General features: G+C 36.8%; 8 protein-coding genes across 10 annotated transcripts; 2 read left to right on the top strand and 6 right to left on the bottom strand.

Annotated features, from left to right (window-relative positions):
• Nucleotides 1-4,428: 4,428 nt before the first annotated feature.
• LOC126705429 (pentatricopeptide repeat-containing protein At4g38150) lies at nt 4,429-5,739 on the bottom strand. Its single transcript, XM_050404432.1, has one exon. It carries the CDS (start codon nt 5,597-5,599, stop codon nt 4,568-4,570), a length of 1,032 nt encoding a protein of 343 aa, XP_050260389.1. The 5' UTR covers nt 5,600-5,739; the 3' UTR covers nt 4,429-4,567.
• Nucleotides 5,740-5,814: 75 nt separating this feature from the next.
• On the top strand, nt 5,815-7,900 carry LOC126705430 (transcription termination factor MTERF6, chloroplastic/mitochondrial). 2 transcript variants are annotated; one of them, XM_050404433.1, is made up of 2 exons: nt 5,815-5,968; nt 6,751-7,900. In XM_050404433.1, exon 2 carries the CDS (start codon nt 6,757-6,759, stop codon nt 7,753-7,755), a length of 999 nt encoding a protein of 332 aa, XP_050260390.1. In that variant the 5' UTR covers nt 5,815-5,968; nt 6,751-6,756; the 3' UTR covers nt 7,756-7,900. The 2 variants fall into 2 exon arrangements, with proteins under 2 accessions (XP_050260390.1, XP_050260391.1); XM_050404434.1 differs by having other exon boundaries at nt 5,835-5,973.
• A 1,548-nt stretch (nt 7,901-9,448) lies between these two features.
• LOC126705679 (probable L-type lectin-domain containing receptor kinase S.5) lies at nt 9,449-10,309 on the bottom strand. The gene has a single exon (XM_050404800.1). It carries the CDS (start codon nt 10,289-10,291, stop codon nt 9,476-9,478), a length of 816 nt encoding a protein of 271 aa, XP_050260757.1. The 5' UTR covers nt 10,292-10,309; the 3' UTR covers nt 9,449-9,475.
• A 764-nt stretch (nt 10,310-11,073) lies between these two features.
• On the bottom strand, nt 11,074-12,605 carry LOC126705288 (probable L-type lectin-domain containing receptor kinase S.5). The gene is made up of 3 exons (XM_050404177.1): nt 12,346-12,605; nt 11,346-12,187; nt 11,074-11,291 (listed from the first exon to the last, which is right to left on the bottom strand). The coding sequence occupies exons 1-3, from the start codon at nt 12,603-12,605 to the stop codon at nt 11,074-11,076; spliced, it is 1,320 nt and encodes a 439-aa protein (XP_050260134.1).
• A 2,622-nt stretch (nt 12,606-15,227) lies between these two features.
• LOC126705677 (probable L-type lectin-domain containing receptor kinase S.5) lies at nt 15,228-18,504 on the bottom strand. Its single transcript, XM_050404798.1, has 2 exons — nt 17,146-18,504; nt 15,228-16,276 (listed from the first exon to the last, which is right to left on the bottom strand). Exons 1-2 carry the CDS (start codon nt 18,383-18,385, stop codon nt 15,513-15,515), a joined length of 2,004 nt encoding a protein of 667 aa, XP_050260755.1. The 5' UTR covers nt 18,386-18,504; the 3' UTR covers nt 15,228-15,512.
• A 7,341-nt stretch (nt 18,505-25,845) lies between these two features.
• On the bottom strand, nt 25,846-29,403 carry LOC126705678 (probable L-type lectin-domain containing receptor kinase S.5). Its single transcript, XM_050404799.1, has 2 exons — nt 27,917-29,403; nt 25,846-26,999 (listed from the first exon to the last, which is right to left on the bottom strand). The coding sequence occupies exons 1-2, from the start codon at nt 29,148-29,150 to the stop codon at nt 26,239-26,241; spliced, it is 1,995 nt and encodes a 664-aa protein (XP_050260756.1). The 5' UTR covers nt 29,151-29,403; the 3' UTR covers nt 25,846-26,238.
• A 6,065-nt stretch (nt 29,404-35,468) lies between these two features.
• On the top strand, nt 35,469-36,491 carry LOC126705287 (uncharacterized). Its single transcript, XM_050404176.1, has one exon. The coding sequence runs from the start codon at nt 35,469-35,471 to the stop codon at nt 36,489-36,491; it is 1,023 nt and encodes a 340-aa protein (XP_050260133.1).
• Nucleotides 36,492-49,888: 13,397 nt separating this feature from the next.
• Nucleotides 49,889-55,109, bottom strand: LOC126706880 (transcription factor MYB1-like). Of its 2 annotated transcripts, none has more exons than XM_050406453.1 (3): nt 54,887-55,109; nt 51,524-51,653; nt 49,889-50,698 (listed from the first exon to the last, which is right to left on the bottom strand). In XM_050406453.1, exons 1-3 carry the CDS (start codon nt 54,978-54,980, stop codon nt 50,101-50,103), a joined length of 822 nt encoding a protein of 273 aa, XP_050262410.1. In that variant the 5' UTR covers nt 54,981-55,109; the 3' UTR covers nt 49,889-50,100. The 2 variants fall into 2 exon arrangements, with proteins under 2 accessions (XP_050262410.1, XP_050262409.1); XM_050406452.1 differs by lacking the exon at nt 54,887-55,109 and adding an exon at nt 51,758-52,627.
• Nucleotides 55,110-60,948: the final 5,839 nt, after the last annotated feature.

Genomic DNA, 60,948 nt, shown 5'->3' with positions numbered 1-60,948 from the left:
TACCTTAAGTTCTTTCACTAAATTCAACCATATAGCTTATTGGTCAATACAATCACATAAATGTTTGTGGGGGAAGGTAACTCTTTTTTTTTTTTTTTTTTTTTTTTTTTTTTTTTTTTTTTTTTTTTTTTGAGAAAGAAGGTAACTCTTTTATATTGCATTAATCAATGCAACCATATAATTGAATTTAATTGACAAACCTAAATTATAATACAATCACATAAATGTTTGGAAAAGAAAAAAAAAATTCAATAATTTATTGATTAAACTTTCACTTATTAACAAAAATATTTGTTAATAACCAAGGAGTGGTCCTAGGTTACCACCGCCCATGTTGGGTAAAGTGGTACTTCCCCAAGCCTCAAAGGCTTGTGGGATTTGAGAACCCAAGTTCCAATGGTCCTAGGTGTGAAGGGGTGGGGGTAGTACATTAGGTTCAGTAAATTAGGATTTCCATCTGAGCTAAAAAAGAAGAGTGGTCCTAGGTTTGTAGAGAGCACAAGTGTTGATTCCTAGGTTGTTTTTAATTTTCTTATTAATTCAGTATTGCATTTTTTTTTTTGATAAGTATTAATTCAGTGTTGCATTAATTTTATTTTTTGTCCTGCATCAAATTTTGAGGTTTTATTTAATTTTTTTTATCCTTCCCAATGATCTAATGCTAAATGCTACTTTTCTCAGGAACTTGCAGGGGGTGTTTGGTACATGTGTTTGAAAACATGTGTAGAAATACGTGTGGATGAAAAAGTGTGTGAAAATGTTGTAATGTTGTTTAAAAACTAAAAACATGTATTTAAACATGTCTACCAAACAGCCCTGCTTAGCCAAAAACTCTTTCACGGAAGTTGTTTACCTGCTAGATATTCTGAATGCCTTATAGTAGGATCAAAAACTTACCATTATGATTAACTATCTCTCAACCCCTTCATCTAGTAGAAAACTTGAGTAAAATAGATTATAGAAAGAATCAATAAATTCAATATCCCAATCAGCTTGTACAATACTAATATTATTAATATCCCCCCATCTGGTCACCTTACCATCTGTAGCACCCAACAAATTATAAATAGAATTATTATCCTTATCCTCAGCTATCAAAAACAAACCAGAAACTAACTCTGTTAAGGCACTCCCTCCAAACCACTCATCATGTCAACCTTCTATGTTAGTGTCTTAAATCACAATTCTAAGTTTCTAACCAAACATATTACAGGATTGTTTATGAGGAAACAGAACTATATAGTAGCATCTTTATAACAGCCCCTGAAACTTAAACTATTTGCAGGGATTTCGCAGAGCTTGAATATTTGACATGTATCTACAACTCAAAAATTCAATTAATACAGCAATACAAGAAGGCAGTTGGGTTCAGTGCAGGCTTCAACCTAACCAGCTCCAAAAAGTACCTTATTTTACAATACTTCAAAAGGAAAATTCCATGCATTAAAAACAAGGGCCAAAGTTTAAGTAGCCATGATATAGAACCAGTTATTCTGTAATGATGCATATCTTACAACAAAATGCCGATATCATGCATTCAAGATTTAGGATAAAAACAAGGTTGCGTAAATTCAAGGCAGGATCACCCCCATGGTGATGAAGTCCTAGGCTTTCTACAAAGAGGTTATGTCTTCATCAGTGTTCTTATATATCCATTCCTCCAGATCTCTCCCTAGGGTAACTTAACATTTTAACTAGTTCAACAGTCACCTATTTCACATTATAACGAAAAACAATTTCTAAGATTTCTAGAGAATGTGTTGAGTCTGTTGACTATCTATTCACCTGCTGTTAAGGTAATTTTATTAATTCAACAATTAAAATACTTCACAGAACTCCGATCATCAGTTTCATTGTATTACCAAAATAACTGCTTATAGTCTTGTGGCCAATGAGCTTTGGCTCAAATGGCATTTCCTCCTCTTGCAATAATGGGTGAAGGGTGAGGTAGTAGTTTCAAAACCCATGAGGTGCATGGGTAACTTATCAACTGGGGGGAACAAAAAAAAAAAAACCAACTTGTAGTCTTTTTATGTGTGTGTGAAAAGAAATAATAACCCACAGGCTACAAAGAATGCTTAAAGAGGAATGGTTTCAGAAACAAGCTCACTTGGACAGATATATTGGCAAAATAACATGATTTGTATCGTGCTTCAGTACTACTGGTACTACATAATTTCCCCCCTCCTTCAGCATCCTACTCCGCCTTCAAATTGACATTAGTACCACTTGACGTAGCCAACAAAGAATTCCAAGAAAAAACATTACAAAATCCTAATAGATTCAAGAATTGTGTTCTAGTTTCAATATTGGACTTTCTTGGCACCATATAATGATATAAATAGGGGTAATTTGGTAATTTCAGATTTTCTGCAAAGTGCTATAGTAGGCTGTATAAACCCACAAGTTTTATTTTACATTTTGAGTCCTTTTTCTATTTTGTTGAGAAGTTCTTAATTACTTTTTTAATAATTATTATGAGTCCTAGTCTTTCTAGGAAATGGTAATTTAGGAGGTTTAGTCCTTCTATGAATAGTATTGCAATAGCCTAAGTATTCAATAAATGATAGAAATATAAACATTGAATTCAATAAAAATTCAGCCCTTCATTTTAATCTTAAAGGGTGTGTTTGCATTCTTTTTCCTAAGCGTGATTGGTTTGCCTAGTATTTATCTTACCTTGTGTCTCTTTCTATTCACTATTTTGACACCAAGTAGCCATCAAATGGGGGTATCGCTACAAACCCCCTGTTTGGCTAGTCTATCCCTGGCTAGTCCATCAAAGCACCAGTGATTATTTGGCAGAAATTGGTCTGATTCCCTCAAAGAATCCCTCTTCAGGCTTACATTTGTTGGTTAGCTATGTAGGACAGATTAATTACCAGGGCTAGACTAGCAAAATGAGGTGGTTATGTATTGGAAAGGCAAGAGCTTGCTTGTTATGTCGTGTAGGTTGGGGCTTAGTGCTGTGATTTTTCATGTATAGAGGCAAAGAAATGCGATCCTGCTTGGGAATAAAGTCAGCTCAGAGGAGCAGCTCATTACTGACATTAGAAAGAATGTGAAAGCCACTCTTTATTTGCTTGGTGTTCTGTTTTCACTTCTTTTTCTTGCTCTAAATTTTTTGTTATGCTTGATCAGTGTAATTTCCGATCTTGATGTAATCCTTTCCATGTACACTCCCAGTGTACTTGGAGCTTTTGATTTAAGAAATATCGTTATTTATCCAAAAAAAAAGGAAGAACGTGAAAGCCAGGATTGAATTCAAGGGCCCTTCCCTAATTCTAGAAATCTGCAGATTTGCAATGGATGGGGAGTCTCTGTGACTTGCCTCAAATCTTGTAGACCAATTGCATAGTAGTGTAGTGTAAGGTGTTTGTTGCCTGCTTTGTACTAGGCTGTGTGGCTTGATGCTGGTTTCCTAGCTACTTGCTTCATATTTGCTGGTCTGTGTTGCTGGTTTATCACAGTTTTGGCTTCTAGTTCTGTGGTTTGTATTCCAACTTGGTTGTATTTTGTTTGCTGGTTCCTTCCAGCTTGTTTCAATAAAAAATTCTTGATTATTGAGGGGGGAAAAAAAAAATTCAATCTTTTGGTACTTAACCCTACCTAAACACTTAACATTAAACCCTATTCAAGAACCCTTCAAGATCTCATCAATGATCCTAATTTAGTGCTAAATTTCTGAAGAACCTACATCTAACCCTTCTGCCCTGCATCACTACTAGTACTAGTACTACTAGGATCACCACCGCCTCTTTCCTCTCATGTCATTCACATGTACCAATACTTCCACCACCAAACAATCACACTCAAACCACCACCGCTCTTGCCACCCATCCATTACAATATTCACTTGAAATGAATGCTGACTTCGTTGTAACATTAATTAATAAATAAAATACTTCACTTTTGTTCCATATTTTGAATGGCTTGAACTTAGAACGTATCAACTAGCCTGAGGATGATCATAGGAAGCTTGACTAAGTATATGAACTGCGATTTATATAAAACTAGAAATAGGGATCAGAGGAAAGTGAAAATTGATGGTATAATATGTATTAAAGAGTCATCTCTTTTGGGTATCTGAACTAGATCATTCGTAAGGATGGAGACATTGAGGAGTATGGAATGCATATTACTGGAGCAGGCTAGACTTAAGTGGAGAAGCACATGTATTAGGTGACCATGGGCTTCGGCATCTATATTGTTCAGATGTTTTTAAAGAAGGAAGGTTAAGCATGAAGAAATTCAGAGGATTGTTATAGGATGCTACTGTCTACTGCTACTAATTTGGTTGCTGGAAGAAAACCAGCTCTAGTACAAAGAAACCATGCCATTAAACCATAAAGAAATGAAAAGCACAAATTAAAACACCCATTATCAACATAATTCCATTCCATCAACCACATAAAAGTATAAGAAAAATAAACCACAAGTAACACAGAGAACTTGCATTGATGACACTGAATGTTCTTCACAAGTAGTCTCTCACATTTGGGTTGTCTAAAACAAAGCCAAGGAAGCATATATTAAAAAGAAAAACTTACAAAATGAACAACAAAAGTCAATGCTGAAATGGTATCTCAGGAGTTTGGTTGCCAAAGATTGCTTCCCAAACAAGAGGATGTGCAGATTTTTTGTCCATATACTCCTTAATAGCTTTCTTATTAACAAAAAAACCCTTGTTCGTTAAAGTTGTAATGGCTTTCCTGGCTTCTTCAACTCCCATTTTCAAACACAATCTAGTTACCAAACCAACAAAAGTTTGCACATTTGGTGAATGGCCAGCTTCCAACATTTCAACACAAAAGTCAATAGCAATGTCCAACTGGTCACACTGAAAAAGACCTTGAATCAAGACAGAGTAAGAGAAGGCATTGGGAGAAATACCATTGTTTTGCATTTTCCTGAAAACTCTTTGGGCATCATCGAATTTGTGTGCCTTACAGAAGCCATCAACAACAGCAGTGTATATAACGACTTCAGGAATAGTACCCTTTTCGCGCATCAAACCAAAGAGCTTCATGGCGTCTTGAACAAGGCCGTCTTTGCAAAGACCATCGAGCATAGCCACAGCATTTGGGATCAGACCCGTTTCTTTTAGCTTCTTGAAGATCTCCTCAGCGTCTTGTGGAGGAGGCGTTTCTGCGTTGTTCGCTTCTTCTACTTGGCCATGTTGTTGTTGGGGTTTGGGAGAAGAAGACGAAGGGGCTTCAGGACCAAGTTTGAATTTTTCAAGAAAATCGAAGTTGCTGTTGTTTTCAGATGGATTTGGATTAACATCATTACCCCATGTTCTTGTTTTGTTGTTTTGAAATGGGGATTGGGATTGGGATTGGAATTTGGGGTTGCGTTGGGGTCTCAAAGGCCTGTTTGGAATGGGCTCTGGAGGACGCTGTTGTTGTTGTTGGCTAGAATAGTCATCATCTTCCTCCTCCTCCGATCTCAAGGGTCGTCGTCGTCGTCGTTGTTGTCCTCTGATAGCTGATTCATCTTCTAGAGAGCTAGAACTGAAACGGCGTAGTTTCAGCCAAAGTGCCTCCGTTTGGGACTCTGAAATCAGCTTCAAAATCCGACCTTGCTGCACTGATGCCATTTTTATTTTGTTGTTTATGAAATGAATGAGGTATCGAGGAGGTTAGGGTTTAAAGCTTAGTTTTTTTTATCATTTTGGTTTGGGGTTTTAGAGTGTTTCCACTGAGACTGAGAGAGAGAGGCCAAAGTAGTAGTAGTAGTGGAATAAAAGGAAGGAGGATACACCAGTCATTTTATTCGAAGAAGGAGGGCAATTACGGTAAAATAAAAAAAATTTGAAAGATAGTACAGATAGAGAACAACAGATAAGGCAAGGCAAGTAGGGGAAGTGGGAAGTGGGAATTGGGAGGAAAGGCAGCAAAGCAATTCATTCTCACTGCCTCCGCCGGTTATGGACTTATGATACAAAAAGCTCTCATTTATTATTAAGGTAAGGTAAGCGCCTCTCTTCTTCATAATCATATATGCTCTACTCTTCTACTACTACTACTACTTTGTCTGTGTCTGTGTCTGTATCTGTATCTCGTAGCCTAGGAATATGTATCCTCTTCCTCTTCCAATGCTATATGCTAGTTTCAGTTATTTGTTTTCTTAAGGAATCAAAAGCTTAACATTCTATGTTTCTCGTCTCCATTGATAACATGCTAGAAACTGACTGCCATGATCTCGCTTCTACTATTACTACTACAACATCAACCAATCCTTGGTCATAAAATTTTGGGGTCAGCCATAGACTAGTTAGAGATTCTTTTCTACTACTGAAAAACAAAATTGCATTCTTTGCTTCTCCTTTCATACTCTTCATATCCATTCACTTGCTCTCAACCCTTCTTACAATTCGCCATTTGTTTGGTTCTATTCAATTATACATAGAAATGTTTACTTTGACAATGCTTCTGCTTCCGATCAACTCTAGGCCTTTCTTTCCTTCTTTCTTTTTATTGTTTTTATTTTTGGGATTTTAAAGGAGTGTGAGTGTGACTTTAACTACCCATTTTGGCATTTGGTAAAAGAATTGCTTCTAATCATCTCTTTTAGGCCTTTTGGCTCCTCTCAAAAAAATAATAATAATATGTCAATCTCCTTTGGCATGTTTTTCTCTTTACAACTAAAACTTGTAATGTAGTGTACACCACGTTGATTAGTTATTTTGACTTGTAGAGGTTGTTTGTTTAGCATCTATTGATCTACATATATGTCACATCTTGTTAGGGGGTTATGGAAATCTGCAGCAGTCAACATGGTAGCAGCATTATGTGGTTCTTTAGGGATAGAGGTTTTGATGATAAAAGCATCGATGAAATGTTTAAAAAGTGCAAGCGCCTTGAGGGTGCTCAAAGAGAGAGAGCTTCCGAAAACTGGGCTTACCTCAAAAGCATCGGCATTCAAGAGAGAAAGCTCCCTTCCATTGTTTCAAAGTGCCCCAAGATACTTACACTAGGTCTCCATGAGAAGCTTGTTCCCATGGTTGAGTGCCTCTCCACGCTGGGTACAAAACCCCATGAAGTTGCTTCTGCCATAGTCAAATTCCCTCACATACTCTCCCACAGTGTGGAAGAGAAGCTCTGTCCGCTTCTGGCCTTCTTTCAGGCACTGGGCGTCCCTGAAAAGCAACTTGGAAAGATGATATTGCTCAACCCCAGGCTCATCAGCTACAGCATTGAATCCAAGCTAACAGAGATAGCAGACTTTCTTGCTAGTCTTGGCCTTGCCAGAGATGGGATGGTTGGCAAAGTTATGGCCAAAAACCCATTTATAATGGGTTATAGTGTTGAAAAAAGGCTACGCCCTACTTCAGAGTTTCTGAGATCAGTAGGTCTGACAGAGCATGATCTTCAAACAGTGGCAATGAACTTCCCTGAAGTTCTCTGTAGAGATGTGAACAAGGTCCTGAAACCCAATTTGGATTTTCTTAAGAGGTGTGGGTTTGGAGATGGACAGATAGCAGCCTTGGTAACTGGTTTCCCCCCTATTTTGATCAAGAGCGTCCGGAATTCTTTAGAACCTCGGATCAAGTTTCTGGTGGAGGTAATGGGGAGACAAATTGATGAAGTCATTGATTATCCTGACTTCTTTCGGCATGGTTTGAAGAAGAGATTGGAGTCAAGGCACAAACTTTTGAAACAGAAGAATATAGCTTGTAGCTTGAGTGAAATGCTGGAGTGTAATCAAAAGAAGTTCTTAATGAAGTTTGGTTTGTTTGAAGGATATGCCTGAGGTACTGTGGTCATATCTTCTTTTTCTTCAACTTTCTAGAATTTAGCTTATTTTAATTTTGTATATTAGATTTATGTTCATGAATGTGGAATGCAACTAACTTGTCTCTGGTCCTGGGTGCATCAATGAATAGTTTTTTACTTCAGCACCTGATTAAACAATTACTGGATTTTAAATACAGCTCAATGCATAACTCCTAACAATTCTGAAAGTCACCTGGTGATTTATAGTTTCACAGGATCCATAAGTAAACTGATTTTACTGTTACAACACTGGTTCTAAGGTTGTATGAATATGTAAGAATCTCTTGCTACACTTTATGGAATAGACTTGTTGTTAGCTTATAACAGGTATCCCATGGTGGTTCAAGCCTTGAGTATGAATATCAATAAAATCTTTCAACTTTGTGTAGTGCTTGGTTTTGAAGAGAACAAACTAATTGTGCTATATATGCTCCTAGACAGAGTACAAGATGTACTTCTCAAAAAAAAAAAAAAAAGACAAGTACAAGATGAACAATCTAGATTCAAGAAATCAAGGGCATATGTATGTCTGCAGTTACATGTCTGGATGACAGAGGACAAACTAGGGGATGTGTCTACATGGTTATGGTGGGTTCAGGGATTAGAGAATTTGTGGATTTTAGGTTTAGATTTGTTGAAAAAAGGGTTGAGGTTGTGACTTGTGATAGAAAATTAAAGGTAATTTGATGAGTTATTTGATGGCTATTTGGTAGAAGAAAGTATGTCAAGTTTTAGGATTTTGATAGGTGAAATAAATGGCTTGATTTGTGGTTGTTAGGAATAAGAGAAAGGAAGGTTTTTATGGTGTTCAGGGGTTTTACAAACAGTACCACCCCTTGATCACATGAAGCTCATGGAGCTCTTCAGGAAGATAATACGAGTGAATGCATTACTATGAATTAGCTAATGAACTAGTTCCTGATCACATGGAGATCAGACCATGATATCATAGATTCATTGAGGATGCATGTCAAGAGACTTCTTCATGGTCAATCGTGTCCTGCATAATCTCTATTATTAGTACTTCCATTCGATATATCAAAATGCAAATGTTGTACATATGAATATGATGTAATCTATCTGCCAAATAAATTTCTTTTGTATTCCTACTTCATATTAAGGGCTAACAATTAAACTTATGTATAAAACTGAAAGAATGATAGAACAAGAATAAGGGTCTGATTGGTTGGTTAGTTTGAGTTATGTTATTTGAGTGTTTTTGATATACGGTGGGTAAAAAAGTATATTGAAATATGTGAAAAGTTGTTTAAAATATGAAAATGTTGGTTAGAACTAACCAACCAAACATGCCCAAATCTCTTGCACTTGATTGCGGGGAAATTATGACCCCCAAAACAAAAACCAAAAAAAGAAAAGAAGAAGATTACATGGGAAATGAATCATATTTACTTATCACCAAAAAAAAAAAAAAAAAAAAAAAAAAAAAAAAAAAAAAAAAAGAAGAAGGAAATGAAGACCCAAGCCCATATTGGAAGCTTGAATCTAACAATAACATGCAGGTAACAAGATCGCATGATAATGCAAAATGGGCTAAGTTTTTTGCAATAATGTCATAGTCCATGTTACATGAAAAAGGGGCTAAGCGTTTTCTTCCCTGAGCTCCACTCTAATGTCACCAATGCAAGGATGGATGAAGCTCTCTGCATTGACGTCATAGTCCATGTTACATACGTACCTTAGGAAGAAAATGTTGCACTAGCAAGTGTACTGTCACTGCTAGTGAAGGCAGTAACCATCGAAGGCCATGTGAAAGCGGGTTTGAATGGAGGCACATTAGGGACCGGCATAGTTCCAGATATAATCTGGAAAATATCTTGCGTTTGAGGCCTATCACTGGCAATGGGATGTGAACATGCAAGCCCCAAAAGTAAAAGTTTCTTTGCTTCATCATCCACATAATCATTGCCAAGCCTCTCATCGACAGCTTCTTCGATGTTGCCTTCGCGATGTAACATCCAAACCCAATCAACCAATGAATAGAGACGCTGATGGTGATTGATACTAATCCCAAGACTTCTGCTGCATATAACCTCAAGGACCACTGCTCCAAAACCATACACATCAGATTCAGGGGTAGCCCTCCCCGTGTGGAAGCACTCAGGAGCAACATAGCCCATGGTGCTTGGAACTCCAGCTAATCCTAGTTCAGCATAGGAATTCCTTTCATTATCCAAGGCTCGGGCAAGGCCAAAGTCACCTAGGCGAGCATTATAGTCGGAGTCCAGTAGGATGTTGTTGGCTTTGAGGTCACGATGCACTACCTTTTGATCATACTCATTGTGAAGATAGGGCAATGCAGATGCTACATCGGCTAGTATCCTATACCGACGCCTCCAATTCAAAGTGTTCTGGTTGGAAGCCTCGTATAGGTGCTTATCAAGACTACCATTTGGCATAAAGTTGTACAATAGTAGTAGCTTCCCTTTCTCGTAGCCCCAACCTGAACATAGACCGTATATATTAGAGAGGAGATCAGGGATTAAAATTGACATTTAATCTAATACAAAGTAGAGCACATCAATTGAGAATTTGAGATACTTAGGACCTGTTTGGTAGAAAAGTTTAAGTAATGTTATTTGTAGTTTTTTGAAATACGTGTGGGTGGAAAGGTATGTGAAAATATATGTAATGTTGTTTAAAAACTGAAAAAGAGTCGTTTAACAACTCTACCAAATGGAGCCTTAATATATTTGAAAAAGAAATAATGATAACAATATGGCAGCTTAGTGAACCAGATGCTGATATAATGTTATTTGTCTTCAATCACTTTAGTATCATAACAGTTGTCCTATATGGACTATTGATGCAATTGATTTGAGTAGTATATGTCATATGATTTGACTTCTACATCTTGGTACAACTAATAATTTGGTACATAAATTTTTTTGCCCTTGTCAGAATATGTAAACATACAACACTAGTTAAACATTCTTCTCATTAATCAATTTTATGCATTGAAAAATTAGTTGGGTTACTATCACAAAAAAGTTCGGCTTCCGGGACTATAATTTGAATTTGATAGCATCCTCTTGTTAAGGACTTAAGACCATGCATTTTGGTTTTACATTCTCATCTAATAGCTAGGAGAGGTTCTGTAAATAGGAAAAAAAAATTATGCAAACAAATTAGATAAAAAAACAAATAATTTAAAGAATATTAGCACTTCCTTCTACCGAGAGAAACAAATAATTTAAAGAATAGTAGCACTTTCTTCTACCAAGAGAGAGAGAGAGAGAGAGAGAGAGAGTTCTGCCTTTTCTCTATTTTCTAAATATTAAGAAGAAGCTAAAAGTTCAAGGGGTTGATCCACAAGAGGTTGTAATGCCAAAGCACACCTTCCAAGTCTTCTGCGAAAGTGCCTTAATTTGACAAATGAATAATGCAGTTTCGAACAACTTTGAATGTTTCCTTTAAATAAGATTGTTTGGTGCTTTGCAGGAAAAGCTTGTGATGATCTTTGAATAATTTCATGAAATTGGAATTGCAAGTTGCCTAGAATATTAGAATGACAAATAAATAAATAAAGAGGAATAAAGAGGGGATTACCAACTAAGCGGACGAGATGTTTATGACGAAGACGGTGAATAATGATGAGCTCTGCCAAGAAGTCATCTTTGCTTCGAGTGCTGTCTCTGGAGAATTTCTTGACAGCTATTTCAGTACCGGTTTTATGATCCTTGTCCTGCAGAATTCCTTTGTAAACAACACCAAAACCACCTTGACCCAGCCTCATACTCTCATGGAAGTTGTTGGTGGCCTTCTTTAAATCCTTGTACTTGAATTCCCTTGGCATCCCAGGCAACCATCTCAACTGTGTGCCAAGCGCCTTACACTCCTCATCACCCCCTCCTCCTCTTCTTTTTCTCTTGTTCAAATACAAAACCCCACATAGGATTAACAATGTCACCAGTGGAACTCCAACCCCAGCACCTATCTTTAACCAAAGCAAATCACTTTTCTTTTGTAGATCATCAATCTCTAAGCTCCATTTCAATACACAATTCAACTCAATCTGTGGATTACCTGTAGAAGCAGCAAAACCAAAGTAGGATTTTTGATTCACATATTCTTTCAGGTTTATGGTCTTGCTAAGAAGAGGCTTTTCCGGCTTGGGTTGGCCGTCTTTCACCATGTAAACCTCCATCACCTTCGACGTGCCATTATAGTGCACCCAGACTCTATAGTTGGTGGGTACTTCCGGAGATAATTCAATTTTATAATCATCAAGAGAGACAGTGGTAGTTGAATTAACAGAGTTGATGTTGAGGCCAATGTGGTTGTCATTAGGATCATAGTCTTGCTTTTCGGTATCAAACTCTATGGCCACGATCCGGTTGGTTTGTTTACCATCATTGATAGCATTGGTGAGGCCAAGCCATTGCCCATAACTAGCATCAGGATTGAGAGATCGGGAGCAATGAGAAAAGCAAGTCCCTCACCAGCATTCCATGCTGGCGCCGTGTTTCTAAATATGTTAATGACAAAATTGGAATGGAACGCGGCCTGAATTTCATCAGACAACCACATGTTGAAAGGATGTTTATACATAATGCGACCAAACTGGTTGTGGAGGCTGGGGTCGTTGTTGGTTGTGTCTGGGGTTATCTGAAGGGCTCCATTATCAATACTCGTACCACTGCCTATAAACTCAAGACTATCCCCATCCTGTGTCAGATTAAAACCATCAAACGAGAAGTTGGGTGGTGTTGCAGCTTGGATATCAGGCAGATGCAAAAGGATGCAACAAAAGATAATGAAAACGGTGGTTGAACTTTTACCATTTGATATTGATATGATAGTAACCATTTTTGTTGTAGCTACTAGTAGCTAGTGATCTTTTGGACTAAAGACTAAAGAGGAGAAGCAGAAAAGGTGTTAAAAAAACTGCAGAAAGGGATTATATGAACACCTTCCAACCTTCTCTCATATTCATATTCATAGAATTAATAGTAAGATCTATTTTTTCTGTCTTTTGTACCAAAAATTAAATACTAAGATTCATGCCCAGCCCAGCCCATACACCGTGTTAATCAATTTGACATTGTCTTTCATCTTTATTCCAGAAAGTGAAAGTGGCGGGCTGGCTGATTGTTGAAAAGTTGGGGTTCTGAAGTCAGATTAAATAGATACTTCTAGGCGTGGCAAACGGGTCGGGTCCGGTCGGGTAAAGTTTAGGTAAACGTGACATCTTAAATGAGCCAGGCTAGGTCAATCAACAATTTTTTTTTTTTTTTTTTTTTTTTTTGGAAAACCTTAGTTGCCACTTGTTAAGTCATGAAGCAAATAATAAATTATTTAGCGTGAAATACATTAATTTAGATTCACCCATGTTAAGAAATTGCCCATATCGTTTCTCATAAAAAAAAATGATTATATCAACAAATTGATATTTGTTCATTAATAATAAAATTATACAAATCTTAGCATTGCTAAACAAAACTAAACAACACAATCATAAAGGAGTTTAATCTATCCTTTGAAATCTAATTAAAACAAATACACAAGTTTCATTTCCATACAATATTGACGTTTCAAAAAGGAAAACAAAATCACAAATTTCCTATTGGATAGCTAATTAGACAAAGAATTATAATGGATAAAAAATTACAATCTTGAAAGTTTATTTCATAATCTAATATCTTCAAAATAATCTAATATTTGTGTTTAATTTTAAATACACAGTAGTTGACACTCTATTTCAATTTGGGAATATAATGCAAAATTTGATTAACTTATTTATGCATGTTCTCTGATATGATCAATATCATATCATTTTTAAACAATATACACTCCAAGGAACATCATCTTCTATTTTGCAAAACTCATTTATTTTGGCTCTATGCCATTGAAAAATAGGGCTAAATATCCATAATGTCAATTTCATATATTTTGGCTTCACTCTTTTCAAACTTGTGAATGTTTCTCATATAAATTTTATTCTAAAAACTCATTTATTTTGGCTATGGACAATTAAAAAATAGGCCTAAGCATCTGTAGTTTATGTCAATTTTATTGATATACTTCGGGATCACACTTGTAAATGCTTTTCATACAAGTCTACAATTTCAAATTTATTATCTTGGATGCATTTTGTCATTCAATACCTAAAAATCTTTGCTTCTTACTTTATTCAAGTGAGAAAAACATGGAATTAAATAAAGGCTTTAATTGCTTTCATGAAGTCATTGTGTGTGTATATATATATATATATATATATATATGGCGGTTATCCAAAAGCATTAAAAAAGTATATTACTGTTTTTTTTAATTAATAAAATAAAAAATAAATGGCACTGACAATATAATTGTCAATTGAGTTTGAATTGTACAGTATAAAAACCGAAACAAACAAGTTAACAACTTGAGATTTATTTTAATAAAACAATTTTAAAAAACAGGTTATGTCACAGGTTGCCCAGTAAAATCCGAAACAAACAAGTTAACAATTTTGAATTTTGTTTTAAAAAATAAGTTGTCATAGGTTGAGCCATTTTTACTCCGATTAAAAGAATGGATTCAGCAGTAATACCCAAAATTGGAGAAATATTATTTTGGTATTATATTATTATAATAAAAATAAATATTACTATAAAAGAATTTCTTTATATGTATACAAAACAACTAGAGACCTTTTCAACAAAAAAACAAGACCACGACGCAACTTGGAAGGCCTCAACCCTCAAGTAATTACTTTATGTGACCAAGTAAGGCAATGACCAAATGATGAATGAGGCAAAGAAAAACTAATGCGGATGGCTCCTTACCTACCATACTCAGCCAGTGTTTGGGTACAGGTGAAGAAAATTAATAAATGGCATTCATGAAGCAAAGTCTTATTAATGATTTATAGTTGCTCTCTAGCTTTATCCTGACTTCTTTCTGCATGGTTTGAAGAAGATATTGGACTCTTTCGAAACTGAAGAATATTAGCTTGTAGCTTGTAGCTTGCAGTGGAATGCTGGATTGTAATCAAAACAAGTTCTTGATGAAGTCTGCTTTTTGTCAAGTATATGCCTGAGGTACTGTAGTCACTTCTTTTTCTTCATTTTTCTAGAATTTAGCTTATGTTAGATTTTTATGTTCTTGAATGTGGAATGCAATTAACTTGTCTATGGTTCTGGCTGCATTAATGAATAGTTTTTTTTTACTTTAGCATCTGATTAAACAATTACTAAATATTAAATATAGCTCAATGCAATAAGTCCTAAAAATTCTGAAAGTCACCTGGTGAGATATAGTTTCACTGGAGCCATAGGTAAGCTGATTCTATTGTTACAACACTGGTTCTGAGGTTGTATGAATTTGTAAGAATCACTTGTGTTCAATAAACCAAAATGCGAATTCTGGTACATATGAATATGATGTATTCTATGTGCCAAATAAATTTCTTTTGCATTCCAACTTCATAATAAAAGTCCAACAATTAAAATTATGTTTAAAACTGAAAGAAATATAATGGATTTCATGGACTTGAACACGGGGGAAATTCTGACCCCAAAATAATTACAAAAGGAAAGAAGAAAGAAGAAGATTACATGGAAAATGAATCATATTTACTTATCACCCCAAAAAAAAAAGGCGGAAATGAAGACCCACTTGGCCCATATTGGAAGCTTGAATCTAACAAGGACATGCTGGTAATAAGGCTAACACACTCCAGGGATGAGAGGAAGCCTTCAGCTATAATGTCAAAATCCATGTTACAAACCAACCTTAGGAAGAAAATGTTGTATTAGTAAGTGTACTGTCAGTGCTACTGCACGCAGTAACCATCGAAGGCCATGTGAATGCGGGTTTGAATGGGGGCACATTAGGGGCCAGCATAATTCCAGATATAATCTGGCAAATATCCTGCGTTTGTGGCCTCTCACTGGCAATGGGATGTGAACATGCGAGCCCCAAAAGTAAAAGCGTCTTTGCTTCATCAACCACGTAATCAGTGCCAAGCCTCTCATCTACAGCTTCTTCAATGCTGCCTTCACGATGTAATATCCAAACCCAATCAACCAGTGAATAGAGACGTTGATGGTGATTGATACTAATCCCGGGACTTCTGCTGCATACGACCTCAAGCACCACTGCTCCAAAACCATACACATCAGATTCTGGGGTGGCCCTCCCTGTGTGAAAGCACTCAGGAGCAACATAACCCATGGTGCCTGGAACTCCAGCTAATCCTAATTCAGCATAGGAGTTCCTTTCATTGTCCAAGGCTCGGGCAAGGCCAAAGTCACCCAGGCGAGCATTATAATCGGAGTCCAGCAAGATGTTGCTGGCTTTGAGGTCGCGGTGCACTACCTTCTGATCATACTCATTGTGCAGATAATGCAATGCTGATGCTACACCAGCTAGTATCCTATACCGACGCCTCCAATTCAAAGTGTTCTCGTTGGAAGCCTCATACAGGTGCTTATCAAGACTTCCATTTGGCATAAAGTCATACAAAAGTAGTAGCTTCCCTTTCTCGTAGCACCACCCTGAACCAAGACCGAATATATTAGAGAGGAGATCAGAGGATAAATGAGGCATTTAATCAAGCCAATACAAAAGCAGGGCACATCAATTGAGCAACTCATATATTTTAAAAAAGAAATAATTGTAGCAATATGGCAGCTTAGTGAACCAGGTGCTGATATAATGTTATATGTCTTCAATCACATAAGTATCTTAACGGTTGTCATATATTCACTATTGATGCAATTGATTTGAGTAGTATATGTCATATTGTTTGACTTCAACTGTTCGCTACAACTGATAATTTGGTACATAAAGATACAGCACTAGTGAAACATTCTTCTCTGTAATCAATATTATGCCTTGAATACAATTAGTTGGGTTACTATCAGAAAAAAGTTCGGTTGCCATGATTATAGTTTAAATTTGAATTTGCTAGCATCCATTTGTTAAGCACGTAAGAGCATTCATTTTGGTTTTACAGTCTCATCTTATAGCTAGGACAGGTTCTGCAAATGAGAAGAAATGAATTATGCAAACAAGTAGGGCAAGAAACAAATAATTTAAAGAATAGTAGCACTTTCTTCTACCGAGAGAGAGAGAGAGATCTGCATTCTTTCTAACAAGAAAACCCTAAAAGTACATTCGCAGGAGGTTGTAAAGTCAAAGCACACCTTCTAATTCTTCTGCGAAAGTTCCTTAATTTGACAAATGAGAAATGCAGTTTTGAATGTTGAATGTTTCTTTTAAATCCAATTTTTTGTTGCTTTGCAGATAAACTTGTGATGATCTTTGAATAATTTCATGAAATTGGAATTGCAAGTTGTCTAGAATATTAGAATGACATAAAAAAACAAATAAATAAATAAAGAAGAATGAAGAGGGAAATTACCAACTAAGCGAACGAGATGTTTATGGCGGAGACGGTGAATAATGGTGAGCTCTGCCAAGAAATCATCTTTGCTTTGAACGCTGTCTCTGGAGAATTTCTTGACAGCTATTTCAGTACTGGATTTATGATCCTTGTCCTGCAGAATTCCTTTGTAAACAACACCAAAACCACCTTGACCCAGCATCATACTTTCATGGAAGTTGTTGGTGGCCTTCTTTAAATCTTTGTACTTGAATTCCCTTGGCATCCCAGGCAACCATCTCAACTGTGTGCCAAGCACCATAGACTCCTCATCACCCCCTCTTCCTCTTCTTTTTCTCTTGTTCAAATATAAAACCCCACATAGGATCAACAATGTCACCAATGGAACTCCAACCCCAGCACCTATCTTCAACCAAAGCAAATCACTCTTCTTTTGTAGGTTATCAATCTCCAAGGTCCATTTCAATACACAATTCAACTCAACCTGTGGATCACCTGTAGAAGCAGCAAACCCAAAGTAGGATTTTTTATTCACAAATTGTTTCAGGTTTATGGTCTCGTTAAGAAGAGGCTTTTCAGGCTTGGGTTGGCCTTCTTTCACCATGTAAATCTCCATCACCTTCGACGTGCCATTGTATTGCACCCAGACGCTGTATTTGGTGCCTACTTCTGGGGATAATTCGATATCAAGAAGGACAGTCGCATTTGAATTAACAGAGTTGATGTCGAGGCCAATATGATTGCCATTAGGATCGTGGTCTTGCTTTTCGGTATCAAACTCTATGGCCACAATCTGGTTGGTTTGGTTACCATCGTTGGTAGCATTGGTGAGGCCAAGCCATTGCCCATTACTAGCATCAGGGATTGAGAGATCGGGAGCAATGAGAAAAGCAAGTCCCTCACCAGCATTCCACGCCGGCATTCTAAATATGTTGATGACAAAATTGGAATTGAATGAGGCCTGAATTTCATCAGACAACCACATGTTGAAAGGATGTTTATACATAATGCGACCAAACCGATCGAGGAGGTTGGTGACATTCTCGGTTGTGTCTGGGGTTATCTGAAGGGCTTCACTATCAATAGTGGCACCACCGCCTAGAAACTCAAAACTATTCTTATGCTCTGCCTGACTAAAATTATCAAACGAGAAGCTGGGTGGTGTTGCAGCTTGGATATCAGCCAGATGCAAAAGGATGCAACAAAGGATAATGAAAACGGTGATTGAACTTCTACCATTTGATATGATAGTAACCATTTTCGTTGTAGCTAGTGATCTTTTGGACTAAAGATTAAAGAGGAGAAGCAGAAGCCAGAAAAAGTTGTGTAGTTTTATATGAACACTTTCCAACCTTCTCTCATATTCATTGAATTAATACTAAGATCTATATTTTTCTTTTATACAAAAAATAAATACTAAGATCCAAGCCCATACACCGTGTTAATCAATTTGAATTGTCTTTCATCTTTAATACAGAAAGTGGCGGGCTGGCTGATTGTTGAACAGTAGTTGTTTTGAAGTCAGAATAAGCGTGCGTTTGGATTGGGCGTTTTGCCCGGTCAGCGCAGCATTTTTTGCGTTTTTTTTTTTTTTTTTTTTCGCGCGTTTCAGAGGGGACAATTAACACTGTTAAATACTGTTTACATAGTTTCTAAAAAAAGTACTGTTTACATATTGTCCACTGTTTAATGTTTATACCATTTTCACATGACCCACGTTCATTTTATTCAAAAAAAAAATATTAAAAATAGGTTTTATGGTACTATTTACGCATTTAAAAATTATTTTGCTACAGTATTTTCAGTTTTCAGCAAAATAAATTGTATCCAAACGGATCCTGAATGTACCACCAAACTCAACAAAACATATATTTTTAGGTAAATTTGGGTTCCACAGTATTATTCACACCTTTAAAATTTATTTTGCTACAGTGTTTTCAGTAATAAATTTTCAATTTTCAGCAAATAAGTGATATCTAAACACATCCTAACATAAAAGTTTGGGTAAAATGTGTCATCTTTACACATGCTTTTTTTTTTTTTTTTTTTTTGGAAATCTTGTATTTGGCCCTTGGTAACTCATGTAGCAAATAGAAAATTAGTTAGTGTAAAATACATTAATTTGGATTCACCCATGTCAAGAAAATGCTCATATCAACAAATTGATACTTGTTCATTAATAATAAAATCATACAAATCTTAGCATGGCTAGACAAAACAAAACAACACAAACACAAAAGAGTCTAGTCTACTATTTGAAAATCTAATTAAAATGAATACACAAGTTTCTTTTCCACACAATATAAACACCCCAAAATAGAGAACAAAATTATAAATGATCTATTGGATAGCTAATTAGACAAAGAATTAAAATAGATAAAAAAATTACAATCTTGAAACCATATTTCATAATCTAATATCTTGAAAACATAATCTAATAATTGTGTTTAATTTTAGATACACGATGGTTAGTACTCTGTTTCAATTTGAGAATATACATCGAAATTTGATTATTTTACTTATTTATACATGTCACCTGTTATAAAGATCATGTCATTGTTAAACAACACACTCTTTAGAGAATATCATCTTTTATTTTGAAAACTAGTTTATTTTTACTATGGGCTATTAAAAAATAGGTTTAAGTATCCATAATTTATGTCAATTTTAATATTATACTTTGGTTTCACACTTATGAATGCTTCTCATACGATTTTTTTTTTTTTTTTTTTAATGGAAAGACTGTAAATACTTTTATTGACTATGAAAAGCAACATTAATATCATGGAGAAGAGTTTGTTATAGGAAATAAGGATTCTTTTCAATCCAAACAGAGAGATCAACAATGCCACAAGCATGCTTAGCTAATAAATGGGTTGGTCTATTGCCCTGCCTACAAATATGAGAGAACTCCACACTATGGAACTCATGGGAAATTGACTTCACATTGTATAGCACAGCAGCAACCAAGGTTGGAGGTGGTGAAGCTTCCTTAAAGGCATTCACTATCACCAACAAGTCACCTTCGAGCACCAAGTCGTGAATAAGCATGTCCCTTGCAAACTAAAGACCAAACTCAAAAGCCTTTGCCTCTGCCTCCACAACTCCTAACGGTGCCATAATCTTCTTACTGCATGCCCCAACCACCCTTCCTTCAGCGTCTCTGATCAATACACCCACCCCAGCTGCCTTTTGTGCAGCAAACACTGTGCCATTCACGTTAATCTTATATCTTCCTTGCTGTGGTGGGCGCCATTTTGGTTGCTCCTTCATCGGTGCAACTACTGGCTTCTCGCAACAGAGCTGATACTCCCTCAAGTATTCTAGAGCAGAATTAACCAAACCTCCATTGCTCTTCTTATCTTCTCCGTTTCTGACTTTGTTCCTATTAGTCCACATCGCCCATGCTATCATAATTATCTTCTCTACATAATCATTCTCCCATTTCACCACCATAGTCACGTACCTTATAAGATCCATAAGAGAAGAAAAATGTAGATTCATCTGCCTAAAAAATAGCTTGGACACCGTCCATACCTCCTTTGCACTAGAACAATGCCAAAACAAGTGACCTGAAGACTCTGCTTCCATCTAACATGCCTCACAGCAGCTATCCACCAAAACCTTCCTCCGTTTTAGATTTTCTTTCGTAGGCAGTATGTCTTTGCATGCCCTCCACAGGAAATGTTGCACTTTGTGAGGGATATTCTACTTCATAGGTATTTCCCAAATTTCATTTGATTACTATCATTCAAAGCACTGGCTATTCCACCTTTGGGCACCTCCTCCATTGCAGTCCAATAGGCACTCCTAACATTGAATAAGCCTGACATTGTTAGAGCCCATATTTGCTTATCTTCCTGTGGATTGGAGCTAAAAGAAATTTCGCCTATGATCTCAACCTCATGGGGTAAGAAGACCTGATTCAATACATCATGTTTCCACGTCCCACTGTTGGAATCAATCAACTCCACTACCCGTGCATCCTCATGTAGGGTAGAGAGAGGAGAGGTGACTTTGTATGAAGAAAGATTAGGTAGCCATTTGTCCTTCTAAATCCGTTCCCCACTTGCCATTGAAGACCCTTCCGAACCACATCATGTGCAGCCATGATACTCCTCCATGCATAAGAGGGGTTGTTGCCCAGACCTACTTCTACAAAGTCACATTTAGGGAAATATTTCTCCTTGAACACCTTATACACTAAAGAATCACCACCCCTTTGTAATCTCCATCCTTACTTAGCCAAGAGAGTAAGGTTAAACTGCTTTAATTACTTAAACTCCATGCCACCTTTAGCTTTTGGAGCACATAGCTTATCCCAACTTATACAAGCCATCTTTGTAACGATCCAAGGAAAAGCACTAACTATATCTGCGCTATACCTCAAAAGGATTAGTCACAATTGAGGCTCCTTGTATTTGTTAATAAATCCTAAATCTATCTAGTAAATACCCGATGTGGGACTCATCACACACCAACACACATCGCACAATCTATCAAATTGGGGCATCACAATCTCCCCCACTTAAATCTCTAACATCTTCGTTAGGGCCCACTTTGTGGAGTAATGTCTCTGAGCCCACACAGGGTTACCGGGTCGGCTTTGATACCATATGTAATGACTCAAGGAAAAGTACTAGTCACATCTGCGCTATACCTCAAAAGGACTAGTCATAATTGAGACTCTTTGTAGTTGTTAATAAATCTCAAATCTACCCAATAAATATCCGATGTGGGACTTATCACACACTCACACACATCACACAATCAATCAAATTGGGGCATCACAATCTTCCTTTCATCCTTACATTGACCCCACCAAAAATTCCTTATTAAGCTTATCATTTCAACACACAGAGAGTTAGGGATTTTAAAACAACTCATGGTATACGTTGGAATTGCCTGTATCACTACTTTTATTAAGATTTCCTTACCTACCTTTGACAGTAATTTCTCCTTCCAACTAGCTAGTTTGTTGGACAACTTTTCTTTGATCTCCTTGAAGGTATTCTTTTTATTTCTTCCCACCAATGATGGCAACCCCAGGTACTTCTCATGTTGTTTGATCACTTATGCCCCGAATTTAGACTTGATCTCATCCTAGACTTCCTTAGTGATGTTGCTGCTGAAAAATAGGGAGGTTTTTGTTCTATTAAGCTGTTGCCCTGAAGCTTGCTCATACACCTATAAGATCTTTTGTAGGGTCTCACATTCCGTGGTTCTTTCTTTACAGAAAATAATATTGTCATTTGCAAAAAATAAATGAGATAACCTAGGACCCCCCCTACAAACAGACACCCCCTCCATGGAACCATCAAAAATAGCTTTTTTAATTAATGCAGAAAGTCCTTCAGCACAAAGTAAAAAGAGATAGGGAGATAAAGGATCACCTTGGCGGAGGCCCCTCGAGGGGGTAATTTTTTCTACTCAGTTTGCCATTAATCCTGATAGAATATATGATAGAAGTAATGCACTACATCATGAGCCCTCTCCATCTAGGGGCAAAGCCCAATCTCTCCATAATTTTCTCCAAAAAAACCCACTTAACTTTGTCATATGCCTTTCTCATATCAAGCTTTAAGGCCTTCTCCCTTACACTTCCCACCTTCCTCTGACTTATATGGTGCATGGTTTCAAAAGCAACCAGTACATTGTCAGTAATTAATCTGTCATTCATAAAGGCACTCTGTGTATCACTGATAATGGATGGAAGTACTCTCTTCAACCTATTTGCAAGAGTTTTGGATGCAAATTTATAGATCACATTACACAAGCTAATTGGCCTATAATTTGTCACCATTTTGGGATTTTTAGTTTTTGGAATTAACACAATGTGGGTATCATTAAAATTTGGTGGAGACACTCCAAAATTTAAAAAATCTAACAATGTTTTGACAACCACCTCACTTGTCGTAGGCCAGAATTGCTGAAAAAATAGAGGCGCATCCCATTAGGGCCAGGTGCCTTTAAAGGGTACATTTGTTTTAAAGCTCGATACACCTCACTTGATTGAAACTCCCTTAGCAAGCTTAAGTTCATGCTCTCGGTGACCTTTGGTTGAACTGCCTCCAATAAATCGGTGAACTCGTTTGGATTACTTGAAGCAAATAACTCCGAATAGTAGTCTTTAAAAATCATCTCAACTACACTCTTGTCATCTTGCCATACACCTGCCTCATCATAAATGCCTTCAATCACGTTTTTTTGGTACCTTGCTAAAGCCTTAGCATGAAAGAATCTGGTGTTACGATCTCCCTCCTTAAACCAATTAAGTCTAGAACGCTATTTCCACATTGCATCTTCCTTGTCCAACTAGCAATTTAGCTGCACCCTTGTTTCTCTTAATTCATGAATAATCTCCCTTGTTGTTGGTTGCAATTCAAGCCACTCTAAGTGTTTCTGCAACTGAGAAATCTACTTCCCCACGTGCCCAAAATCTGTCTTGTTCCAAGTAATCAATCTGGAACATCCATAATTTTTAATAGATGACATCCATAAATTTGATTATTTTACTTTTTATTTTGAAAACTCGTTTATTTTGGATATAGACCATTAAAAAGTAAACCTAGGCATCCATAATTTATGTTAATTTTTTTTTTTATACTTCATCTTCACAGTTTCCACACTTATAAATGCTTTTCATACATATGTATATATACATGTCTAAATGCTTTTCACACTTTATCATTTAATATCTTAAAATATTTGCTTCTTGCATTATTCAAGTAATAATAAAAAGATTTCAATCATTCATCTTTTAGTTCACTTGCATTGTAATTTCTTTCTTGAAGTCATTGTAATTGAATAGCGTTAAGAATATATATATATATGGCGTTATCCAAAAGAGAAATGCTATTGTTCACAACATTTTCATAAAAAATCTTATGTGGCAGGTTGTTACGAGTTGTTATTGGTGGGGTAGAAAAATAATTTTAGTGGTAGTTTCAAATTAAAATCAATAACAACTAACATTAAAACAATTTAACATGTGGCACTGACATTATAATTGTCACTTGAGTTTGCATTAGGGAACAACTCTAAACCTTTTCTCAAAAAAAAGAAAAAGAAAAAAGGAAACAACTCTAAACCATTTTTTTTTTTTTAAGTTTTAAAAACATGTTGGATCACCGGTGAAAGAACAAAGTTTCTCTCCAAACTAGTTTGGAGAGAAACCCTACAAATTCATCATATATATTTATATTGAGTGTGAATTTTGAAAATCTAACCTTTAGATTGCAGATTCTTATTACATCCTTAATGCTTACAAAATTTTAAGAAAATCAAAGATCAATTACTATTTCATCAAAAAAATGTTATAATTTCAAGATTTTGTAATCTAAAGTTATATGTAAAAAATAAGTTAATTGATCAAATAGTAAATAATATCCAATTTGAACAAAATTTGATATGCATGTTAATAACATAAGAAACATAAAATTCAACGGTTAGATTTTCAAAATTCACACTCATAAAAGAAATATATGAGAAGTTTGAAGAATTTCTTTTCAAACTAGTTTAGAGAGAAACTTTATTCCCAGTGAAACTGTTTTTATTCCAATTGGAAGAAGGGATTTGGTTGTAGTGCCCAAAATTGGAGAAATGTTATTTTGGTATTATATATGTATAAATAAATTAATAAGAAAAAAAGAAACTTCTGAGCAGCGTACATGTCATGTATACAAAACAGAATTTTATTCTCTCCCAAAATTATGCTCGCCTGCAAAATTACCTCATACAAAACAGGTAGAGACCTTTTCAACCAAATTAAAACAAGCAAGACGACGACGCAACTTGGAAGACCTCAAGCAATTTCTTTATGTGACCAAGTAAGGCAATGACAAAATGAATGAGACAAAGAAAAACTAACGCGTATGGGAATGGCTACTTATCTTCTTGGGCAACTGTATGCGTCCAAGACTCAGCCAGTGTTTGGGCAAATTAAAGCCTTACTAATAATTTATAGTTGCATGCTCTCAAGCTTTATCCTGACATCTTTCGGCATGGTTTGAAGAAGATATTGGAGTTTTGAAACTGATGAAGTATGTAGCTTGTGGCTTGCAGTGGAATGCTGGAGTGTAATCAAAACAAGTTCTTGATGAAGTTTGGTTTGTTTCACTTTCAAGTATATGCCTGAGGTACTGTGGTCACTTCTTCTTTTTCTTCATTTTTCTAGAATTTAACTTATATTAGATTTTTGTGTTCTTGAATGTGGAATGCAATTAACTTGTCTCTGGTTCTGGCTGCATCAATGAATAGTTTTTTTACATCAGCATCTGATTAAACAATTACTAAATATTAAATACAGCTCAATGCAATTAGTCCTAAAAATTCTGAAAGTAACCTGGTGAGATATTAGTTTCACTGGATCCATAAGTAAACTGATTCTATGTTACAACACTGGTTCTGAGGTTGTATATATGAATATGTAAGAATCTCTTGCTACACTTCTATGGAATAATCTTCTTGTTAGCTTACAACTGGTAACCCATGATATCGTAGAGGATATATATAGTATGCATCAAAGAGAAAATCTGGAATGGTGGACAAATTTCTTCATGATCAATCGTGTTTGGCAGTCTCTAATGTTAGTACTTAGTGTTCAATAAACCAAAATGCAAATGCTGGAACATATCAATATTATGTATTCTATGTGCCAAAATAAATTTCTTTTGCATTTCAACTTCAAATTAAAAGTCCTACAATTAAAAGTATGTATAAAACTGAAAGAAAAAGAATGGATTTCATGGACTTCATCACAGGGGAAATTCTGACCCCAAAAAATTTACATAAGGAAAGAAGGTTACAGAAAAAAATGAATCATATTTACTTATCACCCAAAAAAAGGGGGGTGGGGGGGAATGAAGACTCAATTAGCCCATATTGGAAGCTTGAATCTAACAAGAACATGCAGATAATAAGGCTAAGTCTGAATCTGTAGAGAATTGAGGACTTATTAGTGCCTATATCACAAGCTTAGGAATGCAGAAAAAGGAGTATCTTCTTTAAAACAAAAGCCCCCATTTTAATGCAAAAGGAGAGTGCCTACTGACTCCAGGGGTGAGAGGAAGCCTTCTGCTATAATGTCATAATCCATGCTACTGACGAACCTCAGGAAGAAAATGTATTAGAAAAAGAACTGTCAGTGCTGCTGAAGGCAGTAACCATCGAAGGCCATGTGAAAGCAGGCTTGAATGGAGGTACATTAGGGACCGGCATAGTTCCAGCTATGATTTGGCAGATATCTTGCGTTTGAGGCCTCTCACTGGCAATGGGATGTGAACATGCAAGCCCTAGAAGTAAAAGCCTCTTTGCTTCATCAACCACATAATCATTGCCAAGCTTCTCATCTATAGCTTCTTCAATGCTACCTTCGCGATGTAACATCCAAACCCAATCAACCAATGAATAGGGACGCTGATGGTGATTGATACTAATCCCAGGACTTCTGCTGCAGACAACCTCAAGCACCACTGCTCCAAAACCGTACACATCAGATTCAGGGGTGGCCCTCCCTGTGTGGAAGCACTCAGGAGCAACATAACCCATGGTGCCCGGAACTCCAGCTAATCCTAGTTCAGCATAGGAGTTCCTTTCATTATCCAAGGCTCGGGCAAGGCCAAAGTCACCCAGGCGAGCATTATAGTCAGAGTCCAGCAAGATGTTGCTGGCTTTGAGGTCGCGGTGCACTACCTTCTGATCATACTCATTGTGCAGATAATGCAATGCTGATGCTACTCCAGCTAGTATCCTATACCGACGGCTCCAATTCAAAGTGTTCTGGTTGGAAGCCTCATACAAATGCTTATCAAGACTACCATTTGGCATAAAGTCGTACAATAGTAGTAGCTTCCCTTTCTCGTAGCACCACCCTGAACCAAGACCATATATATTAGAGAGGAGATCAGGGTTAAATATGGCATTTAATCAAGCCAAAACAAAAGCAGGCCACATCAATTGAGCTACTTATATATTTTGAAAAAAAAATAATGGTAGCTATATGGCAGCCTAGTGAACCAGATGCTGATATAATGTTATTTGTCTTCAATCACATAAGTATCTTAACAGTTGTCTTATATTGACTATTGATGCAATTGATTTGAGTAGTCTATGTCATATGGTTTGACTTCTACTTCCTGCTACAACTGATAATTTGGTACATAAATGTTTTGCCCTGTCAGAATATGTAGACATACAATACTAGTGATACATTCTTCTCTGTAATCAATTTTATGCCTCAAATTCAATTAGTTGGGTTACTATCATAAACGAAGCTGCTATGATTATAGTTTTAATTTGAATTTGCTAGCATCCTTTTGTTAAGGAGGACGTAAGAGCATGCATTTTGGTTTTACAATCTCATCTTATAGGTAGGACAGGTTCTTCAAATGGGAAGAAATGAATTCTGCAAACAAGTAAGGCAAGAAACAAATAATTTAAAGAATAGAAGCACATTCTTCTACCAAGTGAGGGAGAGAGTGAGAGAATTCTGCATTCTTTCTAAATACAAGAAACCCCTAAAAGTTCAAGGGGTTGATCCGCAAGAGGTTGTAATGTCAAAGTCAAAGCACACCCTCTACGACTTCTGGGAAAGTTCCTTAATTAATTTGACAAAATGAATAATGCAATTTCAAATGTTGAATGTTTCTTTTAAATCAAATTCTTGGGTACTTTGCAGATAAATCTTGTGATGATCTTTGAATAGTTTCAAGAAATTTGAATTGCAAGTTGTCTAATATATTAGAATGTCAAAAATAAATAAATAAAGAAGAATGAAGAGGGGGATTACCAACTAAGCGGACAAGATGTTTATGGCGGAGTCGGTGAATAATGGTGAGCTCTGCCAAGAAATCATCTTTGCTTTGAATGCTGTCTCTGGAGAATTTCTTGACAGCTATTTCAGTACTAGATTTATGATCCTTGTCCTGCAGAATTCCTTTGTAAACAACACCAAAACCACCTTGACCCAGCATCATACTCTCATGGAAGTTGTTGGTGGCCTTCTTTAAATCTTTGTACTTGAATTCCCTTGGCATCCCAGGCAACCATCTCAACTGTGTGCCAAGCACCATAGACTCCTCATCACCCCCTCTTCCTCTTCTTTTTCTCTTGTTCAAATATAAAGCCCCACATAGGATCAACAATGTCACCAATGGAACTCCAACCCCAACGCCTATCTTCAACCAAAGCAAATCACTTTTCTTTTGTAAGTCATCAATCTCTAAGCTCCATTTCAATACACAATTCAACTCAACCTGTGGATCACCTGTAGAAGCAGCAAACCCAAAGTAGGATTTTTTATTCACAAATTGTTTCAGGTTTATGGTCTCGTTAAGAAGAGGCTTTTCAGGCTTGGGTTCGCCTTCTTTCACCATGTAAACCTCCATCACCTTCGACGTGCCATTGTATTGCACCCAGACGCTGTATTTGGTGCCTACTTCTGGGGATAATTCGATATCAAGAAGGACAGTCGCATTTGAATTAACAGAGTTGATGTCGAGTCCAATATGATTGCCATTAGGATCGTGGTCTTGCTTTTCGGTATCAAACTCTATGGCCACAATCTGGTTGGTTTGGTTACCATCGTTGGTAGCATTGGTGAGGCCAAGCCATTGCCCATTACTAGCATCAGGGATTGAGAGATCGGGAGCAATGAGAAAAGCAAGTCCCTCACCAGCATTCCACGCCGGCTTTCTAAATATGTTGATGACAAAATTGGAATTGAATGAGGCCTGAATTTCATCAGACAACCACATGTTGAAAGGATGTTTATACATAATGCGACCGTAATTGTTGCGGAGGCTGGAGTCATCGTTTATTGTGTCTGAGGTTATCTGCAGGGCTCCCTGATCAATAGCCGCACCATTCCCCAAAAACTCCAACAAATTATTATCCCTCGTCGGATTAAAATCACTGAAATTAAATTGTGGTGCAGCCTGAATATCAACCAGATGCAAAAGGCTACATAAAAGGATAATGACAATGTTGATGGAGCTTCCACCATTTGACATGTTAGTATCCATTTTTGTAACTGTTTGTGACAGCGGAAGCTCTAATACCAGCTTGTTGCAACAACAGAATAAGCTCTGATCTCAGTTTGTTTGCCTAAAAAAAGGGGCCTCAGGAAGCACTTTCGCCTATGATCGATGTGAAAATAGCTATGTAGTACTGTAGTAGGTAGTTCTTTTGGATTGAGTCTTGAGAGGGGAAGCAGAAGCAAAAAGGTGGCAAAAAAAAAAAAAAAAAAAAAGAAAGAGAGAGAGAAACTGAAGATTGGGATCAAATGAACACAACTTGTAAGTTGTAACCTTCTCTTATAAAGAAGGGAAGGTTATGAGCCCCTCGATCACCTAGTTAATCAATTTGACAATTTCTTTCTTCTTTAATTATTCCCGAAAGAGGGCTATCTGATTCTGATTGTTGAAAACGTGGGAGTTTTGAAGTCAAAACCCAAAAGTCAATATTGGCTGGAATTGGAGAATATTATTATTTTGGTATTATAAAAGATTAAAAGAAATTTCTGAGTAGCATGTATACAAATAATAGTAATACAAACAAGCAAGACCACAACGCAACTTGGAAGGCCTCAAGCAATTTCTTATGTGACCAAAAAAGTGAGGCAAGGAAAAACTAAGAAGAAAGAAAGTATGCGCAACATGAAGCAAGCTTATCTTCTATTCTTCTTGGGCAACTGTACCTACCATATGCGTCCAAGCCAAGGTCTAACAAATAACAATAACAACTGTTACTACGGGTGTACGTATTATCAGTTGGTCTCTAGACTCTAGCTTTAACAATTAATTTGAAGTACACTTTGGACTTAAATGTAGCTTTTTTGCTCTGATTATCTATCCATTCGATCTGATCACTTTTTTACAGCTCATATAAATATTCCCAGTCTTTTTTATTTGTTTTCTTCATATTAATAAATGCTTAGGTTTGATTATTGTCATTCTTGATAACATGTGAAAGGCTCCACCATAGTCAGAGTCATAGTCTTCTACCAAAAAAAAATATTAAAAAAAATCATATCATATACTATCTATTTAGCAACTGGCTTTGCTCTTTACCCATGGCCATGTGCGTTTTTGTATGCTTGTCTTCTTTTCCGCTTTTATAAATTTTACATTTAAGGCCTTTATTAAGGCATTGCCGAAGTAGACTCAGTGCCTTAATCAAAAAAAAAAAGTAGACTTAGTGCCTGATTGGATTCAGATTATATGGTTTGTGTCTGCTTTTTTTTTTTTTTTTTCCTTTTTTGAGAAGCACGTTCTGTGGCTGTGGTGGCTAAGAAGCACATTCCAATGGGTCCCATGTACTGTTCACAGAATCCACAAACCTCTTTTTTCAATAAAATTTTTATTAAAAATAGGTCTTACGGTACTATTCACACATTTAAAAATTATTTTGTTATAGTATTTTCAGTTTTTAATTTTCAATAAAATAAGTGATATCCAAATATACCCTTAGCGTCCGTTTGGCATGATTAATTTTGACAATTTATTTTACTATTCAGCTTATTTTTTGTATTATTCATGGGTCTCACTGTACTATTTTAGCTTAATTTTCTTTTATCTACAGTACTTTTAACAAAAAATTTTCAATTTTAACAAAATAAGCAGATCCCAAACAGACCACTTCAGTTTTTAGGGAAATTAAAAAAAAAAAATCACTTTTAATTTCAATAGGATTACTATTGACTTTTGAGAGAATGAAGATTACACAAAACACCCATTTCTTATTTTTATTTTCTTTAAACTTTTGTGAATTTCAACCCATTTTGCCTTCCCGTGCCATCACTTGGTAAACAACATGGTCAGCTAGCCAGGCATGCCAAAAATGTCAGTCATTAGAAGCAATTTGGATTGAGGACTAACCGGAGTTCCAAGAAGAGAGAGCATTTTATACTTGATTAATAAATGAACATCATTTCTTTCATTTATGAAATTTTTGAATCCTCTTGTCAAACAAATAAAAAAGACATGGTTGGTCATAGGTTAGACCGTGAGACACTCCAATGACTCCTTGAACACACTTGGCAGCAATCAAGGAAGACAAAGTTTAGCTTTAAACTTGGTTTTTCTTAAATAATTTTTTTTTTTTAAATACTTACCAGTAGTTCTCTGGAATGAAATATATGATAGAGATGTATTAGTTGATTGAATATAATCAATTAAATTAGATTTGAACATTTGTGTAACGCAACTTTAGATGGGCATTTCCTGCTCTTTATGGATGAGATTAGCTTATGACATCCTTTGACCGACCCTACATTTAGTACGTGTTTGAATTGGCGTTTCACCTACTGCGTTTGCCTTTTTCTTTTTTCGATGCACGTATTTCAGTTTTTAGAGACAATATGCATTGTTCCGTAGATTTCGTATACTACTCACGAGATCTACACATATTTTATTTAAAAAAATTAAAAATAAGTTTTATAATATTATTTATATATTTAAAAATTATTTTAATACAATATTTTTAATTTTTAACCAAATAAATGGTGTTTAAACGTAATCTTAATTGGGTCCGGTTAACGTAATCTTAAGGCACACATTAAACTTTCTATTTTTAGAAATATTTTTTCGGAAATTAAAAAAACTGTCATTATTTTTTCAATCCTAAAAAAAAAAATTTCAAAAATAGAAATTAATGGCACACATTAAGAAAACCATCTTAATTTACAAAAGGCAGACTGCACCATTAATTCAACAACTCTGACTTTTTACACTACACCATTGCCACGGACTCTTCCGAATCAATCAAAAATCCGAGTACTTCTTTTTTTTTTTTTTTTTTTTTTATCAATATATCCGAGTCCCCTCAATTGACGAGACCATTTCTCTTTCTTTTGTATTGTAGTGCCTTGCGTGACAAACTTGCCTAACTGCTGCTTTTTTTAAAGAATGGATGCCACCTTTCATTTCCTTTAAGAATGAATTTATAATAAATTTTATGATTCCTTCGTGTTGTCTTCCACTTACTAAGTCTTAACCATCACATGGAATTCTTTTTTCTTTTTTTAATAGGACTGCTGTTTATTGTTTGCCTATGATTTGAATTGATGCCATGAAGCTGATATGTGTTTCAGCAAAAATTTTAAAATAGACCGACAATTATACTTCAACTATAGGGAGCAGCTTTGCTGAAATGAAATTCTTTTCCCATTCTACTTCTCCAAATAAAGAGTAGGAACAAACTTAATCACATAAAACCTTTCAAGGATGTGTAGGTACAAGCAAGTATAAGTGTTGAGATTATTCGGATTCACTTGCACTTATTGCACATTTGTTGGGTGCACTGCACCATGCGTCCAGCCCACTTGTAATAGACATGCTCATTTAATGAGCATGTCTTTCATGTTTCTTAACTTTTCTTCGTTACATACTAAAGTCAGCATGAGTTAGTGGGGTAAATGAGCATGTCTTTCATGTTTCTTTACTTTTCTTCGTTACATACTAAAGTCAGCATGAGTTAGTGGGGTTCGTTGGCTTAGGCCTGTTGGACATGTTGAGGAGAGGAAGAGAAAAGAAAGGGGCTGATGCATCAAGGCTATTCGGCCTAAGGGAGAGCTGAAGGAAACAAAAAAATTCGCTTAAGCAAAGTCAAGGCAAGTGAGTTGCCTTTATTGTGATTTGATGTTAAGAGTATGAAAGGAAGAAAAGAAGGAAAAGATGAAGAAATAAAAGAAGAGGCCATTCGGCCAGTGACGATGGGAAAAAAGAAGTAAAGTTCCAGAGAAAGTGAGGATTAAGTGCAGTTTTAAAGAACTATGTGAGTGAGAGCAAGCAAAAAGAGGAGAAATTTGTGAGAGATACACAATGAAAAAGAGAGTTACGAGTGAAAAGAAAATGAGAGTTTTTTGCTTAAGTTGTATCTCTAAGTGTTGTAATCTCTATTTAATATAGTAAAATTATTTAGAGTTTGTCCCATAGTTTTTCCCTTCAAGGAGAAAGAGTTTTCACTTAAATTTTTGTATTCTTATGTAATTGTACTTCTATTGTACTTGCTGAAATTTATTCACAGTTATATAGAATTTTTCCCAACAACATGTCTCAACCATTTCAAATCTATATAATTTCTAAAAGTTGAAACTTAGCATTTATTGTTACTACACTCCTCTTAAGCCATATTAGTGTAGCATTTCAGTCCAATTGGTTTATTCACTCCATTCAACCCACTTCGGTCTATTCAATCCATTCATTCCACTTCAATCTATTTGATCTACTTTGGTCTATTCAGTCCACTTTGGTTCATTTTAGTCTATTTAGTCCATTCATTTCTTCAGTCTATTCAGTCTACTTTAATCTATTTCGGTCTATTTGGTCCATTTAGTCCACTTTGGTCCATTCGGTCTACTTCAATTCATTTGGTCCACTTTGGTCCATTCAATTCAATTCGGTGATACTTTGGGATGAGAGATTTGTGCAAAAGATGCATTGTTTTAAAAACTAGACCGACTAGTTCAACCGGGAACAGATTCGATAAAAACCGGAAAAACTAGAAACCAGACTTGTTTTCAGTTCTTTGACCGTTCTGGTTTTTAAAACCATCGAACTATAAGTTGCTTCATTGATAATTATGTCACATTCTCTCCATAATGTTGGTAGATTCTTGATAAAATTACATTTGTCTTATATGTTATTAAAGTCTTGTATTTTTTCTTAATATCAGTGATGAATTCACTTGTTTCTTCCTCTTTAGACCATACAAGATGTATAGATGATGAACACTTATAAGTTTCATTTACAATTTTCATTTTTGATTTAAGAAAAAAAATTCGTCAAATTATTCCACATATTACACGAGTTTGCGACTAGTTACTTGGAAAGTTTAATAAACTAACGTAATAATGTTAATGAATGCTATTGTGTCAATTTACTGTGATTAAATGAATTAATTATCGTTTTAACAATTTTATGATTTGTGACACATCAGTTTAGAAGATGTTGTATAACAAAAGTATAATGTTGAATCATCTTTTGAACACACCTATGTAGGAACCTGCAATTCCCTAATTAATAACTCAAATAGTATTAAACTTACACGTATTAATTAATACTATATATGTGAGTGATTAATTAGGACAATGTTCGTTTTATATAGGAGTATAGAATACTCTATGCTGTTCTAATCTAGCCATTTAAGCCCACTTTTTTTTTTTTTTTGTATTTATATAACTTATTACTGTTCATAGATAATTAGTACATATGTAGGCAAGACAACATTAAAATATATATATATATATATATATATATATATAAACAACAACAACAACAACTAAGGCTTAGAATTAGATGGTTAACTACCCACCTGTCTTACCATGAATGTCATGAAAACTAAAGCTTAATAATTGATTCTCCACGTGATCAAGCAATACAAGTCACAATAGGTAATGAAGAGGGTAAAATTAGGCATGATAGGTTCATTCGAATAAACCTGACGGGTCCATTGAAATAGACTTGATGGTGCTTGACCAGTTGGCAAATAGCGGATGGATCTAAGCGAACGTAAGGTAGACGGGTCTCAAGGCCACGTGGCATCCATATAAATTGAGTGTCCTCCTAGTAATCCTAAATGGAAATAGCTAGCGTACTACGATTAACCCTAGTCGATAGAATCCCAATATGAATAAAATCCTAATATGGGAAGGATCCCGTAATATACGTCCATTAATGATGATCTTCTCCATAAGGAAAAGACTTCTCACACAAGAAAGGAAGGTCAGTTCTACATCACTATAAAAACCCAATGGCTCACAAAAAATAAGGTACGCATAATTCACCCCAACTCTGGCACTCTAAAGTTGTAGAAAGATTTTCTAACTTGACCTTCAGTAGGTCTTTGGCCAGTACCACACCGGTACTCTCCTAAGGTTTCTCTTTGTTGTTGTTTTGCAGGTCTTGTTTCGAGCACGTAAGCATTGTGCAGCTTACTAATGATTTTTGACATCATCAGTTAGTGTCGTTTATGGGAACGGTGACTAAGAAATAAGCCACATTCATCGCTTCCTGGACAAAAAGTTGCATGGTACTTACTCATTCGATGGCAACCACCACCCACAATTAAGGTGACGAACCGCTACCCACTACCCTGGAGAGGCAAGTCCAAACCCTCACAGCAGCAGTGGAACGTCTCACCAAGCAAAATCATGACCTAGAGGAACAGCTATGCCAGAAGAACGCAGCGACGGATACTTAAGAGGAAGACCAAGAAGGCACCAGCACTGAGAGAAAGAACCAAGAAGGGCCAGAAGGTAGCAACGCCCGAGCAAGCCAGAGCGACAGGACACAAGTTGCCCTTCCGTCACAGATACGGTTCCACAGCATATAGTCGCCGAGATGCAAATGATAGAGGAACGGATGGACTTTATGATGAATGCACTTAAAGGACAGGTGTCTAGTGACCTCGATGACTTGGTTCATAAAACTAATTCATCATTTACAGTGTCCGTCACTACATTCCCCCTTCTACCAAAGTTTCGCATGCCGCAGGTGGAAAATTATGACAAATCCAAAGACCCCTTAGATCACTTGGAGTCTTTCAAAACCCTAATGCACCTTCAAGGGGTGCTAGACGAGATCATGTGCAAAGCCTTCCCCACCACGTTGAAGGGATCTGCTAGGATCTGGTTCTGCAGGCTGTCACCCAATTCCATTGGTACCTTCAAGGAGTTAAGTGCACAGTTTGCCTCACACTTCATCGGGGGGCACAGGTATAAGAAGTCCACTACATGCTTGATGAACATTAAGCAGAGGGAGGACGAGACGCTGAGGTCCTACATCACCCGCTTTAACAAAGAGGCTCTCTCGATCAATGAAGCAGACGACAAGATACTCGTAGCTACCTTCACGAATGGACTACGGAAGGGTAAGTTCTTGTTTTCCCTATACAAGAACGACCCAAAAACTATGTCAGATGTGTTGTATAGGGCCACCAAGTACATGAACATAGAAGATGCGTTGTTGACCCGAGAAGAAAAGCCGAGGAAGAGGGAAAGACAAAAGGACGTATGGCAGGACAGGGGGCAGAAGATGGCTAGGACCAGAGAATGGCGAGAAGACAGGAGTTCCAAGTCCCCCACGGGAAAGTTTGCGAGTTTCACTCCACTGACTGTCCCTATCGACCAAGTCCTGATGCAGATTAAGGACGAAGGAGCCCTGACCTTCCCCGGCAAACTGAAGGGAGATCCAAATAAGAGGTCTAGAGATAAGTATTGCTGCTTCCACTGTGATCACGGCTATGATACAACTGACTATTACGACCTAAAGCAACAAATTGAAGCCCTTATTAGACAAGGAAAGCTGCAGAGTTTCGTCAGCAAGGAGAGGACGAACCCACCTCAGGAGCAGGCTTCCCGATGAGAAAATGAGCACCCAAGGTTGCCCATAGGAGATATAAGAATTATTGTAGGGGGCACGACGGTTACCGAGTCATTGAAAAAGGCCTTTAAGACCTACCTTAGGATGGTTCAAAACGTCCAGCTGATGGGTTCCATAACCAAGATGGCACGGATAAACAACCCCGTCATCGGATTTTTGGAAGAAGACGCCTAACATCTTCACCACCCACATGACAATGCACTTATCGTTAACATACGAATAGGGGATTACAACATGCACCAGGTTCTAGTTGACAATAGCTGCTCCGCTAACATCCTTTACTACCCAGCATTCCAGCAAATGAGGATTGATAAAGAGAAACTAGTTCCGAAGAACGCTCCGCTCATTGGTTTTGGAGGAATAAGGATGTTCCCTCTTAGTGTAGTCACATTATCCGTAACAGTAGGCGACTACCATCAGCAGATCACTAAGGACGTAACATTCCTTGTAGTCGACTGAGCATCTGCCTATAATGCCATCCTGAGACAACCTACCCTCAATTCATGGAAGGCTATAATCTTAACCTACCACTTAATGTTCAAATTCCCTACAGATTATCGAATAGGGACATGCGAGGAAATCAAATAGCTACACGCGAATGCTACATATCTATGATGGAGATAGACAACCACCTTCAGGCCATGAACATAGAAGAACATCAGACAGTGACAAAGCCTATTGAAAGGCTTGAAGAGATACTTCTCAACGACTCCAGGAATGATCAAACAACAAGGATTAGTACCCTCGCCAGCCCAGCGATCCGCCAAGCACTAGGAACTTTTCTCAAATATAATCAAAATGTGTTCGCTTGAAGCCATGAAGATATGTTGGGAATAGACCCTTTGGTCATGGGGAATAGACCCTTTGGTCATGGTGAACAGACTGAATGTGTCACCCTCCTTTACACCCATTCGTCAAAAGAAGTGAGTATTCGCTCCAGAACGAGATCAAGCTATAGCAGAAGAAGTTCACAAGCTACAAGAGGCGAATTTCATTAAGGAAGTTTACTACCTCGACTGGCTGGCAAACGTGGTGATGGTTAAGAAAGCCAGCGAAAAATGGAGGATGTGCGTAGACTTCATTGATCTGAACAAGGCATACCCCAAAGACAGTTACCCCCTCCCGCAAGTTGACTCTACGGCACAACACCAGTTATTAAGCTTCATAGACGCTTTTTCGGGCTACAACCAGATCATAATGGACGAGGTAAATCAGGAGAAAACTTCGTTCATTACTAGCCAAGGCCTCTTCTACTATAAAGTAATGTTGTTTGGCCTCAAAAATACGAGCGTGGCGTATTAGAGGCTTATGAACAAGATGTTTGCACAACAGATTAGGAGAAATGTCCAAGTCTATGTTGACGACATCCTGGTGAAAAGCCAAAGAGAGGAAGATCACTTGGATGATCTAAGGGAAACATTCGACACCCTTCGTTCCTACAACATGAAGCTCAACCCAAGCAAATGTGCCTTCGCAGTGACGGCAGGAAAGTTACTAGGGTTTATAATGTCTTAGAGGGGTATCGAAGCCAACCCAGACAAGATCCAGGCCATAACAGAGATGGCACCCCCAAGGAACGTGAAAGAAGTACAAAGCCTCAACAATAAGGTAGCAGCGCTGAATATGTTCATATCTAGGGCGACGGATAAGTGTCTACCTTTCTTCCGCACACTAAAGAAATCTAAAGACCTACCTCTCATCCCCTCCATTACTAAGTCCTTCCCAGCCTGGGGAAGAGTTATTCCTCTACTTAGCAGTATCCTCGGCAGCCGTCAGCGCAACCTTAGTTAGGAAAGAAGACAAGGTATAGAAGCCTACAAACTACACGAGTCAAGCACTCCAAGGCGCATTGGAAAGGTACCCACCAATGGAGAAGCTCGCCTTCGCTTTACTTACAGCAGCTCATAAGCTCAAGCCATACTTCCAAACTCACACAGCGATTGTCCTGATTGACAAACCCCTACAGTAAGTAATAAGTAATCCCAAAACTGCTGGACAAATGGCATTATAGGCAATAGAGCTAAGTGAGTTTGACATACAGTACTACCCGCACACTGCCATCAAAGGATAGGTGGTTGCCTACATCATTGCGAAATTCACTAACATAGAAGGCGAGGGGGCAGAAGAGGTCCCACAATGAAGCATCCACACAGACGGATCCTCCAATAAGCAAATAGGCGGAACTGGTGTGATACTCCATAGCCTGGAATGAGATAAGATCGAATGCATGGTTCGTCTAGATCTCCCTACCACCAATAACGAAGCAGAGTGCAAAACCTTGATAGTAAGGTTGGATCTTGCCAGCGCCGTAGGAGCTGAAAATCTGGTCGCATACTACGACTCCCCAGTAGTAACCAGTCACGTTAACGGAGATTATGAATGCAAGAATGAACGGATGAAGAAGTACCTTGAACACGTGAAGGATTGGGTTAACAACCTCCAAGTAAAGTTTGTTCAAATTCTAAGGGAGGAGAGTGAGCACGCCGACCGACTTGCTAAGGCTGCTTCAACAGAGCACATGGTCATCCCCGATCAAGTATTATCCTTCGTCCAAATGTCGTCATTAATAAAAAATACAATTGTGCAAGAGCTAGGCTTTGAAAATAGTTGAACAGCATCAATAGCATTCTACCTAAATAGGGATGGCAATTTTTGCCCGACCCGCAGGTACTCGGCCCGGCCCGACCCAACCCTAATAGGCCAAGTTTTACCCGGTCCGATTAGGAATAGGGTCGGGTATGGGTTTTTTTTTTTTTTTTTTTTTTAAAAAAAACCCGAAGTGGGTCTGGGTCGGGTCTGAGTTTTATAAAAAAAAAAAACCCGAGACCCGGCCCGTTTAAAAACCCAGTACCCTAAATTACAAAAAAAACCCCCTCGCCTCCGTCCCTCAATCCGACACTCCCTCTCCCTCAACTCAGTCCGACACTCCCTCTCCCTCAGGTCAGTCCCTCACTTCAGTCCCTCACTTCAGCTCACTCCGACACTCCATCATTTCAGCTCAGTCACGCCTCCCTTGCCTTCTCACTCTCATGGCCTCGCCTGCTACCATTTCTTCAACTATCATCTCCGATTGGGTTTTAGCGAGTCATCAATAATCCCAAAAATCCCCAGACCTTCGCCTTTAAGTTCTCTCTGGTTCGCCTAAACCCAAGAAGAGGTTCAAGAACCTCAGCAGTAACAACAACAAGTCCAGGTATTCCATTTCAACTGTTGTTAATTCATTCATTATGGTTTGCTGAGTAAGTGTTAGAAGACTGAAAAGAAAGTAAAATTTTTGTACTGTTGTTAATTCATTCATTATGGTTTGCTGAGTAAGTGTTTGAAGATTTGAAAGAAAGTAAAATTTTTGTACTGTTGTTAATTCATTCATTCATTGTTGTTTGCTGAGTAAGTGTTAGAAGATTTTTAAAAAAGTAAATTTTTTGTACTGCTGTTGATTCATTCATTGTTTGTGGTTTGTTGAGTAAGTGTTAGCATATTTAAAAGAAAAGAAATTTTTTGTATTAGTAGAAATTGGGTTAGGTGTGTGTTAACTTGATTGCATTGTTTGTATTTGGTGGCCAGAAATTGTATGGTATCATCTATCGTTTGATTTATTAGATTAGGTTGTTGCCTTCGAATGTGAAGTAGAGGCTAATAGAAATTTCTATTGATAGTATTTTCCTTACTATGTCTCTAGAGAATGGAAATCAATAGTGTAGATTTCAATACATAGGCTTTAGACATAAGTTGGGTGTGACACAACTATCTACTAGGTTCTTGCAATATGCAATTCAAAATGTGGTAATGCTGGTTACAATGGACTTATCCTAAATTTTGCAAAACCATATGGGGTGTTATCAGCATGGAGTTTTTAACTCTTAAAATCTTCATATTCCCATTTCTTCAACTGCTACCGTTTTTCTGTTTCGGTTTTCCTCTACCCAAAATTGGGTAGTTTTTATTATGTGATATGATGAGATGTGTCTGAAAATTTGGATGATTGATGATGGGGTATGATGCTCTATTTTGTGTGTGTGTTCTAAATATATTTGTTGATATTTATGTTTGAATTGGGTAATTGCCATTTGTTTGTGTTGTGCCACCTTTTACTAAAATTGTTCAAGGATTCATTGTTTATGTTTTTTGGATTTGATAAAGAGGCAAAATGTCCGGTTTTTGTTTTAAAATTTTGAATTTTTTTTTTTTTAGTGTTTCATTAAAATTTGTTTGGAGGTTTTGATTGTGTGGTGGTTCATTGAATTTGTTGTGATGATAATAATTTTTATTTGGGTTTTCGGTGGGTGAGGGTTTGGTTTATGGGTTAAGGTGTTTGTAGTGTTATTGGGTTTGTTTTGGTAATTAGGATTGGATTTGATGATAATTAATACATTGGGGATGTTGAAATCAATGAAACTAAGTGTGAAATATGATAGTGAATTTTTGTACACATATCTTTCACCTGATTCAAGTCTCAAAGCATTCTGTTCCCCTGTTCTTTCCCTCATTTCTGCATAGTTTGTTTAATGGAAGAAATTGTTTGTTTTTTGTGTTTGTTGGGAATGCAGATCCTAAAACGGAGATGGAAGACACAAACACTGACACAAACAAATCTAGTTCTTCCTCGCCAAGTGGCTCTCCCTCCAAAACCGGACGTTGTCCCTTGCCAACTATGCGGTCTCCTTCGCCATTTTCACGATCACCCTCGCCATTGTCGCCTGGCAGCTCACCCTCAGGATCACCATTAAACAACGAGTAAGTATTTGAATTTGTATTTAATCATGTTTAATTATGATTACGTTGATAGAATTTGTGAATCTGTGTAATTATAAATTTGTGCCTATTAATTAATGAGTATGTGTAATAATAAATTTGTGATAATTTGTTTTGATTCTAACTCCCAAACTTCTGAACCAATTAGGAATCCGAAATCCCCGACAGTGGACTTAGTGGGAGAAGACTTAGAGGTAGAGGAACAAGAAGGGACAGAGGGAGAGAAAGAGCCTACAAATGAGGACTTGGATAAAAGTAAAAAAAGAAAGACTACCTTAGATGTTTGGTCTCATTTTACAAGGAAGAAAGTTGATGGAAAAGTTAAAGCCCAATGCCATCATTATAACAAACTTTACTTGGGTGAGTCTAGCCAAGGTACAACTCATTTGCGTAATCATTTAGCAAGATGTCCATGGATGAAGTTTAAAAATATAAGGGATATGCGACAATAAGTCTTAATTAAACAACAAAATAAGGTGGATGGAACTATGAGTTTGAATACTTACCAATTTGATCAAGTTAGAGTGAGGAATAAGCTTGCTCGTATGGTCATCCTACATGAATATCCACTTTCAATGGTTGACCACATTGGGTTTAAAGAATTTGTGGCTGATCTTCAACCTATGTTTAAACTTGTCACAAGAAATACTTTGAAGAGTGACATTCTTAAAATCTATGATAATGAAAGGGAGAAAGCTTTGAAGATGACGGACAAGAATGGAAGTATGATGGCAATTACAACTGATATGTGGATTTCAAGTAACAAAAAGAGAGAGTTTATGGTCATTACCGCTCATTTTATTGATCATACTTGAACGTTGCAAAGCCGGGTTTTAAGGTAATTTTTTTTATCTATAAATTGAATGTTAAAGACTTTCCATTTAGAATGTTTATTGAGTTATATTATAATTATTCATATTATTTTTCTAGGTTTGTTTATTGTTCCTTCTCCACACACGTAAGATGTCCTTATTGATTGTTTTTTAGAGTGGAACATTGATAGGAAGTTGTCCACAATAACTGTTGATAATTATAGTACTAATGATGTCGTGATAAGACTTCTCTTGAATAAGCTTAATACTAGTTCTCTTATGTTGGGTGGGTCTATGTTGCATATGAGGTGTGCTACACATATTTGGAATTTGATTGTTCAAGATGGGTTGTCTCTTATGGGTGATGGTATTGAAAGGATTCATGATAGTGTGATTTATTGGACTGAAGGTAGAAATTCGAAGAAAATGCACGTCAATTGCGTGTTCAATGCACCAAAGAGTTAGTCTTAAATTGTAAAACTCGTTGGAATTCAACTTACTTAATGCTTTCTACTGCATTGATTTATAAAGATGTTTTCTCACGTTTGGCTAAACGTGAAACATCTTATACTTGTTTGTCATGTGATTATGATTGGGAGTTAGCCAAAGATATTTGTAGGAGGTTGGAGTTGTTTCATAGTGCGACTAAGTTTGTCTCTGGTCGTAAGTACCCCACAACTAATATGTATTTTACTTTGCTGTGTGAGTTGAAAATTGTATTGAATGAATGGAGTTTGTCTTCAAATGAAATGATAAGTACGATGGCTGAAAGCATGCTCACTAAATTTAATTCTTATTAGGCTAATGTTAGTGTTGTTATGGTTGTTGCTGCTATCTTAGATCCAAGATATAAGATGAAGTTATTAGAGTTTTATCATCCTAACATTTATGGTGATAATTCTAATTTGGAGATTGAAAAAATTAAGAATTTTTGTTATGATTTGCTTGATGAGTATGGAGATATAGATGAGTCCCTTGTAAATAATGAAAAAAGTTCTCATATTCCTGCAAGTACTTCAAGCTCGGTGGCACAAATGAAATTTAGGTTGAGTGGGGCAATGTCATCTTTTGATTTGTTTGTGAACAATAATTTAATTAGTTCAAAGAAACATGGGAGTGCTAGAATGGAATTTGATCATTTCATTGATAAGGGAGTGTTGAAGAGGAGTGAAGATTTTGATATTTTGGGATGGTGGAAAAGTAATGGTCTCAAGTATCATACTTTACAAAGGATTGCAAGAGATATTTTAGTCATTCCTGTCACAACTGTTACTTCAAAATCTGCCTTTAGCACTAGTGGGAGACTTTTAAGTTTACACCGTAGTAGGCTACATCCCAAGACTATAGAAGCAATGATGTGTGCTCAGAATTAGTTATGGAGTGAGATCAACGGTTAGCAATTGTCTAATTTCTATTTACAAAATCAAAATTGTATTTTTATATTTGCTAGTTACAATTTGATGAAGTTTATTCCATTTTTTAATTCATTGTTGTTGTAGGTTCTTCAACTATGTCTGGAGATTGTACACTTCAATCAATTCTTGATGATGAGGAGCCCAATGAAGAGGATGAGAGTTGTGTCACAATTGTGGATGATTAGATATTTTGTATTAATTTAGTAGCCTTTTTAATTTCTTAGACTTGTTGGATAAATTTGTTGGTTTGTAATTATTCTAAACCTTTTTAGCCTTTTGTAATTTCTTAGCCTTTTTAATTTGTTAGTTTGTGGAGCATAAGACATTTTGTAATTTCTTAGCCTTTTTAATTTCTTAGACTTGTGGGATTTGTTCTGTAACTTTTTCATTTCTTGAACTTGTTGGACTTGTGATACTTAGTTCTTGGACTTGTTGGATTTATTTTATTTTTATGTTTAGCTGGTGATTTTAGTTATAATTTATTGATTTATAGATGTATAATTAACAGGTGATTTATTGATTTATGATTAACCTATGATTTGGATTGATTTGGCTGCATATGATTTGGATATATTAACTGCCATATAACGTGGCCCAAATGCCAAAAATCTTAATACAAAAAATGTCAAAAATTTTAATACAAAAATATCTTAATGGGCTTGAATGGCTTGAATGGGCTTGAATTAGCTGCCATATATGGCTTGAATGTGCTTGAATCTAGCAAAAAATCTTAATTGGCTTAAAAAAAAAAAAAAAATTGATTAGGCCAGATTTGGGCCCAAGCTGCTAAACGAGGCCCGCAGGGCGGGTTTAGGCCCCAGGAAAAAAAAAAAAAAAAAAAACCTGATTGATAATCGGGCTGGGTCTGGGTCACAGGTCTTGGCCCGTAGGTCAGGTCCTGGTATGCAAAAACCCAGCCCGTTGCCATTCCTATACCTAAAGGACGGCATGCTACCAGGCGACAAGGAAGTTGAAGTTTCAAGCGTCATGCTTCATTCTGATTAAAGACATTCTCTATAAGAGGGGCTTCTCCCGACTATACCTAAGGTGTCTCGTCCTTGAAGAGGCAAATTATGTCATGAGAGAAGTCCACGAAAGAGTCTACAAAAACCACTCTGGATCATAGTCATTGGTACATAAACTAATCCAGGCCAAATATTACTAGCCAACCATGCAAAGGGATGCCCATGCCTATGTCAGAGCGTGTGACAAGTATCAGAGATTCGGCAACCTCATAAGACAACCAACCGAGGAGCTCACTCCAATGACGGCCCCACAGCCGTTCGCTCAGTGGGGGTTGGATATCATGGGCCTGTTCCCAACAGCGGTCAAGTAGTTGAAGTTCCTAGTAATCGATATAAACTACTTCACCAAGTGGGTAGAAGCAGAAACCCTAGCCACAATCATGAAGAAAAATGTGCGAAGCTTTTTATGGAAAAACATCATTTGCAGATATGATATACCAAGGGTATTGGTCTCGGAAAATGGGAAGCAATTCGACAACGACACATTCAGAGACTTTTGCTCACAACTAGGGATCAAGCCAACGGACAGGTTGAGGTCACAAACCGATTTTTGCTCAAAATCATTAAGACTCGGCTCGAGGGGGCAAAGGTTATATGGCCGGACGAACTACCAAGTGTTTTATGGGCGTATAGGACAACGACAAGGACACCTACTGGAGAAACCCCGTTTCGACTAGCATACGGAAAACAAAGTAGTCATCCCGGCTGAAGTGGGACTTACAAGCTACAGGGTAGACAACCATAATGAAGACAAGAATGATAAAGCTATGCGCCTATAACTTTATTTGGTGGATGAAGTAAGAGCAAAAGCTTAACAGAGATTAGTACGGTATCAGAATCTCATGGCCAAGCATTACAACTCCAAGCTCAGACACAGGGAATTCCAGGTCGGAGATCTCGTACTAAGGAAGGTGATGGGCTTTGTGAAAGACACCTCCCAAGGAAAGCTATGAACAAACTGGTAAGGACCATACAGAGTTGCATCATGGCATAGGAAAGGAACCTACCACCTGGAAACATTAGACGGGTAGAAGTTGCATCACTTGTGGAACACAGAGCACCTAAAGAAGTACTATCAATAGACTATATTAGCAGTAGACGAACAATGACACTCCTCATTTCCAGTTTATGTCTTTCTAGTTTATTTTTACCACAATACTTTTTAAGCCCAAAGTGTAGGTCTTTTTCTTTATGGAACAATTTTTCTACATGCATTTGTCATAATAAGAGTTTATTCAGATATGACTAGCATATTTATCTATTTCTACACATTTACTCTACATGCTTATAAAGTCTATAGGTGCACGGATCCACAATCAAGTGGACGGATTCAATATTAAGTCCATGTAAGTGAATGAGTTCATCCCATAAGGATGAGTTAATATTATTTTCCACAAGTAGATGAATTCATTATGTAGTCCAGAAGTGGACGGGTTTAGAATCCACAAGTGAACGGATTCATGATTAAGTCCATAAGTGGACAAGTTCATCCCACAAAGTGGACAGAGTTAGGTCCACAAAGTGGACAGATTCAACAGTACATTAAATTAAAAGTACAAGTCCAAAAGAGGATGGGTTCATCTGAAAGGATGATAATTAACTGTCCGTGAAGTGGACGGATTTAACATTAGGTGGGATGAAGACCATGTCCCTAAGTGGACGGATTCAACAACCTGTTGAATTAAAACAATAAGTCTTAAGAAGACGGGTTCATTCGGGAGGATGATCATTAAAAGTCCACAAAGTGGACGGATTCAACAAAACGTTGGATCAAATAAAAGTCCCAAGAGGATGGGTTCATCGAGGATGATCATTGAAAGTCCACAAAGTGGATGGATTCAACAAAACATTGGATCAAATAAAAGTCCCAAGAGGACGGGGTCATCTGGGAGGATGATCATTAAAAGTCCACAAAGTGGACGGATTCAACAAAACATTGGATCAAATAAAAGTCCTAAGAGGACGGGATCATCCGAGAGGATGATCATTAAAAGTCCACAAAGTGGATGAAGTCAACAACACATTGGATCACAAACAAAGTCTAAAAGAGGACGGGTTCATCTTAAAGACAAGTTGTATTCATACATAACCATAAACTGAACGGATTCATAAGAAAGGCATAAAAGTAGACGAATAAAACAAGACAAGTAATGAAATTTTGCTAACATCCCATAAATATATATATAAATATGTTAGATGACGGCTTACACAGGCGAATTTGAAGATCGTAACGATAGGCTGCTGTTGTGGGCTCTAGTTCGTCACAGTACAAAAAAAAGGTGTCAAGTGTGACTAATTTAGCCCACGTCCTCTCCTCTAGCTTAGTTTTGTTGAAAATCTTCTCCAAAAACCTCCACTGCTCTAGTGAGACTTGTGGATGGTCTTAAACTGTAACACCAAGAGAAAGAAGATGGTTAAATTAACAGCTAGCAAACAATTAATAGTTTGAATATAGACGCATGCATACTCGACGGGGGCATTATGCCCTAAGTTATGTCGACGGGCATATACTCATTATCACCAGGACGACACATCCATTTGTCACCCTCCAAGAAAAAATACTGACTCTTCTAGTTTCTATTAGAGTCAAGAGTTTCGTATACGAGCCTCAACAATGGGCTCCTAGGCACAAAGTTGTACATGCCCTTTGACTGAGCAATCTCAGCCGAATGGTAACAATTAAAGAATTCTTCAACCATTAATCTCTGTGCTCCATCAAACATGGCCCCATATAAAACCTCTGCACCTAAGAAGACCCTCCAGGCGTATAGGGAGATCTGGGTGACAGACACACCTAAGAATTGAAGGAGGCAACGGTGAAGTGAACTCAAGGGGAATCTATGCCCTGCATTCAGCATTTGCTCATAGATCCCGACACCCTCAACACCCTCATAATAACATTTCTCCGACTTGTATGGTAGACGCATGGGTATGTTGACGAGTATCTGGTACTTCGCCTTAAGTGTCTTGAAGTGAGATTCTTTGATTGTGGAGACAAAATCATTAACCGTCCATATGGGTAGCATTATGAACTCCCTAAGTCCATCAGGACCTATGACAAATTGGACTAGGGGTTCAGCAAGATCTAGACCATCACTAGAGTCACCATTTGACCCAACTTTCTCCAAATCCTCATCCCTTAAAGGAGAGGTGGCTGACGGATTCCTCTCTTCACTTGAAGTGTCAGGGTCTTTTTGACCTAAAAGAAATACTTTATCGTAGCCCAATCCGTCGCAGACACACGACTGGTTACTTAACGCACTAGACATCTTTGTCAGCTACACGTGACGGAAAATCCTAAGACACTGACGAATCTAATGGCAGACGAGAGCACAAAGTTTAAAGAAATTTAACGGAAGGGGAGGAACACTTACCAGTTGAAAGAAGCAGTAACAATGTGTAGATGACAGATTCGCTATATGAACGGTATGCTCGTTTGACAGTGCTGACGGTAGCGCTATGGTTGTAAAATTTCTGTGGAAAGTAAAAATGAGGGTCAAAGAGGCAAGTTTATATAGAGAAAACAGCATGGAAGACGAAGAGACGCTTTGTTCCAAGAGATGGACCACTAGATCAAAGCCACATGCCCCTACGTCATTAATGACCCTAGGCCAACCTGTCAGGTTAAGTGTGTTTCTCAGGAGGCAAGCTAATCCGTCATAGTTTTTATTTTATGGATTGATTTTTTTTTTTTTTTTTTTTTTTTTTTTTTTTTTTTAAGGAATAGTTTGGAATATGCCATAGTTTTGTTTTATGGATTGGGTATATTTTTTATTTATTTTTTTAATATCTTTAAGAACCTATAGTGGCGTTCAAACGCCACTATAGGTTTTTTTTCCTCTAGCCCTTATTAAAAAAAAAAATGAAATAAAAAGTGCCTATAGTGGCGTTTGTCAAACACTACTATAGGTCCTACTCTTACAAGGGCTTATAGTGGCATCTGACAAACGCCACTATAAGTCTTTTTTCCTCTGGCCCTTATCAAAAAAATTGCAATGCAAAGTGCCTATAGTGGCGGGTCAAATGCCACTATAGGTCCTTCTCTTAAAAGGGCCTATAGTGGCGTTTGACAACCGCCACTATAGGTCCTTTTTTAATTTTTTAATTCTTTTTTTACGACTTATAGCAGCGTTCGTAAGACCAAGACAAACACCCCTATAGGACTCCCTGAACACAAATATAAATATGCCTATAGCAACATTTATAGAAAACGCCATTATAGGATACCTATAGTGGCCTTTTTTATAAACGCCACTAAAAAAAAGCCATTATAGGCCTAGTTTTTTGTAGTGTACATAAAGTCTTACAAATTTTTTTATTTTGAAATCTTTCATGATAGTTTCATTATCAATATTATAAGTTACATCTCTTTCAAAATTTTAGTTAGATAAAAAATTTATTGGGATTTTTTTTTTGTAATGACTTAATATATTGTTAAGGAAGCCAAAATTTAAAGTCAAAATTTGGCTACAAACTTAGTTGTAGCCTAAGACTATGACTCTCACTAAACAAATTAACATAGCTACATATTTTAAAAATCTAACCATTTAATTGCTTGTTCTTTATGTTCTTAAAATACATGTCAAATTTCATGTTAATCAGATATTATTTACTATTTGATTCATAAACTTAGATTTTTATTTAATTTTAGATTACAAAAACTCAAAATTTAAAGATTTGATTGATGAAATAGCTATTGATTTTTTATTCTTTTTGAAATTTTGCAAATATGAAGGATATAAGAAGAAAATGTAATCCAATGGTGATTTGTCACAATTTACATCCAAATATATATATATATATATATATATATATATATATATATATTTAGTCTACAATCAAGTTTGTTGCCAAATTTTGTCCAAAAATTAATTATGTTAAACCTAAAAAATTTTAGGGTGGAGCCACCAATGTCTATATGTTTATTTAATCAATACAATATATACATACAATCTAGTACTCATACGTGACAACACATGAAGGAATTGTTGAAAATTTTCAACCAAGATCCACATACCAAAAAAGCAAAGGAATTAAAACATCCAAAAAACAAAAGTGGGTGAAAACTAAAAACAATTTACCAAACTCTCAAATATCACTAGTATATACTTATTTTAAAAAATAGTAAGTAGACAAAACACAACTGATGAGAAACTCGCCATGAGAATGAGAGGAGGGAGCCACAAGTTCCTACAATGTCAAGAATGGTTGTTTTTGCGTGAGGAGGGTGAATTACACCTCTTCATTTGCAATCACAAACACATATTTGGGTACCACTAACACAATATGTAGTGCATATATGTGAGTGTGTATATATATATATTTGGTATATGAGAGTATTAATGTATTGGGCTTTAATGGGTCAAACCAATGCATTTGCAACTGAAAAATGTCTAATATTAACATGTGGTGAGCATTATCCATTATTGGGTTCAACAGATGCCAAGCAAAATACACTCCAACTATTCATGATTTAATTAGATACACATAGATGACAATACTAACCCACAACATAAGAAAATGCTAACAGCAACGGGCACCAATTATTCATGAAGATAATGGGCTTAGTTATGCATCTTGTTTACTTTTAGCTAATCCATGCATCTTCTGAATCCAGAAAAGAAGCCAATGTGCTAAGATCCATAGCTTCATTTGGCTGAAAAAGATTTGTAGCCCTCCAATTCTCAGGCTTCCCTTCATCCATTAAATCTTTAAACTTGGCATCGCATCTAGAAACTGGCAAATCCAACACAATGTTACGTACATTGATTTCATTGGTTTGGTGGCCATCTGAATTTTGCACATTCGATCTCAAAAGGTAATTTATATCCAAATCTTTCAGAAAGTCAGAGATATTATTCTCCGGTTGAACTGAAGGAAATAGGTTTTCACTATTCCCATAAGGAACTATATTTTCATTGAACATTTGATTATTATCCGGTTGCCATGGGAGGATAACCTTTGTGCACCGCATTGCTTTTGGACGAATCACAGGGTGAGAAACCAGTTTTATTCCTGGATTAGAGTCTGATGTCAACTTTCTTATCCTTCCAATGGATTTTAATATTCTACTACTTTGTCCATGAATCTTGTCATCTTGCACCCTCTTGCTTAAAATGGTGTTCCAGTAATTTTTTATCTCATTGTCAGTTCGTCCCGGTAATCTCCGAGCAATGAGTGACCAACTGCAACACTCGTAACACAATGTCTAGTTTGTAAGCACATTAATTTATCACTTTATAGTGTGACATTTGGGAGGAGGGAGGGGAATTTTCCCCAGACCCAAAGGAAAAAAAGACCATATAATCTATGCAAATTTCCTCTAGTTCAACTGATTGACACTTTATGATGTTTTTAATGAAAATATTCAGAGTTCAAATATTTCATCTTCCTTTGTAACTATCGAATTTAAAAAAATAAATAAATAAATAATACCCTCGCATGCAAAATGAGTTTCTTTCACTTGTTTATGATTTGCACAATTGTGGGTCTTATAAATTTTTTCTCAAAATTAAATTCACTGTTACTTATGTTGATCTTTCATTTAATACTTGTTATACTTATCACTATATATTATCAAATTTGCAATTAATAGCAATGTGTAAGGTGTTTTTAATATTTCATCATAAAATTATTATAATAAAAAATGGTGTTGTTTATCAAATTTGAATCAAAGAATGATAATAATAATAATAATAATAATAATAATAATAACATTAATCATAATAACAATGTATTTAGTTTTCTTTTTAATCTTAAATATATTTTGGTTTACTCAGAAGAAGTTAATAAAAAAAATCTTTATACAATATTATTTAACTTATCATCACATAAAAAGTTGTGGAAAAAATTATATCTCTAATATTAAATAAAATTATTTAATTTATATATATTTATGAATAATTTATTTAATCTATATTTAAATATAAAAACCATTATTTAAATTTATCACCTCAAATCTCAAATTATATTGAACCGGCTCCGGAGGAGAAGAAGTAGATTTCCCATACCTGTTACCAAGAAGCTTGTGTAGTTTGATAATGAGATCTTCTTCGTCCTTAGAAAAGTTGCCTCTCTTAATATCTGGCCTTAAATAATTCAACCAACGAAGCCGGCAACTCTTCCCACATCTCCTCAGCCCTACAAAATAAGAAGTAAGTGTCAGTATGAATAATCGACAAAAGAGAACCACTTTGATAGAAGAGAGAATATATAGTGCAACATATATTGTTAGAAGTTAGAACCAGCTCTTTGAGGCAGGTCTGTCCATTTCCCTTCTCCATGGATTTTAATGTAGTTTTTAAGGATCTTATCTTCCCATGCAGACCATGCTCCTCTGATTACACCTTTCGCACTGCTTGGCCTCCTTTCCATTTCTTCTCTCTCACAACACTTTTTTTTCTCTCTCTCTTTTAGGCTTTTGCTTCCACTACTCTACAAGTAGTTCCAAACCTTCTTATACAAATGTGCGACATAAAGCATGGCACATCTGAAATTATTATTAATATTATTACATTCATGGCTGAAGCACGTTTTCCACGTTTAGCAACAAATTCAAATATTGCCTGATATTCTCTTAAAAAAAAAAAGACCACCTATAGGGACCACCTATATTTGAGACTAATCTTTTTTTTATTTTTTATGAATAGACTATATTGGTCAATAAGAGTAATTCTAATACCACATAAAATGTTATAAATTTTTTTACAATTATTCTAATAGATTGTATCTGATTGCATATTACTTTTACATAAACTCACCATTTTTTTTTTCTGTCACTCACAATCTATCTAATGAACAATTATTACAAAAATTGTGATTTATTAGGTGTTAATGGAATTTTTGGATCATTTATCACTGTCTAATATTTCTGAAGAACATTTGATCCAAGTACTCCTCTTTTTAATATTGGGTTGTACTCTATAATGATTGTACCCTGTGTTGGTCATTAATTATTGTCCAATTTCTCTACAACCTTCAATCATTCTGGTCTAACTCAAGCACTGTTCTTTTAATAGTAAAACTAAAGACACATAATCTAGCATAATTTTGTGTCACAATTAGTGGTGGAGTTGGAATTTATTTTTCGGAGGACATATATAATTTTTTTTTTTTGTATGAAATGTAAAATAATAATGTACAATACTTCATAACTCAATATATACTATAATTAAAAATTTATTTAATTAAAATTAAATAATCATGAGACAAGATTGACAAAATAATTTAAGGATTTTGATAATATATATCCTAAAAGTACACAATAATTAACTATTTTTAGAAAAAAATTTCTTGAAAATTAAAAAAGTATTAATAATTTTTTTAATTTTCAAAATAATATTTTTAAAAATAAATAGTTTAAAATATGTCTTTAAGACACACATTAACGGGACTCTTAAATAAATAAATAGAAGCAATGAAAAGTAAAGCAACAAAATCAAAACAGTACCTGGAAAGAGTAAAGGAGTTAAAAGCAATGGCCATTGGCCAATGGGTATCAGGTATAGAATAATCTGAAATCACTAGAGTTAAAATCATTTGGAGCCAGTCAGCTATAAGGAACACCTACCGCACTCTGCACATGGAGGGGCCCACGGCAGTGACCTGTGTAAAAAAGAAAGGGGAGGCAAAGTCACAAAAAAAGTACGGCAATAGAAAAAGATTCACCAAGGTGAGACAAAATGTTTTGCTGTATATGTGAAAGATTTGGTGGTAGGATACATCAATCAAATTTATGACTTTTTAATATTGGTTTTAAATATATATATATATATATATTTATTGGATTGCGTTAACGGATACCGCACGGCCCGTTAAGCACACCTTCTTTTACACAACTTTTGTCTTCTTTTTTAATTTATGTCATTTTTTCACGTTTGTGAATACTATTTCTGATTTTTTTGACTTTTTCTGACAAATTTCTTTTGTCTTTTCTGCACCTAACCAGCACCAAACACTGCTAGTTAACATTCTCCTTCATATCGGTTATAAGATGAAAATAATAAAGTTATTTAAATTATTACAAATTATTTAAGATATTTTTTATTTAAAGATTTAATTTTTTTAAATGTTTTGGAGGGGCCAGGCCTCTTCGGTCTGCCACTGGTTACAACTTGCCAAATTGTGAATTGTAATTTGTAAAAATTTGTGCCTATATAATATATCATCACACTTTTATCAATCATAATTTATCAACAAATTATAGCACCAAATTATATTAAATTATGTCTCCTTAACATCCCTCTTCTTTTAATCTTGATTTTTTACTGACTAGAATCTGAACGTACGTAAAACTGTTGAAAAACATTATTTTGCCAGAAAACCTCTTTATTTGACAACCATGCAAGCAAGGCTACAAGAACTACTATTTTTTTTTTTTAATGGAATACAAGTACTACTATCTTTGTCAAGAGAACTTCTGAATCATGTGATATTTATTACGGATGCTAGTGCAATTTGATTTAAAACCCATGTGATACTACTTTTTTTTTTTTTTTTTTTAATGGAATACAAGCACTACTATCTTTATCAAGAGAACATCTGAATCATGTGATATTTATTACAGATAACAGTGCAATTTGATTTAAGACCCATGTGATCATGTTAATTCCTAGGAAAGTTAGGAATACTGTTTCGGAATCATTCGGTTTGATTATAGAACAGAATATATCGGTATTCAGTTTGATTATAGAACAGAATATTTCGGTATGATCCCATCAAAAAAAAAAATCGGTATGAGTGTACGTTCCAATTAAACCATTTTGAAATTACTGTTGCATATAAATTTTATATATATATAATTGTAAATTTTTTTATAACTTTTAGGTAAGTTTTATACTTCTTTTTAGTAATATATAAAAAATATTACAATATTACAAATATTTATATATTAATATATAATGTTTAAAACAATACTTTTAAAAACTTATGCACAGAAGTACAGATACATTAGCAGTGCTAATATGCTATATAAAGCTTTAAACGGAAAATAAATAAATAATAAAGAAAAAATAAAGACCCACTTTAATTCATGGTTTTGAAATCCGAATCAAAACATAATGTCCAACCCGATTAACTAAGAACCGCCCATTAGGATGATTCTTTTAACTCAACACCAGCCCACTCTACACAAAAATTCCAATCGAACTACCCGGGTTTGAAAACTATGACCGGATCTCATGGTTCCAGCCAAAGTTTTAAAAAATAAAAATAGACGACTTAATTAGTTCATCTTCGTTAAAACTGAGTTGTTTTGCCACTTTGTGCCATTTTTTTGTCTTTTTATTTCTCCTTCTCAATCCCAAATTTGAAATTGCAATCCCGAAACACACTTAATTAGTAAATCCACATAAAATAAAATGAAAATCACAAACCTTTTCTTCTTCTTCCTGTCGGTGTTTTCCTTCTTCCTCCTCTTTTGCGTTTTCCTTCTTCTTCTTTCTTCTTTCTTCTTCTGTCACTTGTCATTAGTATGCAAAAGCCAAGATTCTTTTTTTCATTTTCGATGAGTTGTTTATCACTATGGCATTGATAGGCACTACCCTTTCCCTATGTGAAAAAGTTGTACATGTGGCTACAACTTCACCTTTCATTTGGTTTCTAATATTTTAAAGATTTTTTTATTTGATTGGTTCATTTATTGGTACAGGCTACTATTATCATGTGATTCGGTTGCAACATTCTACAAACACACCGATTTGTATAATTAATAGATGATTTTAGAGTAATTGTTAATAAATCATATTAAAAAAAATTTACATCACTTTTATGAAAAATATTAAAAGTTGTAAACAAAATTAATTATTTTATCATTTTTCATTCTTTAACATTTCCTAAATTTATTTATTGCTTCTGTACTGTCAATCTAGTAGTAGGTTAAAAAAATATGTAAAATGTTGTATAAAAAGTATACAATATTATATACATTTGCATAAAAATGTATAATGTTATAGGCATTTATTTAGTTTATAATGTAAATCTTATCTTGATAGTATAATGTAAATAAATAATTTTCTTTTTTATTATCATTATTCTATTTAACAATTGACTCTCTCCCTCAGTAGGAGCTTTCTCTCTCCCTAGGAGCTCTCCCTCTCGGTTTCCCCGAGCCTCTCTCCCTCTTGATAAGGGTCTTCCCTCCCCTTAACCCCAAACCCCTGCTCTCCTTACCTCTCTCTTACCTTCTACCCTCAGCAAAATGGACGTGACTGTAATAGAGAATCTGCAACACCTACGCCTCACAAAGGATGAAGAAGAAGACATCCAGATCTCCTCCATGAACAGATCGGACCTAATGGAGGAGTGTGCTCTTAGTTTATTTGGCAAGCTTCTCACGGATAGACAACAAAATCAGAGAGCTTTGAAAAATACCCTCAGAGCCGCCTGGAAGATGGGATCGGATCTGCGAATAGTAGATATGGAAAAGGGGTCTCTCAGCCACAAACATCACCTTCACTCATGCCCCTTTCTGGGTTCAAATCTAGGGCTTGCCGTTCGAAAATCTATCTGAAGATGTTGGAAAAGATTTAGGCAACAGCTTGGGGCACTACCTTGAAACAGATAAACGAATGTGGCTAACGGAGCAAGCTAGATTTCTAAGAATCATAGTTAACATTCCTCTCAATAAGCCTCTTCGCCGAGGAGGTAATATTCTCAACCTTGACAGGGAGAAAACCTGGGTTAATTTTAAATATGAGAGGCTGCCCTCTTTCTGCTATGTTTGTGGTTTCTTGGGTCATGATGAAAAGCACTGCCCAAATTTTTCTGGCAATCCGGATTCTCCCAAGCAATATGGAGAATGGCTGAGGGCTACAGGCAGCCAGAAAAGCAGTGGGGATAGGCAAAAATCTTCAAATAGTTGGAGTTTTGAAGACGAACAATCAGGCCGATCAAGTGGAAGATCGGCTCCAACAATGACAAACCCATCGGATTACACCTCCAAACCAGGGGCACCTACGGAAATTCAAGTAAACCAAGAAAGCAGAGTCTTTGCGAAGCCCCAAAATTCTGACAGAAAAGAAAGCTCACGATCTAATGCAGCGGATTTTCAGGGAAAGAACAGTGATAGTTCAAAATTCAAACTCTCCCAGTCAGACCTCGCCTCACGTGACAAGGAAGGGGCTGTAGGCTCAGGTACTGAAGCTATGGACGTGGTTTCTGAAGTGGGCCGCACCTCAAAGTCTCACCAGGAAGCCCAAGAAGTCAGTAGCCCACTCAAACTCCCCTTAAAAAGCCCAACTCGTCTTAGTAGCCCCACTCATATACAGAAGCCCAACTCGCCCACTAAGCCATCTCAGCAGAAAGGAAAAACAAAATTAAAAAGAATAGCCCGTGAGAAAGGTAGACAAGCCCATGGTGAGCAAAAAGTCAACCTCTCTGGGACTAAAAGACCGGGTAAGTTAGTTTTTGATGATGATTTAGATGAAACTCACCCTCAAAAAAGACTGTGCGACATGCTCCCACAAAACTCCAAACATACTCTTGCATTATCGGCGGTTGCTGCTAAGCAGCACCGCCGGGCACAATGAATGCCTTATGTTGGAACTGCCGGGGAATTGGGAACCCCCGAACAATTTATACGTTGCGCGATTATGTGCGGCGATGGACTCCCTATTTAGTCTTCCTTGTGGAGACCAAAGTAAAACACAAACATATGGAAAAAATAAAATTTTCTCTGGGTTTCTCCAATGGTCTAATAGTTCCCAGCCGGGGTCGAAGTGGGGGCCTTGCTCTCTTCTGGTCTACGGATGTAAATCTCGAAATTAAATCATACTCTCAGTACCACATTGATGCAACCATCACTGAGCAGGACAGCAACTTCACCTGGAGATTCACGGGGTTCTATGGTCACCCCGAATCAAATTTAAGGAAAGATTCATGGAAACTTCTCTCTTATCTAAATAGCCAATTTTCTCTGCCATGGTTTTGCTGCGGCGATTTTAACGAAATTTTGTCTGTGACTGAAAAATCAGGTGGCCCCCCTAGAACTCAACGTCAAATGGATGGCTTTAGAGAGGCGGTGAATTTATGTGGGTTTCAAGACTTGGGCTTCTCAGGGCCCCAGTATACTTGGTGCAATATGCAAGACAACAGTGACCGGGTTTACCTTCGCCTGGACCGAGCCTTTGCAAACTCTGACTGGTCAAACAAGTTCAGCAATTGCAAGGTTTATCATGTTGTTGATTCCACTTCCGACCATTGCATACTAAAAATTACTGACTCTATCACCTCTCTCCCTCGCCGGAATCGCCGTTTCCACTTTGAAGCTTTGTGGGCCAAGCGTGATGATTGCTATGACATTGTGGAAGCCGCTTGGAACACGGGAAGTCTCGAAAACACTCCTGAAGGTATTAACTCAAATCTTAGCTTGTGTGCTTCTGCATTGACCTTATGGAGTAGAGATGTCATTGGTAACATTCCTAAGAAAATTCAAGAGCATAAGAAATTGCTGAATACTCTAACCACTCTTGATCGGGATGGCTCGCACAGTGTAGAAATTAATGAATTAAGGAAGGATTTAAATGGTCTTCTGGATAGTGAGGAGATCCTTTGGCATCAAAGAAGCAAAATTCACTGGTATAGAGAAGGGGATAGGAACACGAAGTTCTTCCACACTAGAGCTTCGGAGAGGAGAAGAAAAAATTATATTCTGGGCTTATGGAACGATGATGACTGCTGGTGTGATGACAGAGACAGCATTGCTCGTACAGCAGTGGATTATTTCTCAAAGATTTATACATCAAGTTCTCCCAATAGAATTGAAGAGGTCATCAACACCATTCCAACCCGGGTAACAGATGATATGAATGCTGAGCTTACTAAAACCTTTACCAGTGAAGAAGTTCTGCGGGCCCTCCACCAAATCCACCCAACCAAATCTCCCGGCCTCGACGGTATGTCCGCTATATTCTTTCAAAGATATTGGAATATTGTTGGTAGAGATATTACTAATATGGTGCTGAATGTGTTAAACTGTAATTTGCCCATGACTGAAATAAATAAGACTAACATTGCTTTAATCCCAAAAACAAACCATCCAGTAAGAATGACAGAATTTCGGCCTATCAGTTTATGCAACGTCATGTATAAGCTCATCTCAAAAGTTTTTGCTAACCGTCTTAAAGCTGTCCTTCCCCATGTGATAGCTGAAAATCAAAGCGCCTTTACTGCAGATAGGCTTATAACTGATAATGTCCTAGTGGCATTTGAGCTTATGCACTATTTGAACCACAAAACTGAGGGCAAAGACGGTTTCATGTCTATCAAGCTCGATATGAGCAAGGCGTTTGATAGGGTCGAGTGGGGTTTCATCAAAAGAGTCATGGAAAAATTGGGTTTTCATAACAATTGGGTCTCTCTGATCATGAAATGTATCTCTTCAGTCTCTTACTCTGTCATCATCAACGGAGAAGCTTATGGCTGCATCACTCCCACGAGGGGCCTTCGCCAAGGCGACCCTCTTTCTCCGGGGCTTTTTCTACTGTGTGCCGAGGGTCTCTCTGCCCTTATCCATCAAGCCGCAAGAAATAAGGCCCTTTCTGGAATTTCAATCTGTAGGGGCTGCCCAGCCATCACTCACCTTTTCTTCGCGGACGATAGCCTTTTATTCTGCAAGGCTAAGGTCATGGAATGCAATGTACTCATGAGCATACTCGGAGTTTATGAATCTGCCTCTGGGCAAAAAATAAATCCCGACAAGTCCTCGGTCTTTTTTAGTCCAAATACCTCTCCTGCAGCCAGGGACGAGATCCTAAATTCTCTAGGACCAATGCAAGACTCTCGACACAAGAAGTATCTTGGCCTCCCTTCCTTGATTGGGAAATCAAAATCTCAAGTCTTTGCTGAAATTAAAGAGAGAGTAGGCAAGAAATTAGCGGGTTGGAAAGGAAAACTTCTCTCCATTGGAGGTCGAGAAATTCTTATCAAAGCCGTGGCACAAGCGGTGCCCACGTACACAATGAGTTGTTTTCAACTTCCAAAAACCTTGTGTGATGACTTGGAAAGCATGATGAGAAACTTTTGGTGGGGCCAAAGGAACCATGAGTCAAAACTTGCATGGGTTAGTTGGAAAAAGATGTGTAAGTCCAAATTGTATGGTGGCATGGGCTTCCGGAACCTCCAAGCCTTTAACCTTGCCTTACTCGCAAAGCAAGGATGGCGGATCCTCACTAATCCCACTTCTTTGGTTGCAAAGGTCTATAAAGCTAAGTATTTCCCTTTTGAGGATGTCCTTAACTCAAAAATTGGAAGCAATCCAAGCTACGCTTGGAGGAGCATCTATAATAGTCTTCGGGTCCTAAAGGAGGGCACTCGTTGGAGGGTGGGCAATGGTAAGCGGATTCACATTTGGGAAGATAGGTGGCTCCCAACTCCAACCACCTATAAAGTGACCTCGCCTCAATTAGATTTTGGCACCTTCCCAATGGTCTCTTCTCTCATTGATGAGGATACAAAATGGTGGAAAATGGATTTGGTAAGATCTATCTTTCTACCACACGAGGCTGCTGCTATCCTTAAGATTCCTATCAGCTTTAGACTTCCAGATGATCAGCTTGTTTGGGTAGGTAACAAAAGAGGTTCGTTCACCGTGAAAAGCGCGTACTACATTGCTATGCAATAATAGATGATCAAGATCTTGGTGAGTGTTCTGCTGTACACAGCCAAACCTCCTTCTGGAAAGCAATTTGGCATCTGAATATCCCACCAAAGATCCGGATTTTTGCTTGGAAAGTTTGCAGAAACGGCCTTCCAACCATGCTAAATTTACGCTGTCGGGGTCTAAATGTCTCTGGTTTCTACCCTATCTGTGACATGGAAATGGAGTCTTTCCAACATGCTTTATTTCTTTGCTCTCACGCCAATCTTACTTAGGCTAATTGGCCAGATTGCCCTGTAAGCATCTCTTCCCCAAATGCATCTTTTATGGACTCTATATCAAAGGTCATTGATTCAGGCTTATTCAAGGATTTAGCTCTTTTTTTCTTTGTACTTTGGTCAATATGGGGGAACAGAAATCAAGCCATTTTTGGGGACTCTGCTCTTCCGCCAACCATGGTTTGGGAGACTGCAAAAAGAGCCCACTTGGATTTTGTTGATGCTAGGCTCTCCTCTCCCCCTGCTCCTCCTCCTGCCCGTGCCCATTGGACTGCTCCCCCTGCCGGCTTCTTCAAGATCAACGTGGACGGTGCCACTGATATTAGGGGAGGTAATTCTTGCATTGGAGTTGTCATTCGGGATTCCTCAGGCTTCCCCTTTGGTGCTTTCAGCTTGGTTCTTTCTTCTTGTTTTTCTGCTGAAGTCACAGAAGCATATGCTTTGCTTCATGGTGCCCTCTTTGCCGCTGAAATGCAAGTCCACCAAGCTCTTTTTGAGTCCAACGCTTTATCTATTATCCATGACTTAACCTCGAAAGCTTCTGGCAGCGACTTTGGGCATA

The sequence above is a fragment of the Quercus robur genome, chromosome 11, assembly GCF_932294415.1.
Source record: "Quercus robur chromosome 11, dhQueRobu3.1, whole genome shotgun sequence".
Taxonomy (NCBI): domain Eukaryota; kingdom Viridiplantae; phylum Streptophyta; class Magnoliopsida; order Fagales; family Fagaceae; genus Quercus; species Quercus robur.
This window is presented reverse-complemented; position numbering and strand designations above follow the sequence as displayed.

Coding starts and splice junctions, on each gene's coding strand:
- LOC126705429 (XM_050404432.1), bottom strand. CDS start 5,599: ATGGCATCAGTGCAGCAAGGTCGGATTTTGAAGCTGATTTCAGAGTCC.
- LOC126705430 (XM_050404433.1), top strand. CDS start 6,757: ATGGAAATCTGCAGCAGTCAACATGGTAGCAGCATTATGTGGTTCTTT.
- LOC126705679 (XM_050404800.1), bottom strand. CDS start 10,291: ATGTCAATTTTAATCCCTGATCTCCTCTCTAATATATACGGTCTATGT.
- LOC126705288 (XM_050404177.1), bottom strand. CDS start 12,605: ATGGTTACTATCATATCAATATCAAATGGTAAAAGTTCAACCACCGTT. Junction 12,188..12,345: donor AACCAGTTTGGTCGCATTAT/GTATAAACATCC, acceptor TCCTGATGCTAG/TTATGGGCAATGGCTTGGCC. Junction 11,292..11,345: donor ACATCTCGTCCGCTTAGTTG/GTAATCCCCTCT, acceptor CTAATATTCTAG/GCAACTTGCAATTCCAATTT.
- LOC126705677 (XM_050404798.1), bottom strand. CDS start 18,385: ATGGTTACTATCATATCAAATGGTAGAAGTTCAATCACCGTTTTCATT. Junction 16,277..17,145: donor ACATCTCGTTCGCTTAGTTG/GTAATTTCCCTC, acceptor GTCTTGGTTCAG/GGTGGTGCTACGAGAAAGGG.
- LOC126705678 (XM_050404799.1), bottom strand. CDS start 29,150: ATGGATACTAACATGTCAAATGGTGGAAGCTCCATCAACATTGTCATT. Junction 27,000..27,916: donor ACATCTTGTCCGCTTAGTTG/GTAATCCCCCTC, acceptor GTCTTGGTTCAG/GGTGGTGCTACGAGAAAGGG.
- LOC126705287 (XM_050404176.1), top strand. CDS start 35,469: ATGCAAATGATAGAGGAACGGATGGACTTTATGATGAATGCACTTAAA.
- LOC126706880 (XM_050406452.1), bottom strand. CDS start 51,887: ATGGAAAGGAGGCCAAGCAGTGCGAAAGGTGTAATCAGAGGAGCATGG. Junction 51,654..51,757: donor AGACCTGCCTCAAAGAGCTG/GTTCTAACTTCT, acceptor CTTATTTTGTAG/GGCTGAGGAGATGTGGGAAG. Junction 50,699..51,523: donor CACAAGCTTCTTGGTAACAG/GTATGGGAAATC, acceptor CGAGTGTTGCAG/TTGGTCACTCATTGCTCGGA.